Below are 72089 nucleotides of genomic sequence, written 5' to 3'. Positions count from 1 at the left end.
AGTTGTAGGCTGAGGAGCCAAAGTTGATTTTGTTGAAAACGTTGTTGTGTTGCTGTCATTATTATGTTGTTGAAATTTCAAGTCGTACATGCCATATACATTCATATGCATAGAGTCGGAGCTTTGCTCACACCACGTTGGCCTGGATTGGCAAAAATATGGAGCTTTGCTCACACCACGTTGGCCTGGATTGGCAAATTTTAAGTTGAAAGTTGAAGGCTTATGCCTTGATGCCCACTAAACTGGCAATGATTTTAAGTTGGGAGTTTTACTCCGAATGGTACCACATGCATAACGAGTCGAGTCTCATTTGAGTTGCATTTTATGTTGTTGTTGAGTTGCGTTATATGTCGTTATTGAGTTGCAATTACGTTGTTATTGAGTATGCTATTTGAGTTGATGTGCCGTTACTGAATGCATGATATAATTAGGGTGATTAACGTGTAAATTTACTTAACATAACATGATAAATTATAATGTTTGTTATATCAATTGAGGAACTCACCCTTACAACTATTTTTCAGGTAACGAGCAGTGAGTGAGTAGAAGCTAGTGCCTGGAGTCTAGTGTAGTCTACGTAGTGGGTCGTGCTCTGATAGATGTAACATCGGGACGGGATGTTTTAATTGTTTACTGTTGATTGTTGAACCTTTTTACCTGTAAACCATTATATGTTTTGATTGGTTGGTTGATTTCTATCCGCTGCGAATTTTGCAAACAAAAATGTTAATGTTTATTTTGATTAAATAAAGAGCATGACAGTTTTATGGTGTGAAATGTTGTGTGACACCCTTGGTGCATGATTACTCTGATATAAATATTTGTTGTTGTTATTAAATAATTGGGGGTATTTTAGAAGGGTGTTACACTAGGGAGTTCAGAAGTTCTTACCAGAGCTTCCAAGCAATGAGGTTTCTTAATACCTTCTGCAATTTCTTAAGTCTAGAGTTAGATAAATTAATTTTTAAGAAAAATATGTTGCAGAGTGCTTAAGGTATTTAGACATTATTTTCATCAAAACTATTAATGACTTCTCCCCCTTTTTGTCAGAATCAAAAAGACATAGAAAAAAAAAATAATTGAAGAGAAAAACATTGTATTTAGATAAACAGCAACAGAGGCAAAAAAAAAAGTAAACATCAGAAACAGAGAAATCAGAGCAACAAGCAATAAGTCCTAAGTGCCTAGGGGTTCGGAGGCGGAGGCATTCTCTGAAGCAACATAGCCAGCATGTTCTGAATGTTGTCGTTGACAGAGTCTTGTTTATCCATTCTGGCACGGAGTTCATTCTGATCTTGCTTAAGTTCTTTCAGCGTCTGGAGAACCATAGGGATAACAGAAGAAGAAGACTCCCCCTGAGTTAGAGCCTGTTGTGCTTCAGCAGCAGCCTGCGCTTCAGCTTCGGCAGCAGCAGCAGCATCAGCCAGAGCTTTAGCTTCAGCTTCCTTTATCCTTAGAACTTCAGCTTCTCTTGCTCTTTCTTCCTCCAGCCTTCTAGCCTCTTCTTCAGCTTCTCTTGCTAATCTCTCTTCTTCCAGCCTTCTGGCTTCAGCTTCTCTTGCAAGTCGTTCCTGAAGTCTTGCCTCAGCATCTCTGATGTAGCCATTTCTGACTTGTTCAGAGATGTTCTTCAGTCTAAAAGCCTCAGAGGTCATCCAGCCAATGACTCTGTTCCAGTGTGTCCTTACAGAGTCAGGATCATCACTGACTTCAGAGTTAGTGGTCAGAGACTTGACCTTTTGTACTGAAGCCCCTGCGACCAGCATTATGGCTTCCTCAAGGGTAGGTACAGAAAGGTTTGGTTCAGAGGTTTGAGGTGAAGAAATTGGAGGGCTGAGATTTAATGTGAGAGGTTCAGATTCTGCTTCAGGTTGAGGTTCAGATCTTTGGGGTGAAGCGTAAAGAGGGTTTAAGTCTAAAGGTTCAGTTTCGGCTTCAGGTTCAGGTTCAGGTTCAGCGGAGGTGATTGGAGGGGTGATATCAGAGGTGTGGAGGTCAGAGGGTTGAGTTTCAGAGGGTTGGTCTTCAGAAGTAATGTTGGTTGTTTGTTCTGGTGGAGGTGAAGTTGCTTCAGAATGTGTTTGTGTTGGTTGTTGTGAAGCAAGGTTTTGAGCCTGAATTTGGGCTAAGGTTGGGGAGTCAGGGTCAGAGTATTCTTGGTCAGAGGAGATTTGAAGGTATGGAGGTGATTCTGGAGCTGAAGATGATGAAGAGGAAGTGGTAGTGTGAGAAAGATTAACATTTGGTGGAGGTTGTGAAGTTCTGGTTATAGAAGGTGGGGTGTCAGAGGTTGTATATATTGGTGGTGTTGGGAGAGGATTAGATGAAGAAGCCAAAATGTGTTCAGAGGGAATAGAGGGAGCAGACATACCAGTAGTTTCTTGCAGAGGCGCTAGAGATCTGGTCCCAGAAGTTTCTCCAATTCTTGCCTTCTTTGCCCGTGATGCTATCTTTTTCTCAGAGAGACCTCTCTTGTACCTGACGAAGTCTTCTTCTGAATCTAGACAATCGTCGAGTCTGAAGTCAGAGATGTTAACACCTTCATCCAGCAGACGCTGAAGGTAGATAGCAACCGCATCTCTGGGTTCATTCTTGTAGAACCTAGCTAGACCATGGGGCAGCTTCCTCTGATCTTTCAAGGCATCCCAGGAGGTATCCATAGTGGGTCTGACTTGAATCTTCTTCAGAATTCCCATACTCTTGAGATTTCTGGCGTTCAGAGGCTTCCCAGTATCTATTGCCAGATCCTCCATCAGTTTGGCCTTCTCCAGATGATCTACCAGCCCATTCTCGATGAAAACATCAAATAACAATCTTCCCAGAGGGATGTAGGTTCTGGGCTTCATGTTGTTTCTGGTCTCCCTGACAGAGTCTCTGAGGTATCTGAAGAGTAGTGCAGGAAGGCAGATCTTCACACCCTTGTGAATGCAATACAGAATGCACTTCTGATCTGCATTGATGTAGTCAGAGGAGTTTGATGCTGGGCGGTGGTGAATAGTTCCCAGAATGATCTTAAGCCACACTCTGAGGTTCTGATGAAGCTCTTTGTTCTTTGAAGGATTTCCTTCAGTGTTATGTTTGAAGATGGTTGGATTGATTACTTCAGCAATGCGTCTTGACCTAGGGTTGATGTTGTAAATCCTTTTACCTCCATCTCTCTCCATGTTCAGTAAAGAAGCAATTGACTGTTCAGTAATCACTATCTTTACCCCCAAAACATAAGAGACGATGAAATGGTCATCAGCGTCTGCAAATCTCCAGAATTCCTTGATGAGAAGTGGGTAAACAGGACCATAAAGCCTTTGGAAGTAGTTTTCCCACCCTTGTTGACGAAGTTCTTCAGTAAGATCAACGCCATTTCTCTTCATGTTTTGAAAGTCTACTAGAGTTTCACACAACACTTCCAGTCCTTCAAAGGGAGTTGCTAGGTTTATGTGGGGTGCACGGTCAAGAACATGGGGTTCCTTGTAAACTGGGGTGATGGAGACTCCTGTAACAGTTGGAGTTGGAATGCTTGAAGTTTGAGCAGTTGAGCTTGATTCCATTTGTTGAGAAAAGTTGAAAACTTGTTGTTGTTGAGCGTCCATGGTTGAAGAAGAAGATGAAGATTGGAGAAATGCTTCAGAGAGGGTTTAGAAAGGGTTTGAGAGTGAGTGAGAGTGATAAGTGTGTGAAATGTGAGAAAAGTGTTTAAATACCCTAAGTTAAAACACATGCAAAACGACACATCATTCAGCGTTAGCACAAATTTCAAGTTAGCACGCTTGGGGGAGAAATGATTAAGGCTAATTAATGAATGTCTAATCCCAACAGTACGCACACTGCTCGAGGAGATCTCAAACGTTTCACCTTTGATCTTCTTCTGGACAGCTGTCTAGAAGTTCTAGGGTTAGACGCTAAGTGCTCCACGTGTTGATGTATCTGATCTTCAGGAATACCAAAGGATTGGTTCCTGGAGATTTCTAACTCAGATATCTTCTTAACTGGTAGAAGTATCAGAGTCAGAGGCAGAAACACATTTGTTTATGTCAGAGTCTCATTTTACATTTTCAGAGCCACACTTCATTCTGGGCAATTTTGAATGTTCAGATTTTCTAAGATAAAAAGAAATCTATCTTCAGCTAGAGGCTTAGTAAAGATATCTGCCCATTGATGATCTGTATCAATGAACTTCAATGTTACTATCCCTTTCTGAACATAGTCTCTGATAAAATGATGTTTTATTTCAATGTGTTTAGCTCTGGAATGTAGAATGGGATTCTTACTTAGACAAATAGCAGCAGTATTATCACAAAAGATAGGAATGTTACTCTCAAAAATTTGCAGATCTTCTAACTGATTCTTCATCCAGAGCATCTGAGTTGTGCACAGTGATGCTGAGATATATTCTGCTTCTGCAGTAGATAGAGCAATAGTTGACTGTCTCTTGCTAGCCCAGGATATCAAATTGTTTCCCAGAAGCTGGCAATTTCCAGATGTGCTTTTTCGTTCTAATCTATCTCCTGCATAATCTGCATCACAGTAACCAGAAAGTCTATACTCTGATGTTTTCTCATACATCAGGCCCAGGTTAGGAGTTCCTTTCAGATACTTGAGAATTCTCTTAACTGCTGTTAAATGAGATTCTCTAGGATCTGATTGGAATCTGGCACAGAGACAGACACTAAAGAGAATATCAGGACGAGTAACAGTCAGATAGAGAAGAGAGCCTATCATACCTCGATAGATCTTCTGACAAACCTTTGCGCTTACTTCTTCTTTTTCAAGAATGCATGTTGGATGCATTGGAGTTTTTACAGAGTTACAGTCAGCCATGTCAAATTTCTTCAGAACATCCTTAATATATTTGCTTTGATGAACATATGTAACTTCTGAGGTTTGGTTAATTTGAATTCCCAGAAAGAACTTTAGTTCTTGCATTAAGCTCATTTCAAATTCTGCCTGCATTAACTTAGAGAATTCTTGACAAACAGAGGCGTTAACTGAACCAAAAATAATGTCATCAACGTATATCTGGCATATCATGAGATCATTGTTAAGGTTCTTACAGAAAAGTGTGGAGTCAACTTTCCCTCTAATAAAATTGTGTTCCAGAAGGAAATTGCTCAAACGTTCATACCAAGCTCTGGGAGCTTGTTTAAGTCCATATAAAGATTTTTTAAGTTTAAAAACATGTTCTGGAAAGTTTGGATTTTCAAAACCTGGAGGTTGGTTGACATAAACTTCTTCTGATATATAACCATTAAGGAATGCACTCTTGACATCCATTTGATATAATTTAATAGAATGGTTAATAGCAAAAGATACAAGAAGACGAATAGATTCTAACCTTGCGACTGGAGCAAAAGTTTCATTATAATCAATACCTTCTTGTTGACTATAACCTTGAGCTACCAGTCGAGCTTTGTTTCTGACGACTTCTCCTTTCTCATTCAGCTTGTTTCTGAATACCCATCTGGTTCCAATAACGTGAGTGCCTCTGGGCTTTGGAACAAGATCCCAGACATCATTCTTTGTGAATTGATCTAATTCTTCTTGCATGGCTGAAACCCAGTCGTTATCTTGAAGTGCTTCATCATAGGACATAGGCTCAATCAGAGACACTAGTCCCAGAGGAGTATCTTCAGAGGTCCTGAAGGTAGATCTGGTTCTGACAGGTTCGTCCTTGTTTCCCAGAATCAAATCTTCAGATATGTTGATACGACTTTTGACTTTCTTTGGGATTTCTGGGGATTTAATTTCTTCAGAGTTCTGAGTGACAGTTGCTTCTGGGGCTTTATCAAAACCTGCAAGAGTGATTTCTAAATCTGCAAAATTTTCAACTAGCTTTGACTTTTCAGGGTCAAGCTTATCATCAAATCTGACATGAATTGATTCTTCCACAATTTTGGTTTCTGTGTTGTATACTCTGTAGCCTTTAGAGCGTTCTGAGTATCCTAACATAATACCTTTCTGTGCTTTGGAATCGAACTTGTTCAGATGTTCTTTAGTGTTTAAGATAAAGCAAGAACATCCAAAAGGATGAAAATATGAAATGTTTGGTTTTCTTCCTTTACACAGTTCATAGGGAGTCTTTTCCAGAATAGGTCTTATAGAGATTCTATTCTGAATGTAACATGCTGTATTTACAGCTTCTGCCCAAAAATGCTTTGCCACATTAGATTCATTGATCATGGTTCTGGCCATCTCTTGGAGTGTCCTATTCTTCCTCTCTACAACTCCATTTTGAAGGCTTCATATTTCTGGATAAGCGCCAGAGCCTTTGTCTCTTTGACTTGAGAGTTTCCTTCATGAGTCATCCTTAGAGAGTCAAGTATGTCTTTGGCTGTTTCTCTGTTGGTGATCTTTTCATACTCGTTGTAAGATATAGCATTTAGGAGTATGGTTCTGGCCTTGTGATGATTCTTGAAAACTCGTTTCTGATCATCTGACATCTTACTTCTGGGAACTTCAGCTCCATCCTCTGTGACAGGAGGTTTGTATCCATCTGTGACAATGTCCCAGAGATCAGCATCATAGCCTAGAAAGAAACTTTCAATTCTATCTTTCCAGTAATCGAATTTCTCTCCATCAAAGACAGGAGGCTTAACATTGTAACTATCCTTTTCATTTGTGTGGGCCATAGTTTTTCTCTTTCTGGATCTCTCTACACTGTTAAGTGTTTGATTAGAAAATCAATAACAGAGCCGGAGCTCTGATACCAATTGAAGGTGAGAAAAACAAGAAAGGGGGGTTTGAATTGTTTGGAAAAATAAGCACTTTTTCAAAATGAAAATCACACAAGGATTTTATACTGGTTCGCTTATAACACAAAGCTACTCCAGTCCACCCGGCCAAGGTGATTTCGCCTTCAACAAGGACTTAATCCACTAATCTTGAAAGATTGATTACAAACAACGTCTAAGAGAAAGATCTCTTAGTCCTCTCAAGTATACAGACTACACAGAGTCACTTGAGGAAATAAACAAACAATAGATAAAAGATTTATGTAATCTAGAGTGCTTCTAAGAAAGCAAATATTACAATAGTAAGAACAAAGTGATTCACGTTATAAGCAACAGCTTCGTGAAGATTTAGAGAGCAGGAGTGTTTTCTTGAGCGTTGATGTTTCAGTATAATTTTTTTGCTTGTATGTCTTCAATGTTGGTTGCAGCCCATTTTATATATCAGTGAGGTAGTAGTTGAAACTGATGAGTAATAAAATGAATTTACGCCATAACATAAATAGCTTCTGCCAGGATAACTTTCTCTCCTTGAAATGACTACTTACCACATATAGTACCTTCTTTATTGAAATTGGAGATTAACGTCTCTTTCTGTATTAGGAAATCCATTTGCAATCCTTTACTTGACTTTAACGTTACTCTTTCATAATTAGTAATTCCATGATCAGAGTCTTCGTGTATCTGAGAATCTTGGAATCTTCTATCTAGCTTCTGATGTTGATCTTTTGAGTTCTGAGGATTTCTTCAGATAGCGCCAAGAGCTTCTGAAGTTTGACATACTGTTGTTCAGAATCAGAACTTCTAGAGCGTATTTCTTGTTCAGATGCTTCTGATATTTTGCTGTTTTGCTCAGAGTTAGACTTTCTTGAACGTGTTTCAACTTCAGATGCTTCTGATCATTTGATAATTTGTATCTGATCTGGTTCTGTATCTGATGACGTCATCAGATTTCTTCCTTCTTTCTTTAGAACCCTGCATACTTAGAAACTTTTCGTTAGGGTGCCATTTTTGGTTTCATCCTTTGTTATCATCAAAATCAAGGAATCTGTTGTAGAACAATTTTTGTTCTTACAGAATGTTATGCAAAGTGTCATAAGTTGTTCTCATGGTGATAATGGTGTATACCACCCTTTGACCTGAAACCACTATGGACCCTAGATGTAGAGTCGAGTGCCTTATTGCTGATCAAACATTGTATGTAACTGGATGACCATAAAGACAGTTGATGGGTACTCCACGAAGCATGCTAAGAGACATGAGTGACCTAGATGGAATTTGCCCATCCTGCATAATAGGATAAATGTCTATGAACCCAATCTTGAACTGGACAAGGATGACACGGTCTATGCCTTGTGTTCAATATAGACATAAGGACAAAAAGGTAATTGTACACATAAGTATTATCACAAAAGGATTTGTCAGATCACATGACATTTTCGTGTCTTGGGTAGAAGTGATTTGTTGCTAGATACCGCTCACTATTTATTATGTTAAATACGTGATTTAATATAATTGTCAATGCCGCGAAAACCTACAGGGTCACACACAAAAGGATGGATTAATGAGAGATAGAGTAGCTAAGGAATGCCGTAATATACGGTGCATTTAAGTGAATTGTAGAAAATCGTAAGGTACAGTGTACTTAAGTAGAATACGAAATATGGTAAGGTACCACGCGCTTAAGTGATTTTGGCATATTATAAGATATGTGCCACATACACTTGAGTGGGCTTTTTGGCTTGCAGCCCACACAAGTGGTTCTATAAATAGAACCCTTATGTAGAAGCATTTGTGCAGTTTCAATTTTGTTTCTCTCTCTCTCTCTCTCTCTCTCTCTCTCTCTCTCTCTCACACACACACACACACACACACACACACACACACACACACACACACACACACACACACACACACACACACACACACACACACACACACACACACACACTTAAAGCCTTCATTCGTAGCAGCTAGCACTGAGATTGAAGGAATCCGTTCGTGTGGACTGAGTAGAGGCGTTGTCATCGTTCTACGTTCGTGATCATTCCGTAGATTTGCAGCAAAGGTTACAATCACCAAAAGAGGTAACGATTCTATCACTGATCATGCTCATTCGTCAGGATCACTAAAGGAGAAATTTTAAATTCCGCTGCATTTTGGATCGCTCTTCTCCTTCACATAAGCCTCCATAAAATGCCTTAAAATCCAATCTCATATTCAAAAAAACACCACTAGAACAAAGTTTTTCATCCTCGTGAACTTACTATAACCCCACAGAAATACTACAGCCTCTAGCAATCTTTACTAGCTAAGGGTTGCTATGCATATGTACTTTTTTTTGTAACAAGTACAAATTTTACTTAATCCTTTAATTTTCATCCCCCAAATTTGGGGTATATACAATAGAATGAACTAATTTGTTATGTTCCATTTCATCTAATTATTTATCGTACATTAACAATGAAATGAAATCACTATTATATTCTGCTCCACTCCACTCAATTTCATCATGTTCCATTCCGCTCCACTTCATTCTAGTCCGTCAATTCAAGCATAATCTAAGAGTGTAAACATAAAGAGTTTGTTTCATCAAATTTATTTACACCCAAATGTTACTCAAACACTCAATCAAACTAGAGTATTCAGAGTGTCAAATATTGGTGTAATGTACAATAATAACTTTATGGATATATGATCATAATCAAACATTTATGGATATTGGCTTAGAGAATAGATAGTTAAAGGGGCTATTGGTTGTTTTCTGCACAAATTGAATCTAATCAAACTGGCTTAGAGAATAGATAGTTAAAATCAAATGCATCATAGAAGCATCAATGGATGCTTTTTGTGCATCAAATATCTCTTGAATCTTCATTGTTTCTTCTTGTCATATTAATTAATCATAACAACCAGCAAAATGAGTAACTTAAATTAACCATATTCACTATACTAAGTAAAAAAAATGCATTATGAGATAATATAACTTACTCCATTTTCATTTCAATCGATAAAACACAGCAACCATTTCATCAATAATAACCATCTTCACCATTGAAGGCCAAATGTCTAAAAGTAAATGTTGGTTTCCCAAAGTTCAAAACCTTAACAGATCAAATAAAACACAGTAGAACTATTATTTATGAAAAAACATAACTATGATTATTAACATCATTTTTTGATACAAAAAATCATTAGAAAAACCAAAACTTAGGGTTTAAGGTAGAATAAGTTAATAACAAAACCTAAACTGATAAAGTCACACAAAAATCATTTCGAATCCGACCACCACCACACTCACCGCCAAACCGTCACCACATATCTACCATTTTCAAACTTCCCACTGCTGTAAAACCATCAAAAACGCCATATCCGTCGCTAGAGTTTCTTAGATATAAGTAGAGAAGGATTAAGAGCACAAACCCTGAAATTTGTGTTTGATTTCACCTCGAATTTCTTTCATAACTCAATATCTACCTTGAAAAACTTTAATTCGTAGATCTCTGTAAATCCTCCTAGAACCTTATAGTCTTTGTTGAAGAAAAGGAAAAGACAAGAAAGAAGAAGAGGAAGAGAGAGGTAGAAGAAGAGAGAAGAAGATGAAAAGAGGAAGAAATGAGAGAGAAGGATGATAGACTGACAAGAAGAAGAGTTTCTGCCCTGTGCAGAAAGAGCGAATAAGGAGGGAGAGAGAAATGAGGAAACGTTTTGGAAAGAAGTGAAGACAAGAATTTTTTAATAAAGTCTGATGTGACTTATTGAAAGTGAAATGAAGTACAAAAAGTTGAATAAATTTTGTTGGTTTTCAATCAAATGAGAGCAAAAACGGTTACTGGATCAAAATAATAGGCTTAAAATTGCATAACCAAATAAAAAATTAGTTTCAAGTGCTAGTTTAGTTGGAAAAAATAAATTTTAGATCTAAATTGTCCCTAGTTTGAGGATGTGGCAAAATCAAAGACAAAGATAGAAATGAGTTTTCTAGAGTATTAAATTTTCTTATATTATAAACTTTCATTCCATCTAATTTGAACGGTATGCAATGAAATAGACTAATTTGTTATATTTGTTGCGTCAAATTATAAAAAATACATAAATAATAAAATAAAATCTTTATTCCAATATACTGATAGATATTGATAACTGAATTGGAGAGAGTCATTTTATTGAAAATAGATAGCCTTATAAATAGGCAGTACATCAGAAAAATTCAACAAAGCCACGAACTTAAAAATTCCTAAAAACTAGCTACCCACTAAATAAACTAACAACACTAACAACACCTGTAAAGACTAAGTCTTTTAAACATATTAAAAAACAAATAATTAAATTAACTAACAATCCCTCCCTTGAACTGAAACCCTTCAGCTTCAGTTCACTAAGTCTCATTTAGTGTGCAGACTCCAAGTAACTTTCTGAGCTTCAAAAAAATAGGCAGCTTCAGTGGCTTTGTCATTATATCTGCAATATGATCTTCACTCCTGCAGTAGAAGATATCGATTATACCTTCCTTTGTGTAATCCCTTAGAAAATGAAACCTCACATTTATGTGCTTGGTTCTTCCATATAAAACAGGATTTTTAGAGATTTTGATGGTAGAATCATTATCACAATAAATCATTGTTGCCCCATCTTACTTAAAGTGCAGTTCTTCAAGAACTCTCTTGAGCTAAATGGCTTGGCAAGCACATGCTGTCAGAGCTACAAATTTAGCTTCAGTTGTTGACAAAGTGATGATTGGTTGCTTCTTAGAATACTATGAAACAACATTATAACCAAACATAGATACATATCCCGTAGTACTCTTTCGATCATCCATATCTCCTACATAATCACTGCCACTAAACCCACACAGATCTGTCCTTTCTCCTTTCTTATAGAACAAACCAAAATTCTTAGTACCTTGAAGGTACCTGAGAATTCTTTTAGCAGAAAGAAGATGTGCCTCCCTTGGACGTTCCATATATCTACTGATTAAACAAACAACATGCATTATATCCGGTCATGTGGCTGTCAAATACATTAAACTGCCCACGGTTCTTTTGTAAAAAGTGTTGTCCACCTCTTTTCCTCCGGAATCTTTTGCCAATTTCAAACCAACCTCAATTGGTGTGTTGACAGCATTGCAATGCTTCATCTGGAACCTGTCCAAGACATCCTGCACATATTTCTTTTGACATAGAAATATTCCAGCATCGGATTGAACCGCTTCAATATCCAAAAAATAGTGCATCATTCCAAGATCAGACATTTCAAACTCACACATCATGGATTTCTTGAAATTTTCAACCATGGCACTATCATTTCCAGTATAAATTAAATCATCCACATATAAGCAGGCAATAATCATCTTTGCCCCATCTCCAAACTTTGAAAACAATGTATGTTCATATGGACATTTTTTAAAACCCTCCTTTGAAAAATAAGCATCAATACGACTATACCAAGCTCTTGGAGCTTATTTTAGTCCATATAGTGCCTTTTTTAATTTGTAAACTTTGTGCTCACTTCCAAATTTTACATATCCAGGAGGTTGATCAATAAATACTTGTTCTTCTAGCTCGCAGTGGAGAAACGCAGATTTTACATCCAATTGGTAAATAGGCCATTAATGTTGAGCGGCCAAAGAAATCACCAACCTGATTGTATCATGACGTGCAACAGGAGCGAAAACCTCTTTATAATCGACATTGTACTCTTGCTTGTAACCTTTTGCGACCAATCGTGCCTTGTATTTATCGACTTCGCCATTTCCTTTCAGCTTTGTTTTGAAAACCCACTTAACACCAATGGTTTTTTGTCCTCTTGGAAGTTCTGTCAGCTCCCAAGTATTATTTCTTTCAATAGACTCAATTTCAACATCCATAGCTTTTTGCCATTTTTAGGCTCTTTGACAACATCTTCAAAATCTATAGGATCACAATCTGCAAATAGTGAAAAATGAATTTGTGAATCCTCGGTGATGCCAGTTACCTCAAATTCGGACATCCATGCAGGCCTTCTTCTATTACGTTGAGTTTGCCTCTTAGTTTCTTCAATTTCGCAATCTGCACTCACATCAGAATTTGGAGAATCAGTGGAAGTAATCTGACTTGGTTGCTCACTTTTTTCTCTTTCTCCATCAAAATCAACTTGGACTTTCTGCTCAATGTTGTCATCACTCCATGGCTAGAACTTGCTTTCGTCAAAATTCACATCTCGACTGATGATAATTTTCTTGGTGGATGGATTGTACAACTTATAGGCTTTTGATTGGTTACTTACACCAAGAAATGTGCATTTTTCTCCTTTGTCATTAAGCTTTCTTCGTTTCTGGTCCAGAACATGAGCATATGCGATACAGCCAAATTTTTTTAAATGCTCAATACTTGGCTTGTGTCCATTCCATGCTTCTTCGGGTGTCATATTCTTGACAGCAAATGTGGGACTTCTGTTCAGCAAGTGAATGCTCCAGGTTACAGCCTCTGGCCAAAAACTTTTTGGCATCCCGCTCATCTTCAACATTGTTCGAACCATATTCATTATGGTTCTATTCTTCCTTTCTGAGACGCCATTTTGCTGTGGTGTGTAAGTTGTTGTAAGCTGCTTCCGGATTCCATGTGTCTCACAAAAATCTACAAATTCTCGTGAGTTGTATTCACCACCACGATCGCTGCGTAGGATTTTAATTGACATATCCGCTTCATTTTCAGCAAGCGCCTTGAATTGTTTGAAGACGGATAGAGCTTCATACTTTTCCTGCAAAAAGATAAACCCATGTTTTCCGACTAAAATCCTCAATAAATGTTATGAAGTAACGTTTACCGCCATTTGAGGTTGGAGTGATTGGACCGCAGATGTCAGAATGAATCAGCTCCAAGACTTGTTTAGCTCTCCGTGATTTTCCTGCTGGAAAAGTTTCTCGATGTTGCTTTCCAACAACACATTCTTCACAAACTTGGGATGGTCTTTGAAACTGTGGCAGACCTTTCACCATATTCTTCTGTTGGAGAGTTTGCAATCCTCCAAAGCTCAAATGACCATAGCGAAAATGCCATAGCCATGACTCATCTTTCAATTCCGCTGAGAGACTAATTTGGGAAGTGTTTCTGAAATGTAGCGGAAACATGCGATTTGATGTCATGTTTATTTCAGCAACCAATCCCTTTTCTTTATTCTGGATACAACACACCCCATCTTTGATATTAATCTCAAATCCCTTCTCCTGGAGTTGTCCAACACTAAGAAGATTAGTTTTCAAATCAGGGGCAAAGTAAACATTACCAATACAATGTTTTGTGTTGTCTTTTGTATAGATTTTGACATTTCCTTTGCCAATGATTGAAACTGTAGAGTTATCTCTGTCGCATTACGCGAAAAACCGGCGGGAAACAAGAACAACAGAGCCGCCACCGTGCGTTATTTATCCCAAAAGAGGGAAAGGAAACGCTCGAAGTAAACCTGGAAAAAGCATGGTCTCGCGACCAAAGAGAATGGGATCGGGAGTCGGTTATGCGAAGGGAAGGTATTAGCACCCCTACGCATCCGTCGTACTCGACGGGATCCACGCACAAAAGGAAGGAAAATGGTTGCTAAAACACTGCTCACAAACATCTATACAGGCTGAAAGAGACACAAGAAAACAGACAAGACTGACTCGGCAGGATATCGCATCCTGGGCCTACTTAGTCTATCAAGCATAGACATCAGAGTCAAAGTAGTTCGCACTGGGGAACGACACGTGCTCGCTAGGATATCGCATCCTATGCATACGTATCTCCTTTGGACGAAGGAGAATCAGAGCATTCGTAGCTCGGCTAACACGCACACAAACAAACACAGGCAAAGGCAAACATGGAGCCTGAATGCCAATTACTGGACTTACATCAGCATCCGAACCAAAACACACACAAGAAGGCAAACGCGGAGCCCGAATGCCAATCACTGGACTTACATCAGCATCCGAACCAAAACACACACAAGAACCCGAATGCCACTCGATGGACTTACATCAGCTTCCAAGCACACAACAAGACAAAACAAAGACACAGGCGCCCGGAGAGATCAGCTCATCTCCTGCCTACGTACCTCATCTGGTATGAGGATCAGGGCGACGTAGTTCCCCTACGAAGGGACACAAGACTAGCTTAACCAGATAACAGAGGGAGACACAACTAGGGAGACTACGACTCGAGCCTAGATGTTATCATGCAAAATCATCCCTAAGTCAAGGTTTCTAGCTAACTTGCACAGGGAGCAAGCCTATCTTAATCAGCACAAACAAACATCAAACCAAGCATTCACAAGTAGCACACATTATATACACACAAGTGGGGCTCAACCAAAGGGTAAGACTGCAAGAGCAAGTCATCTGTACAGGGGTAACGGTAGCTCTTAACCTTGACATTGAGAGTCAAGGTGAAGCCAGATGAAAGGTGAGTGAAGATAAGACTTCACAGCTCTTATCCCTGGCCAGGGAGAGCTTTAGACAAAGAAGTGTGGGTCCAGAAAGTGGGAACCCTTCTACACTTTAAGACACTGACACAACTGTACACTGTACAAGATCTTGGGTTTGTATCCCAATGCATCAACACATTGGTGTGAGCAGAGGGATGACTCAACAGAAGAGCGGGAGATAGATTACATATCTCTCTTATCCGCCAATCGCCTCATAGAGGTCTTTACCTGCTTGGGGACAAAAATAAACAAGCACAAACATTTCCTCTTAAGGAGGACTTCAGACAGGTGCCTGGCTAGGTAACAAGCCAGGTCTTCCAGACTACATGGAGACAAGAATGTTATACCTCAGTGCAAATTGCTTATCAAGCAAAGCAAAGCAATCTTAGCAACTAATGTACCTGAAATCAATCAAATACAATCAGTATACCAATCACAAAACCAAACAGCAAATGGTTCACAATTAGTTATATACAGACAAACACAAGCCAATGCACAAAGGTGCAAGCCATTAAGGCTCAAACTCAAGTATCAATCCCTGAAAAACAAAGTCAAAATTAGCTATACATAAGTCACAAATCAAGTCCAATGGAAGCACACCATCAAGCAAAGGCCATTTGTGCTATTAACCTGAAACACAACTCAAAAGTGAGATCACAAGCCACTAGTCCAAGACTAGGGTCAAAAGGAAATGAAAAATCCAAAACAGCAAGTGAAAAATGATCAAAACCAAGATAAATCAATTAAGAAGAGAATCCAATTGGCCTCACATCAAAACTATGCACCAAATTCATTTCATGCACAAGTTAAGTCAAACTAGGCAAGTGTGAACCACATATGAGCAAACAGAATGATCACACTCAAACAAATACCAAAACAGCTCAATAAATTCCACAAACATTCAAGTCTAAACAGAACACATTCAATGAGCTTCATATCAAATTTCATGCTATTTGGACAAGAGGAAGTAGGGAAATTAAATTCAACAAGTCAGGACATGCAAAAATCAATCCAAACTAGGTCACAGAGTGTGTGTCATCTTCAAGCAAATGTAAAACAGAGACAACAAATGAGAAATAAATGGGACCAAAGCCAAAATGACATTGAACATGTTAAGAATCACTCCACCAAATTTCATCTTCATATGATAAGGTATGAGAATTTCACAAGGCATGGAAGTTAATCACCCAAGAAAACCCTAAAAATGACTAAACAGCAAACAAAAATCCTAATCAAATAGGAAATTGATCAACAAATCCTACAAAAAGTCATGGTGAAACTAGACATACATATGTAATCACATGCAAAAATCCAGGGCAAATGACATAGCATAGGTATGGAAACAAAATTCATGAAGATAGCATAACATAGTGTGACATACATTGTCACACTCAACTTGATCCCATCATAATTCTCTAACCAGGAACTCAAAATTAGCAAACTATACATCAAAATCACCAAGAAAGAGTCAAGAACATGCATATAAAATTTCACACATTTTGGATAAGGCATCAAGATTTCATGATTAAAATGGTAAAACATACACATGAAGCATACATGATCAAGATCACTAGGCAAAACCAAAAATCCACCAGGCACAACTTTGACTATCATACCTAAAAAAAACTAGAGGAAATTTGGAGATCAACACAAAGATCCTCACTCAATTTGGATAATCCATGATTTAATTATGATTTTTTGAAGTTTGATCTAAAAATGAAATAAACATTTAAACATGAAAATGATTTTTAATTGAACTAATGGCAAACTTGTAATTACGCCTGGCCAGGGATGAAACGCGGCCGTTTCATTAAAACGGTGGCGCCTTGTGATTGGTTAATTCCGGCGGTAAACACGAATTTGAAATCAAAAGCCAGGCAAATGGATCTACAAGCGAACTGGAACGAAAATTTGAAAAGTTTCTTCGTGTTCTTCAACATACAACCAGAAAATCCAAATGCACAAATCTTTCACCAAAATGAACAAATCCTATATGGTTGGAACCATCTAAGCTAGCACAATCACAATATCCACATGCTCTAGCTTAATTCTTCCTATATCGACGGGATCGATCGAAGGAAGTTTTGATATCAAACATTCAATGCCAGATTTCTCACTCAATAATCAACGAAAACGCACGATTCAAATTGCACAATACTCTACATGATGAGATCTATAAGACGCATAGCATGATTTCATGAGTTTTGAATTTCGAATTCCAACCTTATAAAGATACAGTCGTGGAATTTGTTCGTTTCAAGATCCAAAAAGCCAAAACAGAAGTTGAATGATGATGTAGAAGTTGAATGTAAGAGTTCTTGAAGCTCGATTATGCTCCAGGTGGTTGATTCTTCAAACTGCCATAGAAGTGTTCATGCTTGGACAGTGGTAATTCCTTGATGCCTTGGCCACGATTTGATGAAAACAGATCTGCAATAGCACCTCTTGATGATGATTATCACAAGAGAACACAAAAAGGATCAAGCAATTCAAAGAAAAGTTGAAAAAAGTGTGATGAACTTTTGAGAGAATTTGAGATTTTGGTGAATTTTTGGAATTGGATCTGAGAATTGTGATGGTGATTATGCAATTCTGTTACAATTAAGACTTTATACCTCACACTAATCCACTTGTTAATCTCAATTAGGCAAATTGGAATGATTAGTGCAAAATGCATTTTTGTGAGCTTTGGCCAAAATGCCCTTTTCAAGTTCAGTCAATGTAACAGTGCAAAGACCAGTTCAAGCAAGTTCAAAATGGTATTTGGAATGTGTTGGAATTGGTCCCAAGTGCAAATGGCTTGTAATTTGGAAAATCACATTTTTTCACACTAAAATGCAAAAATGAACACTTGAAAAATGGACTTTTGCTATGATGATTTTTGATGAAATGTGATAATGCACCATGAAAGTTCATGTGAAATGTGGTTTGCTCAAAGAAAGATCACTCAAATTGGCCTTTCCATGTGAAAGTTATGGCACTTTGAATTTAGGCATTTTCTGAAAATGATTGGACCATATCTTGCCAACCACAAATGGGAATTTCATGTTCTTGGACTTTTTGGAAAGGTGAGATCAAGATATTCAACTTTCATGTTGGACAAAATTCCATTTGAAGCTTGTATGATGAAGTAATGTTGAGAAGAAAAACTTTCCATTTTGGGCAGTTGAAATTATAGGTCACCTGCCATTTTAGGAAACTTTTGATCTGACTTTATTTTCTTCAACCTTGATCTTTGGTATGTCAAATGAGACTTGTATGGACATGAATGAAGCCTTTCCAACCATCTCCCACCTTCAAATCCATAAAATCAGGCACAGTTGACCACAGTTGACCACAATTGACTTTCTGGGGTTTCAGCTGAAATTCAGCTTGACTGATGACTTCTGAGCATCCAATCTTTGGCCAAACCACTTCAAAATGATCCTTAGACCATATGAACTTGATAAATCAACCCTAGGGCTTTGTCCCAATGGCAATGGCACATGCTTGCTTGTCTGACCTGATTCTCCTGACCAGTTGACCTAATTTGTCTGAATGACTTGCACTTGGGCAAATGGCCATGCAATGTTATGCAATGGACTATGTTATGTTAATGACCTAATATGAAAATGTATGTACAAAAAGGGAGGTATAAATTTTAGGTGCTACAGCTGCCCCTATTCAATCAACTGGGAACCCGAACGGATGAGAGCAACGGCTGTCAGACTTTCAGGGTAAACAGGGATTGAATACCAAGAACCGTAGAATTTGCACAATGCTGGGAATCCACCAATGGAAACGTTCACTGGGATCTGATATTTATTCACTGGGATCTTTTTTCTTCTTCTCAAAGGATAAAGTCACCTCCAGACATCACTAGACGACGAATGGGAATAGGAATCACAACTAGATGCCAACGGGCAACTAGGAAAAACTCGACGTTTACCAAGTCCAACGGAGAGGTAACCATACATCAACGGACGACGGATGAACTGGAAAGATACAATCACATGTCAGCGGACATAGTGGGAAAAACTCAACGTTTACCAAAACCAACGGAGAGGTAACTCTACTCGAGGACGACCAGGAAAAACTCGACGTTTACCAAGACCAACGGAGAGGTAACCAGACATCGACGGACGACGGATGACTCGACCAGACGTCATAGGACGAAAGGGAGAAGCTCGACGTTTATCGACACCAACGGAGAAGGAGAATCGACTGGGGACGACCAGGAAAACTCGACCAGACGTCATAGGACGAAAGGGAGAAGCTCGACGTTTATCGACACCAACGGAGAAGGAGAAAGCCACTTCACGAGGGAAAGGCACCACAATCAGAAACCGAATAGGACGTCTACTGGGGATTCTGGTTGGGAATCAACCAGACATTAATGAATGACTGGGAACAGGGTATACAATCAGACGTCATCGGACGAATGAGAAAAACTCAACGTTTATCAAAACCAACGGAGAGGTAAATCCGCATGGGGAAGGGTACAACTAGACGTCATCGGACGACTAGGAAAAACTCGACGTTTATCGACACCAACGGAGAGGAGGAACTCTGAGGGGAATCATCTAGATATCAACGGATAACTAGGAAAAACTCGACGTTTATCGAAACCAACGGAGAGGTAACCAGACATCGACGGACGACGGATGAACTGGGAAGGAGATACAACTAGTTATCAACGGATAACTAGGAAAAACTCGACGTTTATCGACACCAACAGAGAGGAGAATCAACTGGGGACGACCCTGTGGGGAAAGATATCAACTATACGTCAACGGACGCATAGGAAAACCTCGACGTTTATCGACACCAACGGAGAGGAGTATAGCTACTTCACTAGGGAAGAGTGAACACAACCAAATCATCAACGAATGATCGGGAAAAACTCGACGTTTATCGACACCAACGGAGAGGAGGAAAGCTACTTCACTAGGGAAGGAGGACGACGTTACGAACATCGAAAGATGATGTTTACAAACATCAAAAGGAGACCAGACACTTACGCATGACTGGAAATCACCGAAAGATGGTGTTTACCGACACCAAAGAGGACCAGACACTTACGCATGACTGGGAAAGCACCGAAAGAGGGTGTTTACCGACACCAAAGAAACAACACACGCGGGTGCTGACAGGATACTGACATTTACAAGATGACAGGGCAAGGCTGAACACTTGCAGGGGGTCTCACTCGGGAGAATCAATCTTCCTTTCACCAACGGATGAGGAAATAAACCTCTGTGGGGATTGTCAACATCAACAGTTGACTGGAGCCACTGTAGCAAACGTGCCGTACAGGTTGAACAAATATCCGCTTCTGCCGGGGATGCAGTCTGATGGGGTTTCGAACACATGAATGCATATGTTTGAATTTTTCCATGGCGTAATGCTCCATCTTGAATGGAAATGCTACGCATTTTTGAAGATGCAATGATTGCTAGATGCTAGATGCAAAATGAACTCCGGTTAGGGAGCCAAACTGATCAGATACTCTAGCTCTGCGGGGAGACTCTGCTTGAAGAATACTCTGCGGAGAGACTCTTATCGGGGAATGCTTTGCCGAGGAAGCACCGACTTCTCACTCATGCTGGAAAAACGAAACTGCTGCCGGGGGAAGGATAGACTCCGCTGGGAACAAACCTTCACAGGGCCCACTCCGCTCGGGAAGCAAACAAATACTCCGCTCGGGAACAAACCAGGCAACTCTTCGGGGATTAATCAATACTGTTCCACTGGGGAAAGCAAACCAGGCAACTCTCTGGTGAAACTACTCGTCGGGGAGTAACAAGACGACTTTACCGGGGAATGATAAAGCGACTTCACTGGGGAAGACTCAACCAAACCTCAGTTAGGATAGCTTTGGGGAATAATTGCTACTCCACTGGGGACGACCCACGCAATCCACAGGTAGAATAGACTCGGCTGGGGATGCAAACATCAATCTGCTACGAAAACTCGTCCAATCCGCTGGTAGGATGAACTCTGCTGGAGAAATATTTCGTTGAAACCCGCTACACTCGGGGACTAGCTGGGGAAAACCTCTGTTGGGGATGAAACACTTCTCTGCTGAGGAAAAGCAAAACTCTGGTGGTAACACAATATGCCAGACCCTGCTGGGGAGAAACATCCACAACCCTGCTGAGAATGAGCGTTCACAGCCACGCTGGGGATGACAATGCTATTCCAAACCCGACTGCTGGGGAACACAGTTCTGATAGCTCTCAAACTTGCTTGGAGAGAAAGTATCTGCTGGGGAATGCTCACAGATAATGACCTGCAAACAACCACAATCAACCTTCCCCAGGGATACATGGACAAGATACGCTCAAGTGTCCTCAACATTCAAAATGATTTTCAAATGTTTTATGTTTCTGCAATTTATTGTTAAGCCTTCATGTTTTTATATGCAATGTTTATCAAAAATTCGGACGTCTTTGTAAACAAAACAGTAAAATAAAAACAAGAAAGCTATTTATCTGAATAACGACTTTTATTGATTGAAAATGCGCCTGAAAAGGCGAATACAATTGGGAAGCAATTCCTAGAAAGAGGCAATTGCGCACAAAAGGAAAAAATCTATCCTAATGGCAATGTGAACACGGCATCCACTATTTCCCAATCCTGTTATAACTCACAGATCATCAGTTTTCCTCCCAACTCCTTGCTTTCTGAGAAGAATGACTGGACCGATCACATCTTTCGAGATGGCACATGACGAAGCGCGATGAAGTACAGATAACTCAGACTGTAGTCTTCGCTTTAGTCCCTCTTTTGGCTGGATCGCCCTTTCGGGTTTTCAATCCACCGGGATACCCATTTTTGCCTAAGTCGCCCTTGCGGGTTTTCGACTTACCGGGTGTACAAGTTCTTTTCATTTTATCCCTAATTTTTGCCCGAACCTTTTCTTTCTGTTTTTTTTGGTTCGCCGGGATGCCCTTTCTTGCCTGGACTCTTTTATTCTTTTTGTCCAGCGGGTCAATTTATGCGAAGTATTTTTTGACTACATCTGAGTTAACAGGGGACGGAAAATCTTCACCATCCATAGTTGTAAGCATCAAGGCTCCACCGGAGAAGACTTTCTTCACAACATATGGACCTTCATAATTAGGAGTCCACTTGCCCCTGTTATCTGTACCGGGAGGAAGGATCCTCTTCAGAACTAGATCACCGGTCTGATAGCTCCGAGGACGCACTTTCTGATCAAAGGCTCGCTTCATCCTCCTCTGATATAACTGCCCATGGCACACAGCCGCTAGCCGTCTCTCTTCGATAAAGCTTAACTCGTTAAACCTTGTCCGAATCCATTCGGCCTCGTCCAGCTTGACATCCAATAATACCCTCAGAGAAGGGATCTCCACTTCAACTGGTAGGACTGCTTCCATACCATACACAAGGGAGTACGGGGTTGCCCCGGTCGACGTACGCACTGAGGTACGGTACCCATGCAAAGTGAAAGGCAGCATCTCATGCCAATCCTTGTACGTCACGACCATTTTCTGCACAATCTTCTTGATATTCTTGTTTGCCGCCTCTACAGCACCATTCATCTTCGGTCTGTAAGGAGAAGAATTGTGATGTTCAATCTTGAAATCTCTGCAAAGCTCTTTCATCATCTTGTTATTGAGATTCGAACCATTGTCAGTGATGATCCTCTCAGGAACTCCATAACGATAGATGATTTCTTTCTTGATGAACCGGGCAACCACTTGTCTGGTAACATTAGCATAGGAAGCTGCTTCCACCCACTTGGTGAAGTAATCAATCGCCACCAAAATGAAGCGATGTCCATTCGAAGGAGTAGGCTCAATCTTCCCAATCATGTCAATGCCCCACATAGCGAACGGCCAAGGCGAGTTCATGACATTCAAAGGGCTGGGTGGTACATGCACCTTATCAGCATAAATTTGACACTTATGGCACTTCCGAGCATACTTGAAGCAATCAGATTCCATAGTCATCCAGTAATAACCGGCTCTCAACAGTTTCTTCGACATTGCATGACTACCAGCATGGGTACCAAACAAACCCTCGTGCACTTCTTGCATCAACATGTCTGCTTCGTGTCTATCCACGCATCTGAGCAAGACCATGTCAAAGTTCCTTTTATACAGCACGTCATCCTGATTCAGATAAAAGCTTCCAGCTAGCCTTCTCAGGGTTTTCTTATCATTCTTTGACGCACCTTCAGGATACTCCTGAGTCTTGAGGAAGTTCTTGATATCATAATACCACGGTTTCTCATCAATCACAACAGACTCGGCTGCAAACACATACGCAGGCCTCTCGAGTCGATTCACCGTAACATGTGGCACATGATTCCACCAATGAACTTTTATCATGGAGGATAAAGTAGCCAAGGCATCAGCCATCTGATTCTCATCCTGGGGGACATGATACAACTTCACCTTCTTGAAGAACGTCAGTATTCTTCTGGTGTAATCTCTATACGGAATCAAATGCAGCTGGTTCGTATTCCAATCTCCATTGACCTGATTGATCACTAGAGCGGAATCTCCAAAAATGTCAAGCGTTTTGATTCTCAAATCAATGGCTTCTTCTATTCCCATGATACAAGCCTCATACTCAGCTTCGTTGTTGGTGACGTCAAAAGTCAATCTTGCAGAAAAGGGTATATGAGCACCTTTCGGATTGATCAGCACTGCACCAACACCATTACCATTCACATTCACAACCCCATCAAACATCAGCGTCCACTTGTCATCAGGATCCGGTCCTTCCTCGACAAGAGGTTCTTCATAATCTTTCATCTTAAGATACATGATATCTTCATCAGGGAATTCAAACATCATAGGCTGATAGTCATCAATCGGTTGTTCGGCGAGATAGTCTGACAAAACACTACCTTTGATAGCCTTCTGCGACGTGTACTGGATATCATACTCTGTTAAAATCATCTGCCAACGGGCAACACGTCCGGTGAGAGCCGGCTTCTCAAAGATGTATTTCACTGGATCCATCTTAGAAATCAATAAGGTAGTATGGTTCAACATATACTGCCTCAGTCGGCGAGCAGCCCAGGCCAAAGCACAGCAAGTTTTCTCAAGCTGTGAATATTTGATTTCACAGTCGGTAAACTTTTTGCTAAGGTAGTATATGGCATGCTCTTTTCGACCAGACTCGTCATGCTGTCCCAATACACACCCCATCGAGTTCTCGGTTACTGACAGATACATTATCAGTGGTCTCCCTGGAACTGGAGGAATCAGGATTGAAGGGTTCTGTAAATATTCTTTAATCTTGTCAAAAGCTTTCTGACAATCATCATTCCACTTGATTGCCTGATTCTTTCTGAGCAATTTGAATATTGGTTCACACGTGGCAGTTAGGTGAGATACAAACCTTGCAATGTAGTTCAATCTCCCTAAAAACCCACGAACCTGCTTTTCAGTTTTCGGTTCAGGCATTTCTTGAATAGCTTTGACCTTTGCTGGATCAACCTCAATCCCTTTCTCACTGACAATGAAGCCTAACAGCTTCCCTGATCTCACGCCAAACGTACATTTGTTTGGATTCAGCCTCAGTTTGAACTTGACCAACCTGTCAAACAACTTCTGCAAATTAACCAGGTGCTCCTCTTCCGTCTACGACTTCGCAATCATATCATCCACGTACACTTCAATCTCTTTGTGCATCATGTCATGAAAGAGAGTCGTCATTACCCTCTAATAGGTAGCACCGGCATTCTTCAGCCCAAATGGCATCACCTTATAGCAGAACGTGCCCCAAGGTGTAATGAATGTCGTCTTTTCCATGTCCTCTGGCGCCATCTTAATCTGATTATAGCCCGAGAAACCATCCATGAAAGAGAATACCGAGGATTGAGCCGTATTATCCACCAATACATCAATGTGAGGTAATGGGAAATCATCTTTCGGACTCGCTCTGTTCAGATCCCGGTAATCGACACACATTCTGACTTTGCCATCCTTCTTCGGCACGGGAACGATGTTGGCCACCCACGGTGGGTAAGTTGTCACTGACAAGAAACCCGCATCGAACTGCTTCTGAACCTCTTCCTTGATTTTTACTGCCATATCAGGACTCGTTCTACGAAGCTTCTGCTTAACCGAAGGACAATCATCTCTGAGAGGTAGCCTATGAACCACAATATCAGTATTCAGCCCAGGCATATCTTGATAAGACCAGGCGAATATCTCCATATACTCTCTCAGCATCTCGATCAACCTGCTCTTGACCTCTGGTTTCAAAGCAGCCCCGATCTTGATATCTCTTCTGGCATCCTCAGTACCAAGATTAACAATCTCCAACTCCTCCTGATGAGGTTGGATGACCCTTTCCTCTTGCTTCAACAATCTAGCCAATTCTTTCGGGAGTTCACTGTCTTCATCACTCTCCTCTTCAGCTCGGTAGATGGGATTGTCGAAATCATACTGAGCCATAACAGATTTGTTCATAGTGGATGCCATAAAGTCACTTCTGCATGTTAATGCTTTATTTTAGAAAAAGAGTTCAAGAAAGTCACAAAAACAAAAACATTGCCATTTTTATTTTTTTGAAAAATGAAAAACAAAAAAAAGAAAGACAGGGATCACAAAATTATTTGCAAAACGTCCTTTATTAATGATAATCATTGAAAACATGAGGCCCTACAATGAACCACTACGTCTTGGGCAGAACGTAGGGTTTTGTGCAGAATGAAAAAAACAAAAGAAAATTACTCTGTCTGAAGAGCAACTTGGACTATATCCTCTGCAGTCCAGTTGTTGATCACTTCCCCTGGTGCACTCGGGCGAACCCAGCAGTGGAGATCGATGTCACTGTCACTGTCTTCAATATCAGCTGCGAAGACATCACCGTGGTTCATCAGCCCTGCGCTGGTAAAGGTACTAGGACCTGCTGCACCCTGCTCTGCTCGGAGAGGCTCATATCCAATGCCAAACTTGTCTTCTTTGACAGGCAAGTCCACCATCTTGCCCCAGCCTTCAGCCTTACCGGAATCAACAACCTCCTTAGCCTGCTTGTAAGAAGTAATTGAAGCACCTGGCTTCCTCTGTTCAGCATACGCCACCTTCTCGAGAGCTACCGTCTCGAACGCCTGGCATAAAGTCTCGTGGATCTCGCCATCCACCTCGACATATTTGAACGAGGATAAATGACTCACCAAGATATCCTCTTCACCACATACGGTCACAATCTGACCGTTCCAGACGTATTTGAGCTTCTGGTGGAGATTCGACGAGACCGCCCCTGCTGCATGTATCCATGGACGTCCCAGTAGGCAACTGTAAGCGGACTGGATATCCATGACATAGAAGACGATGTCAAACTCCTCAGGACCTATTTTTATGGGCAAAGTGACTTCCCCAAACACAGAACGTTTGGATCCATCAAAAGCACGAACTACGAGGTCACTAGGCGTCAGTACAACCCCCTCAACAGGTATCTTCTTTAAGATTTGCTTCGGCAGCACATTCAACGAAGAACCCGTGTCCACCAGCACGTGAGATAACACAGCCCCCTTGCACTCCATAGTGATGTGCAAGGCTTTGTTATGATTGCGACCCTCGGGTGTCAGATCAAGATCTGTGAACCCCACGCCATGTCGGGTACTCACGTTAGCAATTACACCCTCAAGCTGGTTGACTGAAATCTCCTGAGGTACATACGCCATATTTAACATCTTCAACAAGGCGTCTCTATGTGCCTCAGAGCACAACAGCAGGGAAAGGATAGAGATTTTGGAGGGAGTTTGGTTGAGCTGATCCACTATCTTGTAATCACTCTTCTTAATGATGCGCATGAACTCCTCCACGTCTTTCTCAAACGAGCCACCAGGCACATTCGTCTGAGCAGGCGCTTCATCAACCGCGGCCTGTTTGCCCTTAGCTCTAGTAGATGCCTCAGCATTGGCATCCCTCAACGATTGAGGCGCAAACAGTCGTCCACTTCTAGTAAAACCTCCTGGTCCACCGACATTGTCCACAACGGGACTCACAACGGCCGGAGTTCTACTAGGTACAGCAATAGTCACTGGAGCTTGATTTGATGGCCTGACCCGATTCTCAGCCCTTCTGTTGCTTCGATAGGCGTTATCGTACTTCCAAGGCACAGCATTACTATTCACAGCCCTTCTGACCGGAGCAACAATTATTGTCGGAGTACTGGCAGAAACTGGTGCAGAAATGGTAACTGGATTACCACTCGTTGTAGGCGTACGTCCATCAGACGGTTTAAAGAATATTGTGACAGTAGACACTGCCCCACGATCTCTGTTGTCGGCCCTACCAAACTGGACACAGCCTTCGTCAATCAATCTTTGGACACCAGCCCTTAACAGTTCACAACCGTTCTCAGCATCTGCACAGCCCACACAATCTTCATCACAGCCCAGATGAATACCGCTACTCAACAGACGGCCCTTTACCACAAGCAGAGAGGTCTGAATCTCTTCAACCCGGACAACCAGATCTTCAACCTCACTATCAACACAGTTTACCCGGTGAGCACCATGCGCGGGCATAGGATTGTTAACAACGTTGGGCACAGGAGAGAAATTAATCGCCTTGGAATCAATCAAATCCTGGACTTTGTGCTGAAAAGCCCGACACTTCTCAATGTGATGTCCTGGTGCCCCCGAATGAAAATCACACCGGACATTAACATCGTACCCAGGCGACAATACTGTCGGCGGAGCCATGGTTCTCAACTCGACAAAACCTAATCTGAGCAACTCAGGCAGTAGCTCAGCGTAGGTCATGGGCAAGGGATCAAAACGTCGCTCGGGCATCTGTTGCCTTGGCTGATACGGACGTTGTGGCTGTTGTTGTTGTTGCTGTTGTCTCGGTTGTTGAGGAGGTTGACATTGTTGAGGTGCAGGAATGGTCACTGCAGCAACCTGTCTATACTGATTCTGATTTCTATTCGGCCCTCGGCGGTGCTGAACAGCGTTGGTTTCACCTTCTCTACGGCGAGGTGCCCCGGAGAAAGGTTTCTTGGATGAAGAGGCACCAGCATCACTGATCTTCCCAGCCTTGATCAAGCTCTCCGTCCTCTCACCGCAGATCACAACATCGGAGAAACTTCCAAATGGGCAACTCCCCATTCGGTCCATGAACACTCCCTGAAGTGTGCCGATGAACATATCAGTCAACTCCCTTTCCAGCATAGGGGGTTGGACTCTCGCAGCAAGTTCACGCCACCTCTGGGCGTATTCTTTGAAGCTCTCATTGTTTTTCTGGCACAGACTCTGCAGCTGAGTCCGGCTAGGTGCCATATCCATGTTGTGCTTGTACTGTCTGAGAAAAGCTTCTCCCAGATCCCTCCAACATCGGATAGAATCTCTTTTGAGCTCCATGTACCAATCCAAAGATGCCCCAGACAGACTATCTTGGAAAAAATACATCCACATTTTCTCGTCATCTGTATATGCCGAGATCTTCCGATAATACGCCTGCACATGAGTGCGAGGGCAAGAAGTACCGTTGTACTTGTCAAAGGTGGGCGCTTTGAACTTGTGGGGAATTCTCAGACCTTCAACCAACCCCAAATTTGTGACATCGAACCCCAGAGAGTTTTGGCATTCTATCGCTCTTATTTTTTCAGCCAGGGCATCAACCTTACGATCCCTATCTTCCCTTCTGACAACATCACCATCATCTTCACTCAGCATTGTGAACATGTCCTCTTGTCTGTCGACAATAGGAGCTGGATGACGCACCGGAACCTGGGTAGCTCTGACATTGACCTCTGCAGCAAGAGGCTGTCCATCCACTCTTATACCCCTGAGTTCATCTCCCGTAGCATAGCCATAAACGGGAGCAGCAGCAACATTAACCGTCTCATGAACAGGTGGAGCAACAGGTGAACCACGGTTAGACGCCTGAATAACCGTTTCTTGTCTCTGAACCAAAGCACGGAGCTCCTCCTGACCTTGAGCAACCCCTTGCATCATCGTCATAAATTGGGTCATGTTCGCCCTTATCTCAGCCAATTCGCTCTGAACCTGATCCATGCTTTTGCGCTGATTAAGTCTGGTAGAATACCGGTGTGGTCGCTGATCAGCTATCCTGTCTGACACAGGAACCAAAGTGAGAAGTCGGCACAAGAACACCTGTTATGCAAATGTTATGAGTATGATGCTAATGCATATGATGCAAATGATAATGATCATTTCTCAGGCATTCAAAGAGCCTGATCCATCTTCAAAAGATGGCAACCTGCAGCAACACGAAAGCAACAGGGAAATACAGAAACAGCATACAACAGAGCAGTGAGTACAGAGTGAAACAACAATCTCATCTATAAATGAGCAACTGGATCATACAACAAAGATCCAAATATCCAACAAAGTACAACAAAGAATCCCACCCAACAAGCCTGGGGGTGATTCTCATCATAACATCAGAAAAGTACAAGCTAAGACAAATGACTTCCAGGAATAAGCGTCTTCAAGTAGTGACACTGGTCTATCAACAGTTCACACTCTGAACATTCTGGCAAGGGAGTGATCTTCTCCTTCAACTGTCTTCTAAGCTCGACAACTTCTGCCCCAAGCTGGGTCTCTGATGCAAGTCTCTGGTCGACTTCCTTCTTCAACTGGATATCTTTGTCTCTGAGTTGCTTCTCCAAGTCTCTGATCTTCTTCAGATAACTGGCTTCAGCTCTCTGCAATCTCAAACACTCTCTGTGCTCTGCATCCAACAAGGTCTCCATCTCTGAATAAGATCTCTTCTTGCTCCTTACCCCACCAACATCTGCACTCTGGACATCTCTGAGTTGATGAGTCAAACTCAGCCTATCAGCTTTGGCTTGATACAACTCCATCTGGGCATCTTGCTCTTTCTCCTTCAGGCGACGATTCTCCATCAGGGCTTGCTTGTACTGCTCAACAGGCACAGTTTCAGTAAGAATCAAGGGTGGTTGCACTTGCAACGGATTCATCCTATCATAGGGCAACAGTAAAGTCTCCACTCTCTTCTTCACCCAATCAGTGTAATCAGGCATAGCAATGGCGAACTTCTTCCCTAAGACAGATCCATCTCTAACACCAATAGACTTCCAAGCTCTCCCAATCTGCTCCAATCTAACAGGGTCAGCTTTCTTCTCAAAATACACACTCTCAGCTATCTCAGCTTCAAGTGGCCTTCCACTCATCACGAACCCTAACTGGCGAAGAGAAAGAACTGGGTTGTAATTGATGCAACCCTTGGTCCCCACGAGTGGCACGTTCCGGAATTCTCCACAACTCATAATAACATCCCGCACGTCCATCCGGTAAGACTGCCATCTGATGTCATATGAAGTAAGAGACATCACCCTCTGAGTCCACCTATAAGTGCCCTGAGCCTCAACAAACGGTCCACTGACTGGCAGGAGAGACATGAACCACCTGAGCAAGAGTGGGAGACAACATCTGATAGCTCCACCCTTACCATGCCTACTGTGGATAGCATAGTAAGTGTTAGCTAACAGAGTAGGAACCGGGTTCCCTCCCATGAAGATGCAAACTGCAGCATAGTCAACAAAGTTGGGCATACTCGGAAACAGGACGATCCCATAGATCATAACAGCAAGCTGGGCATAAAAAGCTTCCCAATTCCCCTTCTCTGCTTCTCCTCTAGCAACTCTCAGCAGAAACTTCAAAGGTAGCCCAACTGTATCCCCACTGGTCTTCCAACTATCACTGATCTCTCTGATACTCAGATGAAGAGCCCTAGCAATAACCCTGAAGTCAACTTCCTTTGGTACGTCCAAGAAAGGAATCTGATGCTGAATAGGGACGCACAACAGAATGGAGTACTCCTCGAGAGTAGGTGCCAACTGATAGTCCTGGAAAGTGAAACATCTAAGCTCCGGGTCATAGAACTGTAGGAGAGTCTGCAACGGCACCGGGTCGACTACCATCTTCAACAAAGTCAACAGATCCCCATACTGGTGACTGAACCCCTTCTGATGATCCCTGGTCACAAGGCTACTCAACTCAATCAGAGACGTCAGAGGCTCACGGTGGAAAATGTAGGAACAAGTCTTCCGCTTCGGCTCTGGGACTGTTGCCATCTCTATCAGTGAACAAGCTCTAGAATGTACCTGAGAAATGACATGGATGCAGGGATTAGTTTTTCTTTTTTCTCTTTTTTTCCAAATTTTTTTTTTATTTTGCATTTCTTTTGAAAAATAAACATGCTATGATGCACATGATGCAGACACGACTGGCAAGTTGTGCATCTCTAAACACAGGATCGAAGCTTCGGCTCGAACTCTGATCACAATCATCTGAAACCCAAAGTCAACTGATCAACTGTCATATGAACCCAATCTGAGGAACTGAGTCACCAACAGAACCCTGAGTCACCATCAAGTCACCATCAGTCACCAACAGTCACCATCTGTACCTGTTAAAGTGATCATTCCCTCCCCACTCACAGGTGTCATCTAGGCCATGGTAAGGTCGAGAGAAACGCAGGATAAACAACCCTTTCAAGAATATCATCCTGTGCACACCAGATGTATGCACCGATAATACCCCGTCAGAGTCTGAACTGCTCGTGATATCAATGTTCCGCTAAGTGGCGTACACCACCCGCTTCCCATGAATCACTCTATTCCTAGGTTTCCTAGATTTCACTCATAGCCTGGGTATTGGGCCTTTTACCTCGAGTAACTCCCACCCCCAAACAGAGAAACACAGCCAGCACAGCAGATGAATATGAATGAATGCAAACATTAATGCACACAATAAATGCAAACAATAAACAATGAATGCAATAAATAACACAGCAAAAAGCAACCAAAGCCCTAACCTAGAGAACGCTAGGAGAGACTCGCTTAGGGAAGATGGACCAGCACAGGTCAACATCATTGTATTGTTCCCCAGCAGAGTCGCCAGCTGTCGCATTACGCGAAAAACCGACGGGAAACAAGAACAACAGAGCCGCCACCGTGCGTTATTTATCCCAAAAGAGGGAAAGGAAACGCTCGAAGTAAACCTGGAAAAAGCATGGTCTCGCGACCAAAGAGAATGGGATCGGGAGTCGGTTATGCGAAGGGAAGGTATTAGCACCCCTACGCATCCTTCGTACTCGACGGGATCCACGCACAAAAGGAAGGAAAATGGTTGCTAAAACACTGCTCACAAACATCTATACAGGCTGAAAGAGACACAAGAAAATAGACAAGACTGACTCGGCAGGATATCGCATCCTGGGCCTACTTAGTCTATCAAGCATAGACATCAGAGTCAAAGTAGTTCGCACTAGGGAACGACACGTGCTCGCTAGGATATCGCATCCTATGCATACGTATCTCCTTTGGACGAAGGAGAATCAGAGCATTCGTAGCTCGGCTAACACGCACACAAACAAACACAGGCAAAGGCAAACATGGAGCCTGAATGCCAATTACTGGACTTACATCAGCATCCGAACCAAAACACACACAAGAAGGCAAACGCGGAGCCCGAATGCCAATCACTGGACTTACATCAGCATCCGAACCAAAACACACACAAGAACCCGAATGCCACTCGATGGACTTACATCAGCTTCCAAGCACACAACAAGACAAAACAAAGACACAGGCGCCCGGAGAGATCAGCTCATCTCCTGCCTACGTACCTCATCTGGTATGAGGATCAGGGCGACGTAGTTCCCCTACGAAGGGACACAAGACTAGCTTAACCAGATAACAGAGGGAGACACAACTAGGGAGACTACAACTCGAGCCTAGATGTTATCATGCAAAATCATCCCTAAGTCAAGGTTTCTAGCTAACTTGCACAGGGAGCAAGCCTATCTTAATCAGCACAAACAAACATCAAACCAAGCATTCACAAGTAGCACACATTATATACACACAAGTGGGGCTCAACCAAAGGGTAAGACTGCAAGAGCAAGTCATCTGTACAGGGGTAACGGTAGCTCTTAACCTTGACATTGAGAGTCAAGGTGAAGCCAGATGAAAGGTGAGTGAAGATAAGACTTCACAGCTCTTATCCCTGGCCAGGGAGAGCTTTAGACAAAGAAGTGTGGGTCCAGAAAGTGGGAACCCTTCTACACTTTAAGACACTGACACAACTGTACACTGTACAAGATCTTGGGTTTGTATCCCAATGCATCAACACATTGGTGTGAGCAGAGGGATGACTCAACAGAAGAGCGGGAGATAGATTGCATATCTCTCTTATCCGCCAATCGCCTCATAGAGGTCTTTACCTGCTTGGGGACAAAAATAAACAAGCACAAACATTTCCTCTTAAGGAGGACTTCAGACAGGTGCCTGGCTAGGTAACAAGCCAGGTCTTCCAGACTACATGGAGACAAGAATGTTATACCTCAGTGCAAATTGCTTATCAAGCAAAGCAAAGCAATCTTAGCAACTAATGTACCTGAAATCAATCAAATACAATCAGTATACCAATCACAAAACCAAACAGCAAATGGTTCACAATTAGTTATATACAGACAAACACAAGCCAATGCACAAAGGTGCAAGCCATTAAGGCTCAAACTCAAGTATCAATCCCTGCAAAAAAAAAGTCAAAATTAGCTATACACAAGTCACAAATCAAGTCCAATGGAAGCACACCATCAAGCAAAGGCCATTTGTGCTATTAACCTGAAACACAACTCAAAAGTGAGATCACAAGCCACTAGTCCAAGACTAGGGTCAAAAGGAAATGAAAAATCCAAAACAGCAAGTGAAAAATGATCAAAACCAAGATAAATCAATTAAGAAGAGAATCCAATTGGCCTCACATCAAAACTATGCACCAAATTCATTTCATGCACAATTTAAGTCAAACTAGGCAAGTGTGAACCACATATGAGCAAACAGAATGATCACACTCAAACAAATACCAAAACAGCTCAATAAATTCCACAAACATTCAAGTCTAAACAGAACACATTCAATGAGCTTCATATCAAATTTCATGCTATTTGGACAAGAGGAAGTAGGGAAATTAAATTCAACAAGTCAGGACATGCAAAAATCAATCCAAACTAGGTCACAGAGCGTGTGTCATCTTCAAGCAAATGTAAAACAGAGACAACAAATGAGAAATAAATGGGACCAAAGTCAAAATGACATTGAACATGTTAAGAATCACTCCACCAAATTTCATCTTCATATGATAAGGTATGAGAATTTCACAAGGCATGGAAGTTAATCACCCAAGAAAACCCTAAAAATGACTAAACATCAAACAAAAATCCTAATCAAATAGGAAATTGATCAACAAATCCTACAAAAAGTCATGGTGAAACTAGACATACATATGTAATCACATGCAAAAATCCAGGGCAAATGACATAGCATAGGTATGGAAACAAAATTCATGAAGATAGCATAACATAGTGTGACATACATTGTCACACTCAACTTGATCCCATCATAATTCTCTAACCAGGAACTCAAAATTAGCAAACTATACATCAAAATCACCAAGAAAGAGTCAAGAACATGCATATAAAATTTCACACATTTTGGATAAGGCATCAAGATTTCATGATTAAAATGGTAAAACATACACATGAAGCATACATGATCAAGATCACTAGGCAAAACCAAAAATCCACCAGGCACAACTTTGACTATCATACCTAAAAAAAACTAGAGGAAATTTGGAGATCAACACAAAGATCCTCACTCAATTTGGATAATCCATGATTTAATTATGATTTTTTGAAGTTTGATCTAAAAATGAAATAAACATTTAAACATGAAAATGATTTTTAATTGAACTAATGGCAAACTTGTAATTACGCCTGGCCAGGGATGAAACGCGGCCGTTTCATTAAAACGGTGGCGCCTTGTGATTGGTTAATTCCGGCGGTAAACACGAATTTGAAATCAAAAGCCAGGCAAATGGATCTACAAGCGAACTGGAACGAAAATTTGAAAAGTTTCTTCGTGTTCTTCAACATACAACCAGAAAATCCAAATGCACAAATCTTTCACCAAAATGAACAAATCCTATATGGTTGGAACCATCTAAGCTAGCACAATCACAATATCCACATGCTCTAGCTTAATTCTTCCTATATCAACGGGATCGATCGAAGGAAGTTTTGATATCAAACATTCAATGCCAGATTTCTCACTCAATAATCAACGAAAACGCACGATTCAAATTGCACAATACTCTACATGATGAGATCTATAAGACGCATAGCATGATTTCATGAGTTTTGAATTTCGAATTCCAACCTTATAAAGATGCAGTCGTGGAATTTGTGCGTTTCAAGATCCAAAAAGCCAAAACAGAAGTTGAATGATGATGTAGAAGTTGAATGTAAGAGTTCTTGAAGCTCGATTATGCTCCAGGTGGTTGATTCTTCAAACTGCCATAGAAGTGTTCATGCTTGGACAGTGGTAATTCCTTGATGCCTTGGCCACGATTTGATGAAAACAGATCTGCAATAGCACCTCTTGATGATGATTATCACAAGAGAACACAAAAAGGATCAAGCAATTCAAAGAAAAGTTGAAAAAAGTGTGATGAACTTTTGAGAGAATTTGAGATTTTGGTGAATTTTTGGAATTGGATCTGAGAATTGTGATGGTGATTATGCAATTCTGTTACAATTAAGACTTTATACCTCACACTAATCCACTTGTTAATCTCAATTAGGCAAATTGGAATGATTAGTGCAAAATGCATTTTTGTGAGCTTTGGCCAAAATGCCCTTTTCAAGTTCAGTCAATGTAACAGTGCAAAGACCAGTTCAAGCAAGTTCAAAATGGTATTTTGAATCTGTTCGACCTAGTTCAAATTTGAACAAAAGGTATTTGAATTTGATTTTGATTAGGGATGGATGTTAGTTGTTGTGAGTTTGGATTTTGAATTTTGAATTTTGTTTTGCTGATTTTTGTGAGATTATTGGGTTTGAATTGAAGGTTCGTGGAGGGTCAGCTGGGGTTGTTGAGTCATTCTATGGTGTTATTAAGCCTATCCCAATTGTGTAAGTCGATAAATCACTTCTCAAAATAACTTTTTTTGTTGCGCATTCATAGGGGAAAATGATTACTAGTAGTTCAATAAGTTTGTATGAATAGTATAAGCAATTTCTAATCAGAAGTCTAGGATCAGGCTTCTCAAAAGTGAGCAATTTACTTTAGAATTTGAAGTATATGATATTGACCATTGATTCAGCATTCATCAGTAGTTGATATTGCATAAACATGTACAAGAAATCGTGGACAGTTACTTCAAGAAACCCATGATTTGCTATGATGCAGATGAAGTATTCACATTTGAGTTGCTCGCTGTACTATATTGGTCCCAAGTGCAAATGGCTTGTAATTTGGAAAATCACATTTTTTCACACTAAAATGCAAAAATGAACACTTGAAAAATGGACTTTTGCTATGATGATTTTTGATGAAATGTGATAATGCACCATGAAAGTTCATGTGAAATGTGGTTTGCTCAAAGAAAGATCACTCAAATTGGCCTTTCCATGTGAAAGTTATGGCACTTTGAATTTAGGCATTTTCTGAAAATGATTGGACCATATCTTGCCAACCACACATGGGAGTTTCATGTTCTTGGACTTTTTGGAAAGGTGAGATCAAGATCTTCAACTTTCATGTTGGACAAAATTCCATTTGAAACTTTTATGATGAAGTAATGTTGAGATGAAAAACTTTCCATTTTGGGCAGTTGAAATTACAGGTCACCTGCCATTTTAGGAAACTTTTGATCTGACTTTATTTTCTTCAACCTTGATCTTTGGTATGTCAAATGAGACTTGTATGGACATGAATGAAGCCTTTCCAACCATCTCCCACCTTCAAATCCATAAAATCAGGCACAGTTGACCACAGTTGACTTTCTGGGGTTTCAGCTGAAATTCAGCTTGACTGATGACTTCTGAGCATCCAATCTTTGGCCAAACCACTTCAAAATGATCCTTAGACCATATGAACTTGATAAATCAACCCTAGGGCTTTGTCCCAATGGCAATGGCACATGCTTGCTTGTCTGACCTGATTCTCCTGACCAGTTGACCTAATCTGTCTGAATGACTTGCACTTGGGCAAATGGCCATGCAATGTTATGCAATGGACTATGTTATGTTAATGACCTAATATGAAAATGTATGTACAAAAAGGGAGGTGCAAATTTGAGGTGCTACAATCTCCAAACTTTATAGTGCTTCGGAATGATTCATCCAAGTCTGAAAACAACGATTTATCCCCGCACATGTGGTTGATGCAGCCTGTGTCTAAGTACCACATATTTCCATGCATTTTCTCCTCCTTGTGACATGCCATCAAGAGAGAAATATCTTCTTCCTTTTCTTCCACATAGTTAGACTTCTGACCACGATCATGGTGCAATTTAGTTCTACACTCAGACTTGTAGTGACCATATATGTGACATCGAAAACATTCAACTTTGGACTTGTCATTATTCGTCTTGTTGCCTCTGAATTGACGATAGTTGTTACCCTTTCGCGTATCTGATGCATAATCCTCATCTGATTTGTGATATGGATTCTTGTCCTTCCACTTTCCTTTTCCTCTATCGGAACTTTTAAAGTTTGAAGCCTTCAAAGCTTGTTCCTCGGTGTCCTGCTGGATGATTTTTTGCTCATGAATCGACAAGGAACTTTGCAACTCATCAAGTGTCAGTTCATCAATGTTTTTTTATTCTTCAATGGAGCAGACAACAAAATTGAATTTGGGCGTCATTGACCGAAGAATCTTTTCTACAATCTTCACGTCCTCCATTTTTTCTCCATGAACTCTCATTTTGTTAGCCACTGCCATGGTTCTACATAAATAATCAGCAACAGGTTCGCCTGTTTTCATTCGCAAAGTTTCTAATTCTGTTCGAAGTGCCTGCAGTTGCACACGCTTTGCCCTTGCATTTCCCATATACCTTCTTTTCATAGAGTCCCAAATCTGTTTGGAGGAGTCTTTGCAAAGAATCGTCTCCAAGGTTGCTCGATCGATGGCTTGAAAGAGGTAATTCTTTGCCTTCAAATCCTTTAACTTCAAAGCTTCTCTTGCTGTTTTTTGTGCATTAGTCAATGCAGCTTCATCTCCTATATCTGGTAATCCAGATTCCACAACCTGCCAATACTCCTTGGATCTCAAGAAGTTTTCCATGAGTATGCTCCAATGGTCATAGTGACCATCAAAGCGGGGAATAACAACTTGCACAAAGCTATTGTCGGAAGTCATGTGTGCTGAAAGAAAAACAACTCTACAATTTCTTGGTTCTCTCCCTCACAGTGTTTCTCTCACAGTGCACTCCCTCTCACGTAACCACAATCTGATATCGCTGATAGATATTGATAACTGAATTGGAGAGAGTAATTTTATTGAAAATAGATAGCCTTATAAATAGGTCGTACAGCAGAACAATTCAACAAAGCCACGAACTTAAAAATTCCTAAAAACTAGCTACCCACTAAACAAACTATCAACACTAACAAAACCCGTAAAGACCAAGTCTTTTACACATATTGAAAAACAAATAATTAAATTAACTCACATATACTCCATTTCATTTCTTTTCATCGTATTATATTCTACCATATTCCGTTTTAATTCATGAATCCAATACATACCTTAAAATTTTCTTATAGATTTTTGATTTTGAGAAGACTTTGATATTAAGAGAGTAAAAACCACACTTATAAGTAAAAATGACATTTATTTAAGGAGTAAAGAGACATTAAAAATTGTCCTACTTTTTTTCCTTCTAAAAAATTGTGCTTTTTCTTATAATGTTTTATTTTTGCAAAAAAGCCCTTTTCAATGAGTGATAGTTTCATTTCATGCCATTGATAACAGACAAAGCTTAAAGCTCAGTGTTGCCATGTCCGTTCACCTCAAACTCTCTCATCCAAATCGTATCTATCGCCCTTCCGTAAATTCCACTTCTCTGTCACTCTCTCTACACACAATCATTTCTAAATACATCTATGACTATTATGTATATTGACTGATTTTCTTGCCAATTTCAATTTTCAGGAACTTCTCAAAGGAAAAATCATCGTAGAAACACAGTCTTCAATTTCACACTATGGAATTCGTATCACCATCAAAGGATCCGTCAACTTGCAGGTACCACTCTTCTTGAATCTGTTCGACCTAGTTCAAATTTGAACAAAAGGTATTTGAATTTGATTTTGATTAGGGATGGATGTTAGTTGTTGTGAGTTTGGATTTTGAATTTTGAATTTTGTTTTGCTGATTTTTGTGAGATTATTGGGTTTGAATTGAAGGTTCGTGGAGGGTCAGCTGGGGTTGTTGAGTCATTCTATGGTGTTATTAAGCCTATCCCAATTGTGTAAGTCGATAAATCACTTCTCAAAATAACTTTTTTTGTTGCGCATTCATAGGGGAAAATGATTACTAGTAGTTCAATAAGTTTGTATGAATAGTATAAGCAATTTCTAATCAGAAGTCTAGGATCAGGCTTCTCAAAAGTGAGCAATTTACTTTAGAATTTGAAGTATATGATATTGACCATTGATTCAGCATTCATCAGTAGTTGATATTGCATAAACATGTACAAGAAATCGTGGACAGTTACTTCAAGAAACCCATGATTTGCTATGATGCAGATGAAGTATTCACATTTGAGTTGCTCGCTGTACTATATAGGAGTCGGATATCGAAATATTTACCCTCTTTTTTCTCACTTTGCTCTTGGTCAAGGCCGTCTTTGAGGGCGTGCAAGGCAGGTTACTGCACATGGCCCAAAGTTTAATACAGTTAAACAGTGGCTAAAAAGGGCCTCATAAAATATTTCTCATGGCTACATCATGACAAAATAGAGCCCCTATTTATTTCTCCACAACTAAACTATGGTTAACCTACATAGAGCCTCCAAAAACTTAAGGTGAGGCGGCCCTGTTGTGCTTACTTTATAAGATTCAAATCTATCTAAACGTAGTATTAATATGATGTGCTAAGGTGGAAAAACGTTATCGGAAGTCTTTGTAAAATTTGTTTACATTGTGAATAAGTTCTTTTTAATTCAATCACTAATTGATTAGTGATTAGATTTTTAATCATCCAGTAATTATGCAATGTTGCCTCATAAAAACCGTATCAAGTTCGTATTGCAATGTTGGGGATCCTATTTTTTCTGGTAGTTATACTATTCACTTTTATTGATTTTCTTTCATTTCAATTTCTTTGCCAAGCCATATCTAAATTTTTTTAAGTGAGTAGTATCAACTATTGATAAACAAATCAAAGGTTGATATTACATAAACATGTATGATAAATCATGGACATGTTGAAATATTAACCCCCTACTTTTTCGCATCACATTACTATCTACTCGCTTTAGAGGAGTCAAATCCATCTAATTGTATGTCATCATTTTGCAATACCAATACTTTAAACAAATCTTAGTATTGTTATGATGGGATCAGATGGGCAAACTAAATTAGATGTCTTTATATAATTTGCTTACATTGTGAATGATTTACTTATTATAATCAATCACTAATTGATTAGTATTTTTGGCTTTTTTACACAAAAAGAAATTGATTAGTGAATGTCAGTCATCCAAAGATTATGCAATGTTGCCTCATAAAAACCATATCAAGACAGTATTGCGAAATTCTGATCCTATTTCCTCAGCTAGTTAAACAACTCACTTCTGTTATTGGTTTTCTTTCATTTCAAAATTAGCCACGCCATATCTAAATAATTAACAATGTTTTCTACCATATTCAATTGACTTTAGATAGTCTTTTCGGGTGAGTAAACCATTGAAGAATGTCTTATGATCGTCTTCTAAACAGGAAAAGGACCGTTGAGGTTAAACCTTCCGGAAAGATCGGTTTGGGCACGACAGAGGTATTATATCAATAGTCCATGAATTTGTCTATTTAAAGCATTTTAATATGGTGTAATTGCTTAACACATCGCTCTTGTCACCAAGTCTTAGGTATTATATATGTCAAACTTCTCTGTTTAATATTTCGTTTATGCATGACATATTTTCTTGTGTTCATTGTAAATTTTGCAATCTTTATGGCAGATACCATTTTCATTGAATCTTAGACAGGAAGAGAATTTAGAAAGATTTTATGAGACTTTCCATGGCGCAGATATTAGTATCCAGGTAAAGTGGTAAAATGTTGTTTGAAAATGCTTTGTTCATATTGTGTGAATTATTGTTATAATGAACTTATTAATTCTCCAACTATTGTTTGTCATTGTAAAACTTTAGTTAAATTGTCATTGAACTCAAAAGTTCATAAGCAATTTCATAAACTTATTTCTTTAGTTTTTGTCTTTTTAAGTTTCACATAATTTAGCTGGTTGGTGATTGATAGCCTCTATAGTATTTAGCGACTGTAGATATATCTCGTGGATACTTGCATAAATCTTTATCAGCAACGACGGAGTTCATTATTGAAAGTGATAAAGGTATAATGTCACTATCTCCTATTCTTTATTTTTATGTATCTGTTAGTGTTCAAATCATGGTTATCAAACCAATATTTATATTGTGAATCAGACAAACTATTTTTGGAATCGTATTATTATAAATCTTGTATCAAATCGAGATTCAACTCACATGTATCGTAAATACTGATAACCATAGTCACCGGTATCTCTTTTGTTTGTGGAAAATTTCAGGTGATCTTCTACAAAGACCAATATCTCCGGAGACCGTCATCTTTTACATTACACAAGACACTCAAAGACATCCTCTTCTTCCTGAATTAAAATCCGGTGTGTTAATTTTCTTTCTTTAAAAGAATACACATGTTCTCTTAATCTGATTATATAACATATCAAAGAAAAGAAATTTGTGCAATTGTTTCATGCCTTAAAATCTCACGGTTTGTAACTCCCATCATGTGTGACAATATTGATTTTGTTTTACTTAGTTGTGCATTTTAATAATGGAACTCTATTGAGTGCAACCTCTGTTTCTTTGTAACTCATGCAAAGTTTTTATTGAATAGGTGGATTTCGAGTGACAGGAAAAATATGTACTCAGTGTTCTTTGTCCAGTCCTATTAATGGCCAACTAACTGTCGAAGCATCGGCAGTTCCAATTCAGTCGATTGACATCCAGTTATTTCGCGTTGAATCCATTCTTACTGGGGAGAAAATTGTGACTGAAACCTCACTGATTCAAACAACTCAGGCAAGTGGTGCTGGATTTGTATAAGAACATGTCACCCTTTACAACAAGTTGTTTATTCTCTTTTTTATTGAGCAGATAGCAGATGGTAATGTGTGTCGCAATTTGACTATGCCTATCTATGTAATACTTCCTCGACTTTTGACCTGTCCAACAATCTTCGCTGGGTATGTGTCTCTTCTCATTCGTGATAATTATTGTCTAATGTGTATTTTAGAGTAAATGTTATAACACGCACACACTCACACATATGCTCGCACAATTACCCTAAAATGCTCGACACCAATAGGGTGTTTGGGAGAGTTTATTTAGACTTATCTTATGACATCTGGATAATATTTTTTTTAAAGTTGATGATTTATAAATATTAACAAATCGTTTACATTGCATTATGAAAAAATACAAAGAAATATTGTTGTCTGAGATTGAATCTTAGACCCACAACTTACACTTATCTATCCCAACTAGTACATATGAGTTCCACTACCTCACTCAACCCATTTGTATAATTTGTTTCAGCTTATTTTCATAAGTTTCTAGTGTCACAAGTTGTTCTCAGTCACACGGTTTACATTCGCTCCCCCTTCGATTGTAGAAATAACTTACACATAAGCTCTTATATGATGAGCACACCTAAAACGCCTCCAAACACAATGTGTAGTAGAGCCAGAGAAACCTAATCTCAGAGGTGTTCATGCTTCATAGCATGGAGATGGCGCATACCGAATCTTAAGGACTCATTTTGTTAGTTTTTGTTGGTATTTTGGTGCAGTCCCTTTTCAATTGAGTTCAAAGTTGCAATTGTTATAAGCTTTCAATCAGAGCTATCTAAATTGCATAAGAAATCTGACTCAAGAACTCCAAGACTCTGGGTAAGTGCATCTACATTTTATCCTCATTCTTATCACTCAACAATCTTCACTTTGAAGGATCATTTAACAATTTTCTTAATCTGAATTTTCAGCTTGCAATGGAAACATTACCGCTCGAATTGGTTCGCACAATGTAAAGACATGATTGATGCATGGTTTATCAGAATAGGACATAACTTGAAAATATGGATAGTTGTGATTTACCAATGCAACATTTTAGTTTTGAGTGTATTGGCTAAATGAAATTTCAGTTCAAAAAGTGTAATCAATATTAATAGTTCAACATGGGAAGCACTCTGTTATTTCTTAGGTGTTTCACTTTATCAAGGGATGTGATTATTTGTTGTCAAAATTTTGATGTTAAATAGGATGTCTTCTGATTTTTGTGTATAAGTAGTAGAAAATAAAAAGTGAGAGATGAAAAGTTTCTTTGATAACTAAATAACACAACAACTATATAAAATAGTGTTTCTGTCATTTCAATTATGTGTTATGGTTGTTTATTTTGGCTTTTTTTTAAATGATTTTTATAGTTAAAAGAATTTATGAAGATTTAGTTTAAATAGTTATTCTAAAAATTTTATTTTAGATATTTCATAATTTTATTAAAGAAATTTTTGAATATCAAAATTTAAAAAAATTATAAAAGTTATTTTTGAGATAAAATTTTTAAAAAATATATAATTTTAATTATGTTTTGATCTAATAATATATGTTTATGTTTATGATATAAGATATCGAAATTAGTCTTTTAATTTAGAACTTTCAATATTTTGAAAAACTGTTTTATAATATTCAATTTTGAACCACAAAGAAAAAATCTATCTTTTAAAAACTAAAACAAACATGTCCTTATCATCATCTGATTTTGATTTTGTGCAATGCTCATTGCAACTTTAGTTTTTTCAAACCTATGAAAACTCGAAAATAGACATGTTTGGATATTGTATTATGGATTCACTATATCTAATGTCAATACTATATCATTGTGCGACTAGATTATAAAGTCCGAACAAAATTGCACTTAAAATATTAAAATTTTAGAAGAATAAAAGGCCTCTCAGACATGTAGGGATTTTGCAATACCATTTCTTAACGCATCTTGTAAGTTTCTACTACACCACGCAAATTTCCACAAATGCTCCCTTGTTTTCGGAGATGCATTTTCGGACGCACTCCAACATACAGTAAAGTATAACCATTTAGAGTGACACCCTATTATTTGAATTATTTGATCTCATAGTTATATTTTCGTAAGACAGACACATCAACACTAAAGTAAGACCATTTATAGTGACACCCTATTATTGATTTATTTGATCCATAGTTATATTTTCGTAAGACAGACACATTAGTACCAGATCCAAAAATACATAATTTTTCAAATTGAAATTAAGATTCGTAAAATAAAATTAGAATTACATCAATGAGTTCAACATAAAATACAACATTACACTTCAATATCCAGGTGGACGTCTCAACATCTTCAGAATATCTTCGCCTGATCTTGAAATCGTCGCTTCCAACTCTAGTAGAACTTTTATTTCGAAACGGAAAAACGTATTCCACATAGCCCTTACACCCGCTTGCGTTTTGAGCTCAAATTTGTTAAACTCAATATTTCCTCTGTTTCCAATCGACGGTGAACGGTACTCGAGCTTCACAATCTTTCGATTATCTCGGTAAGGTAATAGATAATGGATTTCGTCTTTGATATCTTCGAGGGAGGTGAAATCAATGAGCTTGAACATGCGCACGGGTGTATAGCTGGAGAATGAGACATTTGCGACATACCAGTCAATGTTTATTTGTGACATTTGAGATATTTTCAGTTTGTGTGAAATATAACATAAACATAGATCAATATGGACCACTTAATGACTCACATGCTAATTCCGGAGATATATCTCAGATTTTTGTGGTTGAATGAGTCGTCCACTTAGGTGAGGTAAGTGGTATAGGACATCCCGATTTCAAGTAAACTCGAACAAAATGACTTGATTTTGAAAGTCACCCAATACACGTGATACGATCATTTGGATTTTGATGTGGGGCGATGCGTATTGGGAAAAAGGTTTCCGAAAAACCGTAATGTGTAAGATCAATGCACACTTTATCATATGCACATGCTACGAGGTGACCCATTTCAAGGAAGCGCATCCATTTTTCCTCTGGTGCCGGACCGTTAAGGCAATGAACAAGAGACTCATAAACTTCGTCTAATTTTTCTTCCTTTCCATACAACTGTGTGTATGGTTCTTTATGTGTATTCAACTCTTGGATACGTTGATGGTGGACAAATGTATGACTATCTTCTCATTTACCGAGTAAAGCCGAAACGGTTCGGTAACTGCTATTACTGTTCCCCACAACATTGACGATTCGCTCGATATATTTGTGCATAAAAACCGGCATCTCGTCGATGAATGAAATCTTTGGCGGAGGCGGCGTCATATGCGGTTTGCTAATGCGAGCTCCTTTGACAATACTTTTTTGAGATTTTGAAGCTGGTGCGTTGGAAAAAAGTTTGTCAACATGTTCAAAATAATAAGGAGACCGTGTATTTGAATTGTCATTCGGTGTAATCTTCATTTTTTTCATAGTACCTTTTAATTATATCGGTTGAGAGGGAGGTTTCATGTCGGTGGTTTCCGGATAGGCAATCTTCCTCAATTGTTCTTTTATGTGAAGTTTCATGTTGTCATCGACTTTCAAAAATCTCTCTTATCACTTCACATTCGATCAAAATAGAGATATTCGATTTACCGTCATTCATGACACTATCATCATCAAACCTAAGTCTCTTCCAATGAGTGCAAACCTCGTCCATTTTTATTGGGTCACCAAGTTTCATTTTTTTAGCAATAACACAAGCACATAGGAGACCATATGTTTTCACAATTGTGCATCCACACTTTGCGTTATCGTAGCTTACATTATCATCTCCTTTAGCCTCGTGAAAAATATAGTTCAAACCCGTCCGAAAAATGTTACCAACCAACTAAGAATATAGTGTTGTCTTTAAATCTATGTTCCAAAACTGTGATGCTCCGACCAAATGATGTTTGTATCCCATTATGTTGGTTTTGAATCATGTGGTTTACGGAGCCCCAATCTCTACACAAATCGCCCTTACTATTTCCCAACCAATTTTTCAAAGTAGCATGGATTTAGTTGTTATATTTTCAAGGTGTCTAACATTATCAGTCCATGCACAAATAATTTTCTCCTTCACCTGATCAAGAATTGTACTTTCAACATATTTCAACAAATCTGGATACTTTTCACACACTTTCCTGAAATACATAACCTAATCGACATATAGCTCTTTTATGGAAGAATTTATTATACGATTCCATGCATCCATTATTTTTTCCACAACCACACTCGTCTTCACCATTTTTCCATATTCAGACTCTATTTGTTCCGTCCCTACCGCGGGTTTAACTTGACTTCTCATATTCTTTGTTATGTGATACCTACAAAATAATGCATTAGAAGAAGGAAATATCTTTGCAACCGAATTCATCAATGCAATATCACGTTCGGTAACAATCCCTTTAGGCATCTCACCTTGATCCTTCACCAGTGTCCGACACACCTCTAAGGCCGAAGTAAAGTTGTCATATTCTTCACACTCAAGAAATGCAAACTCAACATAATATGTCTTCTCAGTTGAGGTAACACCAACCATCTCCAATAATGTAAGTTTATACTTATTGGTCTTGTAGGTTGAATCAAGTATGAGCACCGTAGGAAACGTGTTGGACAACTTTATGGAATCAAGATGAGTCCAAAATATATCTCTAACAGTAACTTCATCCTCGCACATTTGATACCTAGACAGGTAATTGTTATCATCCAATAGTTTCAAAAGTTGTTGCATCTCGGGTCTATCCCCCCTAAGTGCCTTGTTAGTTAGGTACCGAATACTATACACTTACTTGATATTTGATATATTTTTGGGTCATTTTTGTTTCAATGTTGCAAGTATATTTTTCGGTTGAACTAGATTCAAGGTCATGTTAGTAACACATTCCTTCTCTTCCGGCAGGACTGATACACACTAGGAAGACCGACTAATTTTTCACACAAATCATGGTTATACAAACCACATATCACATTAAATCTCCCGTTTTTGTTTGCCAACATATAACCATGCACCTTGAACAGACACTCACATTTTCTAGAACCAGTGTCGTCTCTTTTAAAATTCCGAAGAGGAGTTCTATATTTTCCGCTTCTTTCACACGAGATTGTCACAAAATCGCATCTTTTATACGAACCATTATCGGACCTTACATAACCGCACCAAATTCAAGTTTAGAGACCTCCATACGAATCAATTGAAGCATTTGACCACGGGATTCAAACTCTTACTTGTTTTAAAATTGGTTGTCAATATCCACCACCTTCACGACAAGACCTTGGACATCCGGAGAAACAACTTGGTTTGGGAAAATATCAGGGTGCACCATATCTAATGAAAACAATTACAACATAACAACATATAAGCGCTACTGCCGAAAACATAACTGGAAATCAAACACAGACAACTTCCGAAGATGGCATCTCCTGACAAGTTCATACTCGTTCTGGAGATACATTTTTAGACACGACGCTATTTTTTTTCCAGAAAAAAAGCATGAATAATGTGAACAATGCAGAGAGAAACGAAGGATTTTTATCTAAAACTCTATCTTCTTTTGCTCCCTATGATCTGATGAACCAAAATAATAGAGATTTGGAGTGAAAAAATGGATTTAGAATAAAAGATTTTTTTGATGAAGGGTTTGGTTGAAAACCAACTATGACAACAATGACTGTGTGATCATGCAACTGCTTCTTTTATCAGATATTTTTGAAGATGCATCTCCAAAAATATCTGACAAAGATGACAGAAAATTTCAAAATTCCGCTCAAAATTCTGAAGATGAATCTTCGAAAATTTGACTAAAGAGGTAAATAAATAAGATATTTTTTAAAATGTTCTGAAGATGCATGTCTAGAGTAAAAATAACCCAACTTGTAGGACGTCTCTTAAAATGGTCTTTGTTGTTTATGTAAGAGGTACGTTCATATATGTATCTCCAAAAACATGGAGTATTTTTAAAACTTTGCGTGATGCAGTAGAAACATGATGCGTTAAGAAATGCCTTTTTTTAAATCCGAACAAGACTTTTTTTTTTGCATTTAGGATAAACTTCATCTCTCTTTCAATATGTAATGCATCTGGATTTTGAAAATAAACAGATTTTTGTACATTTACAATGTTTCTTTCAATATGTGATGCATCTGGATTTTGAAATTGAATATATTTTCGTGCATTCTGAATGTTTTGGATCAACTTCAGTTTTCTGTAGTATGTATTGCGTCCATATTATCACATTTTTGGAAATTCCATAGAATTCGAGAGCACTATTAAGGTGGCAATGAGCAACTCCTGATTTTTATGTCAACATTTATGAATTTTTAAAGAGAAACAACTCATGATGTGCTCTTAAAACTCAGTCTATCAAAGACTTCAGACACTTATTTAAAAACAAGTAAAAGTTTTATTAGCAACCAAAGTTCGATTTCTAAACAATAATAATAAGCAGAACCAAGTCTACCTTATTTATTTTAGTACTCACTCAAACTCTCCAACAATATTCATTCGATTGAAAACTCAAACAACATAGTATGTTGATATTTGTCGCCAGGTCGAACCACAACAGACGGGAAATGCGAGTGGTTTACCGCATCAGGGAATCCTTGTGTCTCGAGACATAATCCAGCATGCTTTCCATATACAGCGCCTCCTTTTCCAGTTACGTTGTTGACGTAATTTGCTGTGTAGAATTGCATACCGGGTGCATTCGTCCACAAGTTAAGTACCCTTGAGCTCGATGGATCTCTAACTTTGGCAGCATGCTTCAAACCAGCTTTCTCTTCGCCACAATCGAGGACGTAGTTATGGTCATATCCTAGACCAACCTGATTAACGGTGTCGCCTATTCTTCTTTCGGACGTAAAATCAAAAGGTGTCCCCTTCACTGGCATGATTTCGCCGGTTGGTACTGTGTTCTGATCAACAGGAGTGACATGGTTAGCCGGTATCTTAATTGAATGATCAAGTATATGGCCTGAGTTATGGCCAGCTAAGTTCCAATAGGTATGCTGAGCTAAGTTAATGATTGTGGGCTTGTTCTTAGGCACTCCTTCCATGTCGAGCCTCAGAGTCGTGCTTGAGGTGAGGGTGTAAGTTGCGGTAACAGTGATGTCTCCAGGATAACCTTGCAAAATAAAAACAAAAATCAGATAAAGGGAATGGAAGACCATAGTGAATGTAATACAATGAAGCATGACACAAACACAACACTGTTTAGAAGTGATTGTACGTAACCAGAAATGTCAGTGTCGTGTCGATGTGTCACACACTCTGACACACCTTCAATCTAAAGTGAATGGAAGAGCATAGTGAATGTAATACAATGAAGCATGACACATACACGACACGGGTAATAATTGAGAAATATAAGTGATTGTACGTAACCACAAGGGTCAGTGTCGTGTCGATGTGTCACACACTCAGACACACCTTCAATCTAAAGTGAATGGAAGAGCATATTGAATGTAATACAATGAAGCATGACACATACACGACACGAGTAATAATTGAGAAATATAAGTGATTGTATGTAACCACAAGGGTCAGTGTCGATGTATCACACACTCAGACACACCTTCAATCTAGACACACCTTCAATCTAAAGTGTCAGTGTTACATAGCTACAATACTTAAAAAAAAGTGAGACAGAATGGAAAAAAGCACTACCTTCCTCTCCATCATGACTTTCATACTTAAAAGTGATTGAAGGAGTTTCTCCTTTTTTATATTCAATTACCTCCCATACCTTCTTATCAAACCCAACATTTCCACCTAAAATTTGGGCATAGATCAGGAAATCAGCAAGCAGAAATCATAAATTGTTGTAAATTCCACTTCAAACCAGATGAATGTTATCAAATATTAACATTTCATAATCCAGCACAAAAAGAATTAAAGATTATGCATTCATAGAATTGATCCATACCATGAAGACTGCATGGGGGTCTGTTGAGAGGCAAAGAGTACTCAACCCCATCAAGTTTAAACTTTCCATCCTTAATCCGGTTTGCAACCCGACCCACAATGCAGCCAAAATAAGGAGCAAGACCTTTCTGGTTGGAACAAGAAACATAAAAAGAAATCAACAAACCACTCACAACGGTAATTGCGTCCACAACGGAATTGTGAAGGCAATCTGAGCCGGGACATAACAACTTAAATGTAGTTGAAACCAATGTAGTCAAGCATGAGATCATAAGTCGGATCGGTCGGCTTTTTAAAGATCGTATCGTTAAGTAAGATCCTACGAAGGATAATTTCATACATATATACACACAAACAGGAAAACATGAAAATCATAACACAGGCTCCAGAAAAAGACCCAGTATATACATTTTTACAATCTTGCTTCAAAAAGCTCTATCATGATGCCGATGAAAATGATCTTTCTGTGATCATAGCACTCTCGGGCATCCTTAGCTTGTAAGATCTTACGATCCAACATTCGATCTTGACTACACTGGTTGAAACAACATGACCACAATCGTGACGGAGATTGACTGTATTTGATTCGTATCAAGGATCATGAGGAGACTACAACCGTTATCAAGACTCAATTATAACCATTTGTTAATATAATATCAAGGATTGTGACATATATCCAATGATAACAATTTAAAACCTCAATTATAACCATGATTACATTCTAAGATCTTCCTTGTCTATATATACAATTCTAATTTCTCATAGGATTCTCAATGTTGAAGCATGAAAGACAGAATTTTGAAAATGGATACATAATACCCATGAATGACAAAGACAGATCCAAGTGAAAACTAAACAAGCCAATTACAAATAAAAGCTAAAAAAGAGGGGTTTTTGGTGAATTCAAACCTGATAAGATTCAACAGAGTCCAGACCAAGAACAACATCGGATAACACACCTTCATGTTAGAGACAGACCCATCACGACTATGTCACAAAAAATAAAGGAAAATATGAAAATTGAGAGAGAAGAGAAATGAACCATCTTTGCCAGGTACGGAGAAGGATGTGATTGTGCAACCGAGATTGGTAACGAGAAGCTGCACGGTTCCATTGTTGAGTTCAAAGATCTCAGCTTTTTGGTTGTGATCCGCCATTGAAGAGAGAGAGAGAGAGAGAGAGATGCGTTTGTTGAATTGAAGTGAATCAGATTTTTGGCGAGTGAGTGATGATAATGACGGCTCTTATGGATTAAGAATGTTTTTATTATGTGTTGGCGTTACGAGGTTGTTACTTGTTGTTCTTAACGCCTCTTCATTATTTTGTGTCGGTTATATTTGAAAATAAAGTTTACTACTATATAGTTAATTATTTTACGCCTTCAATAATTTTAAATGAATTAAAAAAAGAGTTTAATAGATTCAATGAAAATATATCGTTATGTTGATAAAATTAATTTAAAATTTTCATTTTAGTTTAGCAAAATGCATAGTGGTTATTAATTAATAATATAAAATTAATTTATATTTTTGATGCATTATTTTCTCTTTTAAAAAATCAAATTTGTGTATAATAATGATAAGAGGTTATATAACTTTTAAGTTTATCATCATATCGGTCAAAATGAGATTATATTATAAAAGTATGAGATTATAATGATAAGAGGGAAAACTTTTAACCTTAGAGGTTATTTATTTTATATAGGAACTCCATATGGTTATACTTATAAAAGCTTAAATAGGTCCACACATAAGATCACGCTTGTATTGTTATTTTGTGTATTTATACGTGACATTAATATGATACTTGAATTTGTAAAATTTTGTGTGCAAAGTTATCTTCTAGGTGCTCCTTAGTTGTTCTTAAGGCATGATAGCGGTGGCGGAAACTTCGAGTGAAAGCAATGGTAACAGGGTAGATGAGAGACATCTTCAAGAGAGAAGCACTAAGAAAAGAAGTGTTCCAAAACTTCACTGAAGGAAGTGAGTCGCAAGGAGGAAAGATTGGAGTTGGCTGATCCTACAAAGAAATGGTGTTAGGACAAAGTGAAAGTACGCTAGATGATGTCTCGTAGAAAGATAACATGCACAATCAAATTGTTGAGAATATGGAAGGAATGAAGGTGGTGGAAGGGAAGATAAGCGACTGTCAGTGTCCAACATTTGTATTATCAGCAACAGAGAAAGTGAGAATTCATTGGTCGTAGAGAAGTGTGAGTGCAACTTTCTATTAGATGTGTCTTGTATGATGTCAAAATTAGGATACTTTAGAGTTTATGTATATTAGACGGTATCATCTGAGTTTAGTTGTGCATTTTAGCATTAGAAAGCATGACAACATATTTGGAAATGGTTTAGAAAAGATTCATGCATCAAGAAAGGATTTTATGCATCAAAAAATTCATACTTGGGTGAAAAACTGGTCGACACATATGCACCATAGGTCGATCTATAGAAGAAAAAAAAATTACAGGTTGACTCATATGTTGCCGTTTAAAGCATGTAAGCTTTATTTCATGTGCCGCCTCTACAGGTTAGCACATAACATGTACAGGTCGACACATGACTTGTATAGATCGGCCTATAGATAAAAAAATCTTGAAAAAATGCATTGCTTTGTATTCCTTTTGCTTCTCACTTGTTTACATATATATACTTGGTACATGCATCATTTTTTAGCAAAGTTTCTAGAGTATAAAACCTATACTAGACCAGAATTTCAAAGCATTCTTATAATCTTCAACCTTTTTCTATGCATACACACAATAAAACTACACAGAATCATTTTTTGATTGGGTGTCATCTAGATTAGGGTTGATAACGTCCAATTTAGGTTTGTTGTACTGTAAATTTGGTTGGAAATTTGAGGGTTTCAAATCAGAAAACCGGGTTGGGGTTTTCCTTCAAGATCTTTTAGCTTTTAAAGGTTTTTGATAAGAATAGGCAATCTGAATCCGATCGAGTGAAGTCTTTGAATAACAGTAGATTCTTGCAAAGGAGTAGTGTGGGACGGTGAATCACATTGGTAAATCTTGGGTTTCAACAAGTGCACGTTTGGGATTCGATCGAGTGAAAGATTTGAAGAACAATGGGTTTCTTGCAAAGAAGTAGCGTGAGACGGTGAATCGAAGCGACATTGTTGATTACTTGATCAAGCTTTGATCAAGGGAATAAAAGGTGTCATAATCAACATCAAACTTAGGGTTTGTAGGATTGGATTGCCACATCTCTCTTGTATTCATACATTTGAAAAGTAAGCTATATTACACTATCTCAATTCGAATTCGAATTAAGGGAAGACGTACCCATAGCGAGGTCGATTGAGGATCTGCCTAAACAAATCCTTATGTACTATCTCTTTATCTCTCTATTATTTTTGGTTTGCAAATTGTTGAGTTCATTGATCATGTGATCAAATTGTTTGGATAATAATTTTGAACACATTTTGAAATTGGTGTTGTTGAGTTGATCACAACTTCTTAGGTTGTGATTGGGTTTTAATATCAACAATACCACATAAAATTTCAAAAAATATCGATTGCACACTTCGTGTTCGAAAAATTGATTCAATTTTTTTTGTGAATTATCATTGGAAGTATACTTTCCCTATTGCTTTGCATTCAACTAGTTGTGATTAGTTGTGTTTGATCGATTTGTGAATCATTATCATACAATTGTCACTACTATGCATATCTAAGTTTTTTGATAAAGGGTTCGATTAGACGATTTTGATTCGGGATATTTTAATTTTCTTTCGCGCCATAAAATTTTCAAAACTATTTTTTGTCAAAGGTTTTGACTCAGGGCCTATTCAACCCCCCCCCCCCCCCCCCCCTTCTAGATCTAAGTCTATCATATAACAAGTCGTATCACGAGCTTCAGTTAATTTCGTGCTTAAGATTTGCTTATTAGAAAATGGCTACCAAACCTAAAGGGGCGTACAATAGAGCGTCAATTTTTACCGGCAAAAATTATGGCTATTGGAAAGCTTGTATGCGTATCCATATCAACTCGGTTGATAAGGGTGTATGGGACGTCATCATCAATGGTACAAACTAAATTACAAAGACCAATGGTGAAAGTGTCGTCGTACCAAAACCAGAAAATCAATGGAATGATAATGATAAGAATTTGTGGTCTTACGATTAGAAAGCACAAAACATTCTCATATCTGCACTCGGTGTTGATGAGTTTTATTGTGTTTCTCATTGTGAAACTGTCAAGACTATATGGGACTCATTATAAGTTGCCCATGAGGGAACTATTGAGGTCAAACAAGCTAGGATCAATACATTGAATCAAGAGTTTGAACTCTTTCATATGAAGCATGGTGAAACCATTTCTGAAATGCAAAAGAGGTTCACACGTGTTATCAACGAGTTGAATGCTCTAGGTAAGCCTATTTCCAATGATATTTCTACTAATAAGGTTTTGAGGTGTCTTAATAGTGAATGATAACCTAAGATCACCGCAATCAAGGAGGCGAATGATCTTAAAACACTTAATCTCATTACTTTGTTTAGAAAATTGGAAGAACATGAGCAAGAACTCACTTGCATGGAAAAATATGAAAAAGAGCACGAGAAGAAGGTAAATAAAGATAAAGGAAAAGACATGGTGGAAGAGAAGAAGTTTGTTTCTCTAATGACTTCAAGCTCAAAATCCTCACACAATGAGCAACGTGATTGTGAAGCAAAAGATGACAAGTATTCTGATGAAGAAGATATGGGGTTGTTCATCAAAAAGTTTAATAGATACGTGCGGAAACATGGAGATAAGTACTCCGAAAAAAACCAAAGTAAATCTAGAAGGCTATCTAACTCCTCAAAGAAAGATGAGAATAAGAAGGGTAAACCTATAAGTTCATGCTATAATTGCGGAAAAGCGGTTCATTATAGGTCGGAGTGTCCTACGAAGAAGAAACATAAAGAGAAAGAGCATCACAAGAAATCTAGCAAGTATAAAAGAGCCTATGTTGCTTGGGAAAGTGAAAGTGATTCTTCAAGTGATGAAATCTCGAATTAAAGTGTCGAATCGGCCAAGATTTGCTACATGGCAAACAAAAGGAAGAAAAAGGTTGTAGGTCACTCTAAGATTGAATCTACTCATGACTTATATTATTCTAAATTACAAGAATCTTTTGAAAATCTACAAAGACAAGTCATAAATGCTTTCAAAAAGTTAGCTTCAAATAAATGAATCTTTTCACACTTAGAAGCTAAAATTTTGGAAAACGAAAAGACTATGGAAGCTCTTAGGCAATCTATGGTAGATATTCTAAAAGATAAGAGTGAGGAAGACATACCTTCATGGTTTGGTTGTGAAACTTGTCACATTTGGCAAAAAGAGTCAAAAACTCTTAAAGCTAAGTTGGATAAGGCATTACAACCTAAGGTTACTTTTGCTATTGATACTTCTAAATATGATATGCCTTCTCATAATCCTTATAGAAGGTATAGTTTTGTTGAAAAGGGTTCTAATAGCAAAAACACATCTTCTCACAACTTATATTGTCATTATTATTGCAAAAAGGGTCACATTATTGCAAAGTGCAAGTTTAGGAAACTTTTTGTTCCTAAATGTGCCTTTCAATGGATTCCTAAATGCAACCAAGGTTTCATTAATCATCAAGGATCCAATGAAGATTGGGTACCTAACATTATAGTAGATATTGCAGGATAGATGTCTTGGCTCTATGAAGAGAGTATAGGGTCTCATTTGTAAAGGCTTAAGACATGATACGGGTGACATCTCCTTATGGCTTTGACTTTGTGGCAAGGAAGAAGGATAATGTTACCAAGGAGGTTAACTTTTAGTGTTATGTTAATTGGTAAAAGTGTGTTGATTATTATTAATGTTTTCTATCCGAGAAGTGTCGGAAAAGGTATTGTGTTCATGATGTAGGTTTATCTTCAATAAGGCATACTCAAGTGCATCAAATTAGGGATTGATCAACCTAATATGATGATACATGAGGAAGAGCGATATAATTGTCATGATTGAACAAGATTGAAAGTCCAAGCATAAGGATGATCATCAATTTAATGGTATTCTTAGATACATTATTAATCACACTTTCAAGTACTTTTACAAAGAGAAAAGTTGTAAGAGTGTTCGTTTTCATAGAGTTTGTGGCACTTCTTGCATTTATTCCAACTTTCGTTCGAGAGTTCCTTGCGGAATGCATATGCATCCTCCGCCATTTGTACGATGAGGTAATATTGTTTCAATCTTTTTATCACTTTGTAAGTAAGTTCTTCTTTTACCTTTTTGTTTCTCAAAGGTATGTGATATTGTGTGTATGATACATGTTATGAGTGTTCATTTCCAAAAAATTAAATGATAACCATTGTGTATTTTATTTAACATGTTTATAGTGACCTCATTCTAAATATCTTCATATTTGATATATATATATATATATATATATATATATATATATATATATATATATATATATATATATATATATATATATATATATATATATATATATATATATATATATATATATATATATCTTTTACTATTTCATGCTTACATTTATGTGTTTGCATGTTATTAGCTAGCAAATCATGAAAAACAACCATATGCATTTGTCTCTCATCAATTTGTCATGCATGAGTCAAACTGAGTTTTCCCAAGTCATTCCAAATTCACAAGTGACAATTTTTGAACATCATGTGTAGGCACATACTTCGTATAGGTCGGCACATAAAATCAAAGTTTTGAATTTTTCAAAATTCATTCAGTATGTGTCGAAACATGTGTTGGATAGGTCGGCACATAAAATAAAATTTTGAAGTGTTTTGAAAATGATTCAGTATGTGTCGACTCATGATGTTGATAGGTCGGCACATGCATTCAAGAGTCGAATCATAAGTGTCTTTTGGCCAAATTCACTTCATTTCTCTTATGTCCTCATACATGCATCAAACTCTATCACTCTTCACTTCATCTTGAATTGTGCAAATCATTCAATTGGCAGTAAAGCTTGTTAGATTCATTTACTACATATGATAAACATTCATATTTCTTACAAATCATTTCCTTTTTCATCAATTTTTCATCATTTCATCTTCAAAAACCCTTTTTCACCCAAACTCACTAAAACTTTGAATTTGCACTTGTTTGTAGTTCTTCATCACTTCTTTGTGTGTTTCTGTGATTGTATGTCTTGTTTGAGTGTGTGGGTAATCTTTTATTTCTCATACTCCTTCACATATGGTTCACACATTTCATTAAATTGTTGGTGTGCAAACTATGTTTGAACATTTTTCAATGGCTCACAAGCTTTCAAAGACCAAAGGTGATACTAAAGGCAAAGGCAAAGCAAGTATATCTTCTACTACTGTGTAAACTCCATTTTCTTTTCTTTCTACAAAGTGTGTTAAGGAATTTGAGGAAAAACACCAACATAGGCTAGTGGTAAAGTAATATGTTTGGAAGGCAAGTTTGGTTGGTGGTTTGATATCTCTGAAGTGGATAGTCTTGTTGCACATTAACAAATTGATTATTTTCTGCAGATTGCTCAGGATTATAATGAAGACCCCATCCATGTTTTATACTCCGGGTTGCATGATAGGAGAGGTTCATACTTCAAATTTACCATAGATAACATCGTTTATGGATTCACTGATGAACTTTGGAAATCCTTATTTGATATAACTGTTGTTGATGTTGATGATGATGAAGTTGATCCGTTGGTGATGGATACCAACACTCATATTCACTTTAAGTGGTACATTCATGTGAATGAGTTACTTAAAGCTCCTCGTGATTATGACTGTTATGACCCTATTACTATTGGGCAATTAAATATGGTTCCTAGAGTTCTATTATGGTTGGTTTCTCATGTCTTGCGCCAGAAGAATTGATGGTTTTTAAGAATTGATTTTGCTAAGATTCATCTGGCGTATATTTTGTTAAATAAGATCAAAATTAACTCGACACATTACTTTGTATCACGAATCTTCGCTATTAAGGGGCGCAACAAAGGGACGTCATTTTGCTATGTCTTTATGATTACCAAAATTTTGAATTACTTCAACATTGGCATGCCCAATCTTACCTATAAATATCAAGGCCCAACTCAAGAGTTCTCTCAATGCACCATAACCAACATAGAGTGTTTTTAGGACCTACACCATCGACATACTGCTTTCGTACAGGTAAGAATGGTAGAAAGATTTACAATTTTGATGATCCTTCTGAATTCGATGATGATGGTGTTGAGGCTCATATGGATGATGAGCAACCATTGGGTGCCCCTCATGATGTTCCTGAGGGTGATTCTATTATGCAAGATGATCCTCATGGAGATGCTCATGGTAGTGCTTTTGGTACTAGTTTTGGTGATACATCATTCATCATGATAATGCTCCAGAACATGCAATTGAGGCAAAACGAGTGGTAAGTGGAAGATTGTAGAAGGCGGGATGCCTTTGAAGCGGCTCAAATGGAGAGGTTCCGCCTAATGCAAGAACACATGACCACTCAGGATGCTAATTTTGATGCTTTCTTTTCTTATGTGACGGAAAGTCTTGTGTCAATGAGGAATGTGATGAATGTGAATCATGATGCCACGATTGATAGGATCAACCATATGATCTCGGCTCAGAATGACAACCATCATCATTATGCTAGGTTTTATCGGGAAATATGTGACTTCTTGGATCATCATTATGGTAATGATGGGCAAGGATGGTATATGGGTATCAGACCAATGCCTTGGGGCCGTGGTAAAAGATGAAGTGTTTATGGATGAAGTGTTGTAATATTGTGTTGTGTTGTGTCTTTGAGTCTCATATTTTGTTGTGCATTTATTAGAGCCATTATTTGATTCTTCATGCATTTTTATTTTGACCGGACTATTTTGATGTTTGTTATGTATTGACAATATTGATATTTTGCTTGAACTTTAGACAATGGTTGTACTATGTCTATTGTTTTGAATGATAAACGTGTAATCTTGTTGTGTTTATTAATTTTGTGTATTTTCTTGTATGTTGAATATATGTGAGTGCATCTTCTTATCTTTGCATTCGCTGATGTATCGTATATTATATATGTGATCTATTATATCTATGTGATACTGGAAATAACTTGCTTTATCTCTTTTTGATATTGTCAAAGGGGGGGGGGGGGGGGGGGGGGGAATATATGAATATATGATGCATACATTCAAGGGGAGCCTTCATGGGCACAAAACGCATTGTCTCAAGTTTTTCCATCATCAAAAAAGAGGGAGTATGTGAGTTCAACTTTCCATTAGATGTGTTTTGTATGATGTCAAAATAAGGATACTTTAGCATTTATGTACATTGGACTGTATCATTTGATTCTAGTTGTGCATTTTAGCATTAGGAAGCATTTTTAGCATTAGGAAGCATGACAACATGTTTGGAAATGGTTTAGAAAAGATTCATGCATCAAGAAAGGATTTTATGCATAAAAAAATTCATCTTTGTGTGAAAAATTATCTACAGGTCGACACATATGCATCATAGGTCGACCTATAGAAGACAATATTTTCTACAAGTCGACACATACGATATACAGGTCAACTCATGCATTGTAGTTTTAAATCCTGTGAGTTATGTTCCATGTGCCGCCTCTACAGTTCGGCACATAACATGTAAAGGTCAATACATGACTTGTATAGGTCAACCTATAGATAAAAAATCTTGAAAATTTTCATTGCTTTATGTTTCTTTTGCATTCCTTTTGCTTTTCACTTATTCACATATATATAGTTGATACATGCCTCATTTTCTAACAAGGTTTCTAGAGTGTAAAACCTATATGAAACCAGGATTTCAAAGCACTCTTATCGTCTTCAACCTTTTTTTATACATACACACAATCAATCTACACATAATCATTTTTTGATTGGGTGCCATCTAGATTAGGATTGATAACGTCCAATTTAGGTTTGTTGTACTATAAATTGGGTTGGGAACTTTGAGGGTTTCAAATCAGAAAATCAAGTTAGGATTTTCCTCCAAGTTCTTTTAGGTTTTGAAGGTTTTGGACAAGATTATGCAATCTGGATCCAATCGAGTGAAGTCTTCGAAGAACAGTAGATTCTTGCAAAGGAGTAGCGTGGGACTCCTCGTGGTAATAGTAACCATTATCATAGTACATATGATAAAAACAACTATATTGTTAGACCACCAACATTCAGTGGTAACTCCACTGAGTTTGATTGGTGGTAAAGAAAAATGTACGCGCGTATCATAGGGCTTTATGATGAGTTATGGGAAGATGGAATCAACTTTGAAGTTGATGGAGTAGGTATGGTGACTAATAGAAAGAATCTCACATCTGCTCAGAAAAAGGTCTATATAAGGTATCATAGAGTGAGGGGTATTCTGGTGGAATCTCTACCTTACTCAGATTACATAAAGATCATTGACAAATCAACTGCCAAAACCATCTTTGAATCTTTATGTTCCACCTATGAAGGGAATCAATAAGTCAAAGAACATAAGGCTAATTCTTTGGTTCAACAATATGAAATGTTTAGAATGGAAAATGATGAGAGTATTGAAACCATGTTTTCAAGGTTTCAAATACTTGTGTTTGGGCTTCAGGTTCTGGACAAAAGCTACACCACCTATAATCATGTCAACAATATTCTTAGTAGTCTTCTTGTCAGAAATAGACCAAAGGTTACAGCTATTCAAAAAGCAAAAGACATGAACACTATCAGTCTTGAAAGTCTGATAAGTAATCTCCATAGTCATGAGTTAGAACTCAATGGAGATGAAGAACCAATCAAGAGATCAAAGTCTATGGCTTTGAAATCTGTTTGGAGGTATCATAAATCTTCTCAGACTTGGGAGCACAAAGAAGCCACTCATGATGAAGCTTCTGATGAAGACTCTGACGATGATGAAATGGAATTCATCATAAAAAGATTTTAGTACCTTGCCAATAAAAACATGAGGTTCTCTGGTAAAAAATTTGGTTTCAATGGTACAAGCTCCAGAGAAAACAAGGATGATCAGAAAGTTTGCTTCAACTGTCAGAAGCCTGATCATTTCAATGTTGATTGTCCCGATCTTCAGAAGGACAAAGCCAAAAAAGAAAACTTCCAGAAGAATAAATTCAGAAGTAAATTCAATAAAAGCCTCATGGCAACATGGGATGAACTTGATGACAAAGAGGAAGCTGACAAGAGCAAAGAAAAATCCAACCTAGATTTGGTTGCTTCAATGTTCTCAGATTCAGAATCAGAAGCTGGTTCTGACTCAGATTCAGAGGATACAAAAGAGGTATTTCCAAACTCTCTTAATCTGATTTAATTACTTATATCAAGATCTTATGGAAAGATGACAGCGGAAAGCCAAACATATGAACATTATAAAGAAGAAATATGGTCTTATAGGAGATGCACAAAACTTCTCTAAAGACAAGATTAAAAAATTTGAAAGAGATCAGATTGCTTCAATAAAAGATATATTTTACAAACATCTTGATAAGTATGAAGTAGCTCTTCAAGAGTTTATCATACTTGGCTTTAACAAAACCAAACTTGCATCCATGATCTACGGTGTAAGTATAAGCAACGGGGAAGGTCTTTGTTATCATCAAAAACCTTATAATCTAAGGACTGAAAATCTTGATGAAACCATCAGATCCTTCTTCTTCAAACTCTGCTCAAAAAGGGATGAACTATCATTTTGTGCCTGCTAGTTAAGCAAATGGTTCAAATCAAACAGAACATATAACTGCAGAATCACAGGTTCTAAAAAAATCAAAACCTGGGATCCCAAGATCAAAAGTCCTAAAGAAATTAGAACCAATGACTCTAAAGTTAAAGGTTCTAAAAGAATCAGAACACAAAGCATTTAAGTCAAAGGTTATGAAGAAGCTATAACCTAAGACATCAGGTTACAAGGTTTTGAAAGGTCCATAACCTAAGACTATGAATCATCAAGACAGCAAACTTTAAAATCTAAACTCTTGAATAACCCAAAGCCTTATTAGAAATCTAAGGTTCAAAATAAGAGAAGGTATAGCAGAACTAACACTAAAGGACCCATAAAAGTATGGGTACCAAAGAATGAGATTATTTTTTTGCAGATATGCTAAAGAGCAAAGCAAAAATCTCAATTCCAAGGTAGTGGTTGCTTACAACCTACATCAAGAAAAAGGCTTATATTCCAAATCCTAACTTTAAATAAGGAAGAAAATATGGAATCTGGAAGAAACCGGTAAGGCAAGATTACTGGTACTGGGAAGACTGATGTTGTCCTATAAAGAGCAAGTGCTTTGGATTCTTAATAAATATCAGAAGTTTATCCAGTTGTTTTGGAGTCTGAGAAGACTCCTGATGGTTTTGAGAAGAGCATTGTTGGAACAATATAGTTCTTCAAGAACAATCTCAATAGCATACCAGAAGATGCACAAAGAAAGGTATGGTTATCTCTGTGTTTTTTATGCAACATTTTATATATCAATCAGAAGAGTTTCATATTTATGAAACATGAATTACACTTCATTGTGATAATTATACTTTTATCATATTAACAAAGAATATTGTTCTATATCAGAGTCATGCATCCTAATCTTTTAAAATATGTGCTTACATATGATTGGAGAAGCAGAGTCTGATGATGTCTAAAAGCTACTTTGATCAGAAGCTCTGAACTAACTTATGATGAATAATAGCCTCTGAAGCATCTCAGCCTCAGAAACTCAGAATAAGGTTAGTTGCCTCTGATATGCACACAAGTGGACAAATATTTTTCTCTGCCTTGGCACCTGTCCTCTTACGTGTCATAAATCTGAAATATCTTTTGACACATGGATTATAACTATTGGGTAAAAACTCCTCCGATCTTGATGATTTGTATTAGTTACTATGATTTTCTCCTCTTTTGTCTCTATGTTCTATTTTGATCAAGGTTATTTTTTCACTCAAAAACACTCTACTTATATCATACGCACACATTTCTCTCTCTCTCTCTCTCTCTCTCTCTCTCTCTCTCTCTCACACACACACACACACACACACACACACACATACACACACACACACACACACACACATACACACACACACATACATACACACACGCACGCACACACACACACACACTTCCCATACTTTTGTTTTCTCAAACCTCCTATGAAATTAACCCATTTCAAAAAGGAAACCTTATAAACCCTAAAGCTCATTCTGAAATGTCATCTTCATCATCCTCTCAACATCCACAAATGATAGTCGAATCTAGTAAGAGTTTGACTATAAAACCCAAAACCATGAATATCAATCAGGAGGATCTAAAGTTATTAATGGAACAAATTGTTGATTTCGAATCCTTCAATCAGAATGGGTATGACCTATGGAGTTCCTTTAGAGTACAAGAGTGGTCTTCATTTTTTGATATGCTGAGTGGACCAACTTACCCTCATCTGATAAGGGATTTATGGGTTAGGGTTGAAGTTTATGACAAACTTTATGCGTCTATGGAACAAACTTTGATGGTACAGAGTGACAAATCCTTGAAAGGGAAGAGTAGATAGGAAATGGGTCTGAAGAAGTTTGAAGAAGTGGAGATTAGGTCAGTAGTGATGGGTGTTGATGTAATCATCACACATAAGACTATTGTCAAGCTTTTAAAAGTAACCAACACTGGAAGATTAATTTTGAACACAAAAGAAAATAGTTCTGAAGCTGAAGCCATTAAAATATGTTTATTTGAGAACTCTGGATATATGTGCTCTTCAAACTTTGGAAAGGTCAATAACATGAAGAGAAATTTAAAGCTTCTATTCAAGATTCTTATTGGAAGATTGATCCCTAGAAAAGGAAACACTAATCAAATCTCATGGGATCACAAGCACTTCATTTTCTACTTGGTAAATGAAGATAAGATCAACCTTCTTGCATATATCTTCCATCGTCTCTATGAGGCTATCAAAGATAGCATGAAGCGGAATAAAAATAATGTGCCTTATGTTAGACTTCTGCCTAAACTATTTTATCAGGGTCGTCTGATTGATGCCCTTAAAATTGTTCCTGATAAAAAGGATCTAGAGGAGATCCACGGGAACATTCTTTCTGCTTCTCTTCTAGCCAACATGAAGCTTATGAAGAAGAGTGAAGTAGTGGTATCTAAAGAGCCTCTCAAAGTTAGATGTACAAATATTGATTATCTTAAGGATTGTCATGTCATTACCAAGTAGGACAATCCCGAGTCAATAAGAATATACATTCAAATGGAAAGAAAAGAAGGTGTGGTTCCGAGATATAAAGACTTACCTAATGGACATGTTGATGTGTACAAATATTCTAATAAGAGAAAGCAGGTTGCCTCAGTTACTCAGAAGGAAGTTCAGAAGCCTTCCAAGAAGAAGACGGAGATTGAGAAATAAGTTGAAGAGGTTATTGCATCCACTGCCTTAATGCCCTCTAAGATAAGAAATGGAAGAACTCCTTAGAAGGTATCTTCTTCTTCTGTCTCATCTGATGCACCTATAAGAAATAAGAAGTTAAGGATGATGTTAGTTCCTAATGAAATCGAAGAGGAATAGGAAGAATAGGAAGTTATGGTATCCTTGATCTGAAATAAGATTGCAGATACTGCAGCCCAGAACATTGTTGTAAAACCTATTTTCAAGGGATCTCAATTGTTAGCCTCTGCTCTGTTGGAACAATCAAATAAGATCCTGAAACTTCTTATGCTTTATTAGAAGAAACTGTTGTTGATAGAGATGTTCTCGAGACTTCTGAGATCTAAGTTCTTGAAGTCATACCTGGGTTAGTGACTGCTTAAGTTGAAGCTTCTTATGTACCTGAAGAAGTTGTTTCAAGAGCTTTTGATGAAGAGAATCAAGCTACTTCAAATGTTATGGAGACTAATATGACAGGTAGAAATCTAAACTCTATCTTGAAATATGGTTTTGATTATTCCGCCTTAAATCACATATCACCAACACCCTCACCAAATCACTCACCCAACTCATCTCCAAAACACACTTAATCATATGTTCAACAATCATAACTTGTGATGGAGTCTCCTGGACCATCTCCCGTCTTTTAGATTCTAAAAGAAAACTATGAATTTACCTAATTTTGAACAGACTGCTGGTGAATCCACTATGTTCAGAAGCATCTAACATACTTCTCTGCTTTTGAACAACCAACACCTCTGAACACCATGCTTGAACCACCCATAGATGTTTTTAGTGGGAAAGCATCTTCTAGTTCTGAGTCAGAAGTTGATGAAGTTGAGTTCAATGCTCCTCTTGGCCTCAAAATTGTGACCCTTTCACCTACCTTTATCAGACATATTCAAGCCATCCCTCTTCAAACCTTCTCCCTTCAAGACCTACCAACTGATCAAACATGTCCTGCTTTTGAACAAAATAATTTATCTGTTTAAGATGAAGCGGAACATATAACCTTTATTCAACCAGAAACTCAACTATCACCTAAAATTACACCTCAAAACAAACCTAGTCTTGTTCAGACTCAATCCCGAGTTCAAGTTGCATATGAACCTCAGATTGAGACTGAACAAATTATTCAGGATCAATCTCAAGTTCAAACTACATCTGAACCTCGAATTGAAATTGAACGAGTCTCTTTTAACCTACTTCATCCAAAAACCTCTTTAAGCATGACTATCTAAGAAAAACAACCTTCTGGCCATTCATAAACTAACATTCCACCTCTTCCACCCGTTATCCAAGCCAATATGAAAGAAATAAAAACTATTTTTCTTAATAAAGTGCAAAATCTGGTTGATGAGAAAACCATTGCTTCTTACCCAATAATTTATGCTACTAAATGGGATTCTCTCACAAGCTCTGTAGTATCAGTCATTCAGGATCTGAAGGATTCTTTTGAGAGTTTGTTGCCTTTACCAATAAGAGACATGAGCTTATGGAGGCAAAGCTAGCCCCTGTTGCTGTTAATCAGGAAGCCATGGCTATCAAGCAGACAAAAATGGATGATATGATGAAGGATATGAATGTCAGACAAGATATCATGGGTGTTAATCTGAAAGTTGTTCTGGAGATTCTGAAGAAACCCTAGGCTTACGTTTTCGAACTTGTTTTTTTATCCCCTTAATTGATTTTATTTAATGTTAAAAAAAATACTTGAAATTATACTTGTTATGCTTTCTGTCTTATTTGCTTATGTATTTTATACTCTGAGCTATACTTATTCAGAATATTTCTATCTTCTGGTAAATTAAAAACAGTTAATGATTCCTTTTTTTTTACTCTAGGCTTAATTGGATGGAATATTTCTGAAACTTCTCTGACGTTGGATCATCCAAAAGAAATCAAGAGACCTTATAAAGAGTATCATTGCAAAAAGAGAAAGTGGTTAATATTTCTCGAGCAATGAAAGTAGTTTCCCAGTCTATATATGGCTCTTCATCTTCATCATAATCAAAGTAGACGACTTTCTTTGGAGCCTTCATCTTCCTCTTCCCGATTTTCTTCTTCTTCTTTGAAGTCTTCCTCACCTTGAGTGCCTCCTCGAAAGTGTTTGACCCAGAAGGCTTGGCTTCTTCACTTCTCAGTTGATGGTGCTCCATGATGGCGTTGGTCTCCTTCACCATAATTGTCTCAGAAGAGACGAGGACTTTGGTACCTTCAGAAGGAGTGCTTATTTTGTTAAGAAGAGAAAGAGTTGGATGAAGATGTGAGATTTTGACCTATGGGTTCATATTTTTATAGAAGATCTTGAGTGTTTCTTACGTTTCTTATGGAAGTTTAATCACCTATGTTTTTTAATGATACTCTAGGTCTTCTAGCTCTTTCTTGCAATGACTACTTATGTTGTTTCCAATTCCTGGAAGCTGAAAGATGTGTGTTTGATCGTCTTAAGATGCAAAGAAAGTTTTTCAACCAATCTAACCATTTCTCTTTCTTTTGGAAAACGTGATTCATTTTCTGGGAAGTGCAAAAGTTGTTTTTATTTATTTGTATCAAAATTTAAATTTTTCCACAAGTTTTTTATTAGTATCTTTTCTCTCTCTATGTTATTCTGTTTTAATTAACTTTTTGTTGATGACAAAAAGGGGAGAAAATCATGGGAGTATTTAAAGAAGATAAAAGTATTTTGAATACTTTTATATTTACCTGAACCCATATTATTATTGGTTTTTATCTGAAGATTATTTTCTTATGCTATCAAGATAAGTTTTATTAACTTGAATAGAACTTAGGGGGACTTATAAAACTCGAACTTTGAACTATTAGACTCAGAGGGAGCTTACAAACCTCATGCTCTGATGTTGTCAAGTTAGTTAAACTAACCAACCATTATTCTTAAATACCTTGTTTGTCATCATCAAAAAGGGGGAGATTGTTGGAACAAATTTGTTCATATCCCTTGGGTTTTGATGATAACAAAGTACTTAAAGAATAATTGGATATACTAACATATGTTTCAGTATGCAGGATCATAAGCTTAAAATTCAACTCAGAGTTGACCCTGATGAAAGTGTATGTAGAGAAGCCAAAAGACTCAGATTCTGAAGGATCAGAATCTCATGACTCTGAACATGGTATCTCAGCTTCTGAAGGATCATAATCTGAACGTGGTATCTCAACTTCTGATGACAGCTCAGACTCTGAAGACCTCGGCTAAAGGTGCTCAACCTCTAATTCGTACTCTTCTCTAAAGCAGACCAGTCTTATCAATGTCAGACTTATGGAAAAAGTAAAGTAGAGTTTCTTAGTGCAAATCTCAAGGAAAGATGATGTGACCTCTTAAGTCTGTCCCAACATCTTGGTAGATACCTAGTATGAGAAATACGCATTGGACAAAGTCATTATACAATGGATAGAGATATTAATCAGATTCATCTTCTAACGTCTCTCTTGAAAATGCTTCTCAACAAAGAACACTTATGCAAGTCAACTTCCAACTACTCTTTTTTTGCCTCTATAAAAGAAGTTGAAGATTTGAAGGAAGGTCACACACAAAAACCACCACCTAAGAACAGACAAACAATCTAACAAGCATAACTTTGAGCTAAAAAATTTATCTGTTTACTGCAAAAGTTCTTAAGATTTCTCATCTTTGTATATCTTAAAAATCTTAATTGGTTAAGAATCTTTGTGTTTGTTGTATCACTTTTATACCTCTTATTTATATTAAATATACATGTTATATATTCTTCTAAACTATTTGTTTAAAAATATAGGAAGTCTCTTGCTGGTTTACTTGAGTAGTGGAAACCTCTTGTCTATGTGCTTGAGCAGAAGTCTCTTGCTAGTTTGCTTGAATGTAAGTCTCTTTTTAGTGTGATTGGGCAATTGAAGTCTTTTGTTAGTTTGCTTGAGCAAAGTGTAATCGGTTTGATTACAGTGAAAATCTCTTGTTGGACAAGAGGACTGAACTACTTTTAATTTATGAGATGAATCAGGATAACTCTATGTGTTGCTTTATCTCTTGCTTCTGAGTATTATTCTTTTCGTTGCTAACAACTATGTGATCAGATTCTAAAATTGATTTTTCATAAGAGAGAAAGAATTAACATATATAATTCAACAACCCCCTTCATTCTTGTGTATTTTTCTCACCTTCGTAATCATCCATCCAGTTAGTGGTGGAACGTTGAATCTCTACTTCATAGTAGAACGTAGATTATTTATTAACTCTGACTTCTCTCTAACTAAAAAATGTATTTTTCCAATTTTTCATGATTGAACGAGTGATAGATATTTAAGACGAGATGATTCATAACCAAGGGCGACATAGGGTCATCGCCCCTTCTATTGAACTTCATAGTTAAGACTCTCAAAACCATATCAAAGAACAGGATGGCAAGATCTAGAGTGAAAAGTTTCTAAGAGTTATATCAAAGAATTTGACAGCAAGGCGAAGATAGAGTGAGAAGTTTTTCTAGAATTGACATCAATACTATACTTCCAAAATAATAATATAGATAAATATATTAATACAACCTGCGCATTTTAGATTCTCTACATATTCATTATTATACACCCACTTCACTATTCTAAATGTATTTTTAATGAGATATCGTAGTGATAAAAATTATACACCTTAAGTGTGGAAAAGTGGAGAATCAACTCTTTAAACCTAAGACTATCAAGTCATTCTAGTCATTCCTATCTTATAATTTTTATTTTGGAGTCTATTATTCAAAAGAAGATGTATCATACTTATATTATTATTATTATTGTATCTACACTTGTATTAAGATAAACTTTTGGGTTATGTGTATATTATGTGTGGTGACTTTGTTCTATACTTCGGAAAAAAAAATTACTCAGATAGGGAAATACATTAATTAAAGGTTTTCAAACATTTTTTTGGTTGGTTTTGAAGAATAAATTACGTTGAAATTGTTTTAAATTGCGATGTTTCTCATCCCAAAGTATCATCTAGAACTCATATCAATAATGATAGTAAGTTGAAGATGATCATCAAATATCAGTATTGAACTCGTTCATGTGCAGGAGTCACTACAAGTTTAAGATGGTTTAGCTACAAATTTGGCAGATAATCAAGTAGTAGAAAACAAACATAAAAACAATTCAGTAATAAATTCCTTGATTCAAGTATAGTTTGTTCTTAGAGTGATGCAGTAACAAATAAGGACCAAGTTTGATATATCTGATCTTGTGGTGATTATTCGGATGTTGCTGTAAATAATACTAATGATATAAATTTTAATATTGCTCATATTTTAAAGATATTGAAGAATTTAAACAATAATAAAGATGTTAAAGAAAAAATGATAGTCATTAGATGATATCAAACGTCTTTTTCAACAGTGATTTTTAAGAAAAAGATTAATCACTAAAAAATTTCAGTAGTTTGAAGAATTTTTTATATTACTCTTAGTTTTTACTTTTATTTTACTATTTTTATTAAGTTTCTCAATTTTCTCTTTTTTCTTTTTTCTTAAATAAATATTAAGAAATTTTCAAAACCGAATTACATAAGAAATGTTTGGCTCTATTATCAGAGAGATTGGTTGAAATTATCTTCATTTGATAAGCCAAAAACCCTTTTATTGAGTAATCAAATTCTAAAGATAAACAAGTTACCATGCTTTCTCAGAGTTTTGCAAGTAAAATTACAAGACCCCTCAAAAGAAAAAGTATAGGTGCAAAACAAGTAAATGAGAAATGTAATCATTTATTGAATTGAAGATGTTGATAATGAATAAATAATGCAGTAATATTCATTATTAGAAAACTACATATTAGTTAACTACAGTACATATTAGCAAACTAATATGTAGTTGATGGTCACCATTAATCCTAGCAAATAAATCTTGTAGATCATGCTTTTCCTGCTGAACCAAACAGACGCATCTTTTCTGCAACCACAGCTTTCATAGCTTCCTTTGCAGAAGCCATAACATTAACAAGATCTTTTTGGGGAGTAACGAGAGAGTCCATGTATGCTTTTCTTACTTCAGTGTTGACGTTGAACTTTCTCACACCTAGATTTATGCATTCCTGTCAGGAATCAAGAAGCTCTTACAAGGTTAGCAATATATGTGATGTAGTTGCAACTCTATCCTTAACTCAGTGCTCATAGCATGTACATGCTACTTGGAAGTCAGAGACAAAACATAACGTTAACTTCTCAAAAAAATTATGTAGATGATTGTACCTTAACAAGTTTTTCGCCCAAACCCGATGCACCGTGAAGCACTACAAAAACTCCCTTCTTCCGGCTCAAAGAATGCAGCTCCTAAACATTGTACAATGTCAAAACCTCAGAATGAAAAGAAATATCAATGGTTTTGATGGATATTACACGCAAAAATATATTATCACCTTAAGCAAATCTAATTTGAGATTTGGTCCACTTGCCGGGTAGGTTCCATGCACATTACCAATACACACTGCCAAAGCATCTATGCCAGTCTCATCAATGAATTTTTCAGCCTGAAATTAATGAGACCGACGTTAATAAAATTAGCAATGTCGAGCAATGAAGAATAGTTTGAGAGCTTATATTATAGAGGAGATTATGACCATCTTAACATCTGTTAGCTTGGCTTCATACTCTTCGACAGTCAAGCCATCCTCTGTCCCTGACAATCTTCCTAACTCGGCTTCAACCAACATATCTTTTGAGTGAGCCAACAATGATATGAATTTTGTGTATGCAACATTTTCATCAAACGAAAGATGTGAACCATCCACCATCATAGAACTGAATCCCTGGAATTGTTTCATTCAAACATATAATACTTTAGAAAAGTATAGAGATAATAAAGCAATAACTGACCATAAATGCATGTCACATCATCTTTGATATTGAATTTGTGCTGTAAGCACAAGTAGAAATGAAAATTACCAGTTCAAGAGCTTCCATAAGATCTTGCTTTGAAGTTCCATGATCAAAATGAACAGCGATGGGCACCTGATAAAAATATTGATAGTGAAATTTAACAATACACAAACTAATATTTATCCAAGTCTAAATACAGATCTCCGTGCTCTCCTCACCCACACATGATCACTGCAAATCAAATACTTAACATCCTCATTTATTTTGTTAATTGATACTAGTTTCTTTTGAGTCATCCAAAGAAATATGAAACACCAAGGGTGTGTTTGATTTAGTTTTTAAAAACAGTTTTTTTGTTTTCAAAATTTATAAAATTAAAAATTTGTTTGATTACAATGTTTTAGAAAACTGTTTTTAAAAACTCTTTCATTTTTATTGTTTTTAAAAGTGAAAAACAAAAACAGGTTTAACATGTTTTTCATTTTTAATTTTGGATTTCTGGATTTCTGTTTTCACTTGAGTTATCATTTTTTATTTTCTCATTTTTAAAACTGTTTTTAAAAATAATTTACCAAACAAATATTTCTATTTTCTCATTTTTAAAACAGTTTTGAAAA

At 37.7% G+C, this 72089-nt stretch overlaps 4 protein-coding genes across 4 annotated transcripts in view; 1 reads left to right on the top strand and 3 right to left on the bottom strand.

Moving 5' to 3' along the window:
• Positions 1-38840: 38840 nt before the first annotated feature.
• LOC127104880 (uncharacterized) lies at positions 38841-43625 on the top strand. The gene is made up of 11 exons (XM_051042040.1): positions 38841-39018; positions 39123-39215; positions 39377-39441; positions 40913-40967; positions 41152-41235; positions 41459-41543; positions 41757-41852; positions 42089-42273; positions 42349-42437; positions 43043-43142; positions 43235-43625. The coding sequence occupies exons 1-11, from the start codon at positions 38968-38970 to the stop codon at positions 43277-43279; spliced, it is 948 nt and encodes a 315-aa protein (XP_050897997.1). The 5' UTR covers positions 38841-38967; the 3' UTR covers positions 43280-43625.
• A 974-nt stretch (positions 43626-44599) lies between these two features.
• On the bottom strand, positions 44600-44959 carry LOC127091071 (uncharacterized). Its single transcript, XM_051029592.1, has one exon. The coding sequence runs from the start codon at positions 44957-44959 to the stop codon at positions 44600-44602; it is 360 nt and encodes a 119-aa protein (XP_050885549.1).
• A 3715-nt stretch (positions 44960-48674) lies between these two features.
• LOC127104824 (uncharacterized) lies at positions 48675-51499 on the bottom strand. The gene is made up of 5 exons (XM_051041987.1): positions 51260-51499; positions 51127-51176; positions 50219-50345; positions 49960-50064; positions 48675-49417 (listed from the first exon to the last, which is right to left on the bottom strand). Exons 1-5 carry the CDS (start codon positions 51372-51374, stop codon positions 48795-48797), a joined length of 1020 nt encoding a protein of 339 aa, XP_050897944.1. The 5' UTR covers positions 51375-51499; the 3' UTR covers positions 48675-48794.
• An 18843-nt stretch (positions 51500-70342) lies between these two features.
• LOC127104747 (uncharacterized) overlaps positions 70343-72089 on the bottom strand; it is an 18929-nt gene continuing 17182 nt past the window's right edge. Inside the window, exons 39-43 of the mRNA XM_051041931.1 lie at positions 71539-71604; positions 71214-71402; positions 71013-71123; positions 70846-70926; positions 70343-70688 (exon numbers count right to left, since the gene is read on the bottom strand). Of these exons, the coding sequence (XP_050897888.1) occupies positions 70509-70688; positions 70846-70926; positions 71013-71123; positions 71214-71402; positions 71539-71604 (627 nt within the window). The 3' untranslated portion in view covers positions 70343-70508. The remainder of the gene's footprint in view (positions 70689-70845; positions 70927-71012; positions 71124-71213; positions 71403-71538; positions 71605-72089) is intronic.

Source organism: Lathyrus oleraceus, chromosome 1 (genome assembly GCF_024323335.1).
Source record: "Lathyrus oleraceus cultivar Zhongwan6 chromosome 1, CAAS_Psat_ZW6_1.0, whole genome shotgun sequence".
In the NCBI taxonomy this organism is placed as follows: Eukaryota; Viridiplantae; Streptophyta; class Magnoliopsida; order Fabales; family Fabaceae; genus Lathyrus; species Lathyrus oleraceus.
This window is presented reverse-complemented; position numbering and strand designations above follow the sequence as displayed.

Bases quoted from the DNA above. Each gene is read 5' to 3' on its own strand.
- LOC127104880 (XM_051042040.1), top strand. From the start codon at position 38,968: ATGTCCGTTCACCTCAAACTCTCTCATCCAAATCGTATCTATCGCCCT. The intron at 41,544-41,756 runs GTATAATGTCAC...GGAAAATTTCAG, and splicing joins CATTATTGAAAGTGATAAAG to GTGATCTTCTACAAAGACCA. The intron at 42,274-42,348 runs GCAAGTGGTGCT...TTTATTGAGCAG, and splicing joins CACTGATTCAAACAACTCAG to ATAGCAGATGGTAATGTGTG.
- LOC127104824 (XM_051041987.1), bottom strand. From the start codon at position 51,374: ATGGCGGATCACAACCAAAAAGCTGAGATCTTTGAACTCAACAATGGA. The intron at 51,177-51,259 runs GTTCATTTCTCT...TCTAACATGAAG, and splicing joins CTCCGTACCTGGCAAAGATG to GTGTGTTATCCGATGTTGTT. The intron at 49,418-49,959 runs GTAGTGCTTTTT...TTATTTTGCAAG, and splicing joins AAGTCATGATGGAGAGGAAG to GTTATCCTGGAGACATCACT.
- LOC127091071 (XM_051029592.1), bottom strand. From the start codon at position 44,959: ATGTCACAAATAAACATTGACTGGTATGTCGCAAATGTCTCATTCTCC.